Source organism: Monodelphis domestica, chromosome 8 (genome assembly GCF_027887165.1).
Source record: "Monodelphis domestica isolate mMonDom1 chromosome 8, mMonDom1.pri, whole genome shotgun sequence".
Taxonomy (NCBI): Eukaryota; Metazoa; Chordata; class Mammalia; order Didelphimorphia; family Didelphidae; genus Monodelphis; species Monodelphis domestica.
In genome coordinates, this window is record NC_077234.1 from 190,930,092 (window position 1) to 191,002,180 (window position 72,089).

General features: G+C 35.3%; 2 pseudogenes; both read left to right on the forward strand.

The window, feature by feature from the left end:
- The first annotated feature begins 20,028 nt into the window (after nt 1–20,028).
- LOC100019450 (RNA-binding protein Raly-like) lies at nt 20,029–20,816 on the forward strand (annotated as a pseudogene).
- A 62-nt stretch (nt 20,817–20,878) lies between these two features.
- On the forward strand, nt 20,879–52,217 carry LOC100019414 (microfibrillar-associated protein 1-like; annotated as a pseudogene).
- The last annotated feature ends 19,872 nt before the right edge of the window (nt 52,218–72,089 follow it).

Sequence of the window (72,089 nt, forward strand, 5' to 3'; positions counted from 1 at the left end):
CTTAATTAATTAGTGAGCCTATTTAAAAAAGCATTTATTAAGAAATTACTACGATGTGTCTGTCACTGCCCTAAGGGGTAGAGGATGAAAGAAAAAAAAATAAAAAAGAGTCCCTAAAAAAATGAAATATATATAGTCCTGGAAAGCATTTTTCTAATAGTTCAAAAAAGAAGTAATTAATTAAAAAATACAATAACAAAGTGACATGAAAATATTCCCATTAAGACTTTATGAGATATACTCTCACAGGTTTACACATACTGGAATAGAGGATATTCATGCAAAAAACATGTCACCAAGGAAAAAAGAGGGAGTACACACTGTGGAAAATGAAAGAACATATGTAGCAGTTATATGATTTAGTTACATGTTTATAACATGTGTATATGCATCTGAGACACATAGATGATAGAAGCAATGAAATAGAATAAGTAAACTGAAGGTTGGACTAGGCAGCTTTGGAGGATCCTTCTAGCTTTAGATTCTATGAATTAAACATCCTATACTCTGTCCACTCTGCCATGACACCTTTTGTGTACCTGATACATGCTCCCTACTGTTTCCTCTGTGGGTGGCCTCAGTTCATCTGAACTCAAAATAATACCAGTAAGAGATCCATAGATTGTTACTTCAACCTAATTGCCTTCTTTCCATAAATTGAGCATGCCAGATGCTTGATGCCCTGTTTTCACTGTCCAACTGTTGCTGTGACCTACCAGAACACAGATGAAGAAACTGGTGATAAATTATACTAGAGAAAAGAAGACTTAGGGATCTCTAACTTTGGAGAGTTATTGTAAAGCTCTTGACATTTCTGAAGGATTGTCATGGAATAGGGATTAGGCTTGTTTTACTTATCCTACTTGCCTCGAAGACAAAACTGAGAAGGGGATGGGTAGAAATTGAAAAGAAGGATGTTTGAGTTTGATAGAACAAAACAATTTTTTTAGCAATTAGGGAAATTTAAAATTAGAATGGGAGCAGGAAACCCTGGTGGTATAACGGAAATCTTGGAGCAGAGGCTCATCAATTATGTTATTAAGGGAATTCTTGCTTAGTTACATGTTGAATTATATAACTTTTGAGGTCCCTTCCAAAACTAACTGTCTATCATTCTATGACATAAAACTGGTAGAAGAGATGAATCAATTAAATCTTCAAGGAAAAGGCGGTATATGAGCTGACTCTTGTTGGGGAAGGTAAGCATTCTTGACAGAGAGAATGACAAGCAATGGCTAAGAAAAAAGCTTGTTTGGAGTAGAGTGAATAACCCCAAATGGTTGTAGCACATACTTATTCATTCTGCTCCGAATAAGCTTTTTTTCTTAGGAGACTACTGTGGAATAAAGATGAGGGAGGGAGGTTGGAGAAATCACCTTGATTAGTGAGGAAAATAAAAGAATTTGTATTTTATTTCTGTGAGGAAGGAATATATTAGATGGGAAGGCACTGTAAAACTTATGGTTTAAAATATGAATTTAATAACTAAAAAGGATGGATTGAATGGTAGGTTACAAACAAGACCAGTTAGGACACTACTGCAGTAAGGCCAAATGAAAAGCAATGGGGATTAGACTAAGATAATGACAGTAGAAATGGAAGGAAATGCAAAAATTATCACAAAGGAAGAAGTAAGATGATTTTGGTCATTCATCAGATGCAGTAGAAGAGGAAGGAGAAAGAATCAAAGATGAATTCAATGTTTTGAGTCTAGGTGTTTAGAAAAGCAATGAGAACATTAGTAGAAGGAAGATAGTTTTGAGAGACATTTTATACATTCAATTTAGTAAACATTTATGAAGTATGTATTATGTGGGAGTCATTGTGGTAAGCTATAATGATACAAAAAGAGGCATAAGATAGTCCCTTCCCTCAGGGAGTTTACAATTTACCATTAGCCAGTAGAGTTGATATCATATAGTTGTATCCTCTTAAGAAGTTATGTGATATTCTGGCTAGTGCTGGGCTTGTAGGTTCAAATCCCACTTCAGTTCCAAACTAGATGTGTGATTCTGAGTAAAACATTTAGTATTTCTGACTCTCAGTTTCCTCATCTGTAAAATAAACTAGTTGTCCTCTAAATGTTGTGATGACAGGATGTCCTTAAATGTTTATTTCTGTTGCATTAATATGAGCATGGCTACTGTTAAAGCAACATAATACTAAGCTCCAGAACCAACTGAACGTGAGTACAAAGTAATTGTGCTGCTTTTTGAAGGGAAAAAATAACACTTAATCACAACCTATATGATTTCTGGAGAACATTAATCAGTCATATATGGAACATGATTATAGAAAGAATTAGATGTCAAAATAATGTCTAGAGATTTAGATATCTTTCTTATGGGATTAAAAAAAAGCCTATAGCTTCACATCTTCACTAGCTTTATATATAAAAAGAAGGAAATGGTAACAGCATTTTTGAATTCCTGTTTTTGGTGAGTCAATTATAGGCAGAATAGACAGGAAGTATAGGATCATAGATTCAGAACTGAAAGCAACCATACACAGTCATGAAGCACTAACCCCTTTCATTTTACAAATGAGGAAAATGATACCCAAAGAAGTTAAATGATTTACTCAGAATCACACAACTGGTATCTGAGGAAAAATTGCAATTCAGATATTCTTAAATCCAAGTACAGAGTCTATGCATTATAGCATGCTGCTTCTCAATAGGCAAATGGCATATTGAAAAGCAATTTCAAACCATATAACTCCACTGGACTTCTAAAGAGTGGCATGGCTAAATAAGCAATACTGCAAGAAGTAGAAAGGAGCTATTTTGACTACAGACTAAGGGAAGGAAGAACACAAGTAGGAGGCAGGATCACAAATAGCTCATTTTATGAATTTTATTGATTGTAGTTTCCAGAAAAGAGAAATTTTTCATTGATAATGTAGGAAATTAACAATAGTAATGATAACACTAATAATAGTGTTAAAAACATTTGTATGTGCTTTAAAATTTGCAAATATCTATGCTCATATTTAATCCTTCCAATTTTGTGAAAAAGTACTATTATCATCTCCATTTTGCAAATGAGGAAACTGAGGTTAGAAAGTATCTGAAACAAGACTTGAACCGAAGACTTTCTGGTTGGTCACTTAGGATTCTGTCCATTATACTATAGTGCCTTGCTACTATACACAATATCCAATGATGATTTCATAGAGTTGGTGATGAAGTATACTGTGTAATGGATGCAATTGGAATTAGGATAATTTAATAAGACTAAGATGGGAGTACCCTTTTGAAAACAGGTACTGGATTAGAGCTAGAGAATAAGACATAAAGTTTTTAAACAGGGTCATGTTTTTGGTTTTTTTCTACTTATTTCTTATAAAAATGGTTCAATTTTGGGATGGGGAAGTTGACAGAAAGTATTTTTTTAAAGAAAAGATCATCAAGCATTTAGAAGGAAAATATATTTTCATTTATGTTATTCACATACAAATCAATCAATAATAAACATTTATTATGAGTCTACTATGTGATAGGCACTGTGGTAATAGCTGTGAATATAAAAAGAGACAAAAGATAGTATTTGATCCCAAATAGCTTAAAAATCTAAAAGAGGAAATAACATGAAAACAAGTACATACAAAGTAAGCTATACATAAGATAATAGGAAATAATTAACTGAGAGAAAAAGAAGTCATTAGAATTAAGAGCAATAAGAGAAGGCTTCCTGTAGAAGGTGGAATTTTAATAAGTCCAGTAGTCAGAGTGGAAGAGGGAGAGTTTTCTAGGCATGGGAAACAGTCTAAGAAAATGTCCAGAGATGAGTGATTGAGTGTTTTGTTCCTGGAAGGCCCCAAAAGCCTGTGTTACTGAATCACAGAGTACATATCAGAAAGTAAGGCTTAAGAATAGCAAAAAGGTTAGGTTATAAAGGTCTTTGAATATCAAACTGAACATTTTTGTATTTGATCCTCGAGGCAAGGGGAAATCATTGAAGTTCATTGAGAAGGGAGGTGGCATGATCATATCTGCAGTTTCATTGGGTCTGAAATGAGAATAGATTAGAGGAGGGAGCAACTTGAGGCTGCTAGACACACCAGCTGACTATTACAATAATCCACGGTGATGAGGGACTGCACTATAGTAGTAGTAGCAACAGAGGCAAGAAAGGGAAGTATTCCAGAGACACTGCAAAGGTAAAACCAATAGATCTTGCCAACAGATTGGATATGGATGGTAGGAGTTAATGAGGCATCCAAGATGACTCTTAGGTTGTGAAACTAAGGAACTGGGAGGGTTGTGTTACCCCCTACAGTAATCAGGAATGTAGGAAGGGAAGAGGGTTTATACAGAAAGACAATGAGCTTTGTTTTGGACATATTGAATTCATGATGCCTAGTAGACATCCAGTTCAAGATGTCTGAAAGGCAGTCAGAGATGTGAGATCAGAGGTTGGGACACGATATGTATGTAGACTTGAGAATCATTGGCATAGAGATGACAATTAAATCTAGGATAGCTGATGAGATCAAGTAGTATAGATATAATTTATATAATTTGCAATTCAAATGGTTAGTAACATGACTTCAACAAATGAAGGAACATCTGTTACAGTTGTGATTTCATTTACTGACTGACTAGTCTGCCTATTTTTGATCTGGCCAGGACACAGAGAAATATTTTCATCACGAGCCTAGACAGGATAGATCATGGTTGGCCACAGCTCCTCTGGCAGGAGTACAAACTAATTAAATTGTCATATTTTTCAATAGCTTTACCAAAGTACTTTTTATGCTTTCTGTTGCATATCATCCTATATTCTTAAATGTTTTCCCATTTTCATGTCAATGTGATTATATATTAACAATGATTTTAAAGCAGACTTTTAATTATTTTAATTCTAGTTGCTTTCATTATTCAAGAGACCCAGAAGTAATTTGCAACTATTACTACTGTTGATACAAATTCTGATCAATAACTCTTTGTTGTGTGAATAAATATATGAATGAGCAATTATCATTTTCAAAGGTATATAAAGGTCACTTGGAGTCTTTTCATACTGGAAAAACAACCATGTGTATTTTGAGTATTCCAGAACTTTCTATAGCATCAACTGGAAAATCTTCCAGGGAGACACTCTTGACTTTTATTTTTTTTTTAATTTTAAACATTATTTTATTTGGTCATTTCCAAACATTATTCACTGGAAACAAAGATCATTTTCTTTTCCTCCCCGCCCCCCCCCCCTCCCACCACCTTTTCCTCTCCCATAGCCGACGCATGATTCCACTGGTACACTCTTGACTTTTTAAAAGACTGATGAGAGAAAAGGTGGAGACATTAATTCCCACAAATATGGGGATATTTTCTATCCTTCCTTCATTCATCCGTTCCTTTGTTACCTTCCCCATCTGCTGATTTTAGCATCTATCTCCAAGGTTTACTTGATTTGAATCTTGTTGGGACTCTCTAAGAACTAGTAGTTACATCGAGGTTTTATGTCTCCCCACATGAACTGTAAAAAGACATCTTCATGAAAAGTGGGCTAACTTGTATCAAGTGGATTTTCCTCATTTTCCAATTCATTTCCCCTTGCAGCCATATAACAGCTGAACAGAATATCAATGTTGCCTAAAGGAAATAAAACATGAGGAGCTTTAGTTAGATTTGGATTCTTTTCTTTTTTCTTTCTTTCTTTCTTTTCTTTTTTCTTCCTCCTTCCTTCCTTCCTTCCTTCCTTCCTTCCTTCCTTCCTTCCTTCCTTCCTTCCCTTCCTTCCTTCCTTTCTTCCTTCCTTCCTTCCTTCCTTCCTTCTCTTCTTTCTTCTTTCTTTCTTTCTTCCTTTTCTTTCTTTCTTTCTTTCTTTCTTTCTTTCTTTCTTTCTTTCTTTCTTTCTTTCTTTCTTTCTTTCTTTCTTTCTTTCTTTCTTTCTTTCTTTCTTTCTTTCTTCTTTCTTTCTTTCTTTCTTTCTTTCTTTCTTTCTTTCTTCTTTCTTTCTTTCTTTCTTTCTTTCTTTCTTCTTTTCTTCTTCTTTTTTTTTTTTTTACCATACCTGCAACAGTAATCAAACCGACCTTTATTAAACCAGCTGGCTGAATAGGATATATGGGACAAAGAGTCAGCTATCCAATTAGAATTCACTTATATTTTTAATGGCCTAAATCCCTATCACTGAAGTTAAACTTTATAATTAGCTAGTGAACTGGGAAGTCCCAAGGAAGCCAAGCCAGATGATTTTAGGCAAATGCATATGAGTTTACCTGAATTACTTATGTCAATAATTTAGATGGAATAATTGTTCAGTCTTCTTCCCATTTGTTGTAGAGACATGTCTTAATGTGAAGCAAATGGAGTTTGGATCTCTTTCCTCCTGTTGCATCACTGACAAAGGTTTCCTAATGTATTCATCAGAGAAAACCATGTCAAAGTACTACTGGTGGTTAATAAATCAAGAAAGTGAATTATCTTCCACTGGTATTCCACTGGCTCCATGTGAATTAAAGATCATAGTTACATTTGATAGTCTTTATAGTAGTTACTAAATTTTCAGTGTCATCACCAAACCCAACTTGTATAGGATACAAAATGTCATTGCTATTTTTCACATAGAATTTAGAGTGCCCCTCACTCTCTCTCTCTCTTTCTCTCTCTCTTACACACACACACACACACACACACAAACACATAAACACACATTATCTTTCCTGTATTTCTCCCAACCATTTTGTCAGGTATCTCTTTTTCAGGTAATCAAAGACTCCATCATTCACCTGATCAAGGTACACTCTCCTGACATCCACCCTTTTCAGCTTCTGATTACATTCTTTTTCCCCATTAGAATGTAAGCTCCTTGAGGGCAAAAACTCCCCCTCCCCTTTTTGCTTGTATTTGATCTGGTAAATAGTAAGTGCTTAAAAAATGCTTATCTACTTGATGGCAACATAAACTGACTTTCACTAACCCATGACTCTCTATCCTGTGTGACTTATGCCCATGTAATCTTGGATAATTTCCTGAAGTATGATGTCTAGGCTTTTTTTGTTTGTTTGTTTGGTTGGTTGGTTTTTTGGTCATGACTTTCAGGGAGTGTGATAATTTTTAAATTGTCTCGCCTGGATCTATTTTCCAGGTCAATTGTTTTCTCAATGAGGTATCTTGTTTTATCTTCAATTTTTTCATTCTTTTGATTTTGTTTTATTATGTCTTTGGATCTCATTAAGTCATTAGCTTCTAATTGCCCAATTCTGATTTTAAAGACTGATTTTTTCCCATGACCTTTTGATTCTCCTTTTCCTGTCTTATTTAAATTTCAAATTCATTTTGAGCCATAGCCTATATCTAATTCCCTTGTGTGTTTAAGGCTTTGTGTGATGTTCCCTGGATGTCCTCCTCCTCCCTTGGTTCTGTTCTTGGGACCTTACTCCTTACCCCTATAGAATCTTTCAATTGTAGCTTTCTTTTTTCTCTTGTTTACTCATTTTATATACTTTTTAAAATCTATTTTTCCTGCCCTATGGACTATAAAATTTCCCTTCTATTGATTTACTGAACCAGAATATTTGAGCTATTATGCCTGAGGCTAAATCTCTTTTCTCAATCTTCTTCTGGTATATGTGAATTTCAAAACTACTCAACCCTGTTCAAACCATTCTTTAGAGGATTGGATTTGGCTATTTCCTGATCAATAACAATAGAGATACTTGGAATGACAGAATCAGGTCTTGGAAACTACAATCTCCACCCTACTCTGGGTAACAGGATTTAGGAAGGGCTGCAGCAAAGCTCAAGATTTAATTATTTGAGAATATGACCTTCAACAGACATGTGCAAGGGGGACAGACCTCTGGGCAGTCCTGGGTGAAGCTAGAGCCACCATTGGCACAGGTGAGACACAGGAAGTGAGGTAGAGAATAGCTGAGGAGTTCTGGGGACTTCCTGTGTGAAGGAGAGGAGGTGGTTGGAGCCTGGTGCTTTGGAGTGGAGGTGCTCAGACTGTTTCTCCATTTTGGTCATGTGGGTGATAGGGACTGATCTCTTTCTTTGCCTTGGCTATCCAAGGCCTTGGGCCTTTGGCCCAGCCTAAGCAGAGTGGGTATTTAAGCCCTATTCCCTTCTCTCCCCTCTCTCTCTCTCTCTCTCTCTCTCTCTCTCTCTCTCTCTCTCTCTCTCTCTCTCTCTCTCATACCTTTCTTCCTCCTGTTAGTAATTAAAAACTCCATAAAAGGTTGACTGCCGACTTGATTTTTCATTTAGGAAATACATAGCTGAATTCCTTGGTGACCTTAAATGAATATATATCAGTCTTTTAATGTGATTTCCATCTCACATATACTAGATTCATTGGGTTGAGCTAACCTGCTGAGCTAGCCTGTCCTGGGCAAAACTATTCACTTTAGCCAGCAGGCAAAGGGTGTCTAGCCAATTGCCCCCCACCAATTCCTCCCTATCAGCCATTGTCAGAGCCCTGGATCCCATGTGGTAATTCAGAGGTTTTTCCTTTGCGGCTTCAGTCTCTGCCTGGGACTCACGTAGACAGTTCTGCATTTTCATAGGTCTCAGCATTATGGGTAGGGGAGGGAATTTAGCCAGTCAATCTCTCCCTTATTTAGTGAAAACAGACTCTATGTGCCTACCTTTCAAGTTGTTTTCAGTAGGAGAGTCCTGTGACTTCTTATAGGGTTTGGATTTCTGTTTTCTTTGAAGTATGATATAAATGTTAGTTTGGAAGGATTATTGGAGAGGTTTAGGATTTTGTTGTTACTAAGTTACCATCTTGGTTCCACCCCACCATGAACTCTAACAAATCTTTTATAAGTAGGTCTATCCAGAATGATAGGGTCTTTCATCTAGGTCTCTTAACTGGTAAAAGAATACAGGATATATGACACCCTTCGTACTGTCACTGTTAGAAACTGCTTGTTACTAACCTCATTTCATTACTGATGATATTATCTCCCTAAGAAGCCAAACTGTAGAGTCATGAATAAATAAACCCCCTCTGGGTTTTCTTCTGAAGATTTGAGTTCCTAGAGACACAGTCTCTAAATTACGTAGCATAGTGCCAGAAACATTGTTAGCACTTAAATGTTTACTGACTGACTGTCAGTTTGACAGAGTAGATATAGATGGTCAGAGAATCAGAGATGCGGCGTCAAGTTTCGTTCATTGACAAATACTGGCTTTATGATACTGGTTAAATCAATAACTTATCACTGCCCCATGCTAGTCTGCAAAGGAAGAGGAATTTGATCATAGGGAATTCCTTATACCAGGGAAACTAAGATCCTGTCAAAGCCAAACAAAAGCAAGAGAAACAAACAAAAAGATTAGTTGTCTCTAGTTCTCATCTTTATAAACCTTGCTACGTATCAAGAAGTTAGTCTTCTCTTTTTCTATTTCCTAGAGACATATGTTCCTTTTGACTGCTGAGAAATGAGACTGGATTTCCACCTTTGCCCATCAGGAAGCCCAAATAGGCTTCACCCAACTGCTCTTGATGTCTGTCTGCAATGTGCAACCACTGCATGTTACTTTATTTTACTGATGATTTCATCCTGTGCCTTTTCCTAGAATATTTATTCATAAACAAAATTTTCCTTCCCCATCACAAGATGTCTATAGCAGTTGCCCTAGTCTGTCAGCATAACATGCACAGACTCTTATATTATAACATGTTAAGAAATGTAATTCCAGTTGTGTGCTATCCAAGGAGTCTCTTAGCTAAAAGCTGCTTCTCTGAAGTCCTTTATGCTTGGGACATTTGAAGGGAGAACATAAAGCCAGGACTACACGAAATTCCTAAAATCATTCAATTTGTTTAATAACCTTACTGATATCTAACTTGAAAGCAGACAAAGACTTCCCTCACTAAATTAAATATGTACATTATTTATACTCCTGGGCATTTCTAAAGCCTGTCTCTTCAAGCCTTAAAGTCACCAGATTGTTTCAATTGCTTTGAAGTCAAGAAACAAAGACTGTACAGTATACATTACAAGCCCTGGAAGATTTCCCTGGTACAAGTGCTGTTAGCTTTACTCAATATAGCATTCATTAATACACACATGTCATCTGCAGTTTGTCTACTAGGCTTGGCATTCTGCCCTTTCCCCGTTACCTTGGACGCATGTCACCTTTAATTACTGACTTAGTTTTTCAAACATTCTGAGGTCCAAATCACTGTTGATAGCTCTATCCAAAGAACTTTCAATAAAAGGAAGGGATGGGTGGGGGAGCAGTTGCTGTGTATTACATACACATCCACTGTATAGGACTCTCTGGAGAATATATCTGCCACTGGTCAAAGGCTCTGTCTGTAGGAGAGGGAAGGAGGAATAATAAATCTACAGCATCCTTCTCCTTCCAATCAAGCACCTCTTAGAAAGGCATTTGAGAAGTTTTCTTTTTATCATTTTAAATAAGATTCCATTAATCATTGAGGTGTTTTGTTCATTCATATCCAAAAAAGGCACAGAAAGTAATGTGTCCTGGAAAATGTCAGGATGTTAGTGAAAAGCTGAAAAAAATAAAGTAAAACATACTGAAGAGAAATGAGATCAACAGGCAAAGTGTGGACTTGAGATCCTTAGGGATTCTAACTAAGAGCTATATATTTGGGCATGCTTTTGCGTATGTATATATGTGTGTTGACACCTACTACATGCTAGGTCCTATGAAAATAAAGATTAAAAAGACAAACAAACAAGCAAACAACACACACACACACACACACACACACATACACACACACACACACAGGAAAACCTTAGCTCCGAGGAGCTTATATTCAGCAAATGTGATTATATTTTTTGTACAGACTATATGTTGGTACAACTGTAGTTATAGAGGAAAAAGTAGAGGACCAGGATTCTGGGACTAGAATTCTGTTCTTACCAAGATCACTATGGCAAACTACTTCAGTTCAATATAATTGGCACTTATGAAAAGCCTACTATGTGTTGCTTAATGTTCTAGCTGCTGAAAATAGGAAGAGAAAATGAAACATCCCTTGTTCTTGAGGAACTGATATTCTGCTGGGACAAGGGGAGAGGGATGCAAATAAATAAGTAGTTTCAAAATAGATACAAAGTAATTTGGGAGGTTGAATAAATAGAAGTTGGTGGAATTAGGAAAGACACTCAAGTAGCATATAGCATCTAAGTGGATAGTTTAATCTGAAATGTGTACAGTGATCCCTCACCTATCACAGGAGTTAAGTTCCAGAGACCCCTTTGATAGGTGAAAATCTGTGAAGTAGCGGCATTATATTTATTTTTAAATAAAATTTAAGGCTTTATAATCCCTTCCCACTCCTATAAACCTTTTCCACACTTTTATTAACCTACACTCAGTGAATCAATCAGCGCCCAGGATACAGAACACAGTGCTGTGGCTGGTCACCTTTCATTCCATCAGCCAATAGTATGCCCCAATAAGTCTAATTCCTTGATACAGAATTAGATCTACTCTTTATAAAAACCCAAGATATAGTGAAGCCCTGATTAGTGAACCATGATATAGCAAGGGATGACTGTAATTCCAAGAAGTGGATGTAAGAAAGAGAGAATTCCAAGCAGGAGAGAGTCTGCAAAACTCAGGGGCAAGTGATAGCATATTGTATGCTGGGAAAGACAATTAATGGGGTAGAAGGGAGCAAAAGAGAAGCCTAAGTGGTGGATTAAGCACTTCATGAATATCATATTTGATCTTTACAACAATCTTGTGAGATAAGTGCTGTTATTATCCCTATTTTATAATTGAGAAAACTGAGGCAGATTGAGGTAAATGGCTTGCCCAGTGTTCAGAGACTAGTAAATGTCTGTGACCAGATTTGAACTCTGAATATTTTGCCTAGAATGAAGGTTGCACAATTATCAATTTCCTTATCTACAAAATAAAGAATTAGCTTAGATGTTCTCTAAAAATACTATGATGACTAAAATGATATACTAATCCTTAGGAGAAACAGACATTTCATCTTTTTAGTTGAATATAATGAATGAGTTATAATTTTAATAAGGAGGCAATGATTAAAAAAATTCAGCTTCATTCAGGGAACTAGACTAGGTAAGGGAAGATGGGGGGGATAGAGAAGGATTTAAACATATGAGAGAGTGTTAATGTATATATAATATAGTGTAAGAGAAGGTTTGACATGTTGGAAAGAAATGAAAAAGGAGAGAGCTGAAGAATTCTAGAGCAGAGGGGGATGGGCAGAAAAAGGAACTCAACTTGGAGAGGGAGGAGGGCTGAGCTGATCTAGCTACAGTTGGCAAACTGTCTTCTGTCTAGCACCATAGACTGGATAGTAGCTCCAGCTGGCTCGTTGATCCAGTGATCTTCTCTCTGTGATTCCTGACCGAGATCCCACCAGAAGACAAGCTAATTGGACAGGACTTTGGAAAATAATCTGTCCAGTAAAGAAGATTTTCCATCTACCTGCTTTGAATCTCAACTTGGGACACTTATTGTGTAGCCAAGAATCAGACTCCTTGTTATTCTGATCCCAAGGGGTCAGGTGAACCAAACCTGATTTACCTTGACTTTGGGGGAAGGATATTATCTAGTTCTAGGTACCCTTTCTCCCTCCTTCCTTCCTGCTCACTAAGTCATTATCCTCCATCTGCCCTGTACGCTTTTCTGTTCCTCTTCAATACATTTTAGTTAAGAAGGACTAAAGAACGGACTCACCTATTACTGGAGGGAAACTTGAGAATGAGAATGAGAAGAAGAGAATTTACTACCATAAATTTCTTCAATAGGATCCTTCATAGAACCTAGCAGTCAAAGCTGAAGGCAGCCTTGGGGGTGGGGGGTGGGAGAGACCATTCCCTTTATCACCCTTTTCACAAGTCTTCCTCATTTGTACCCTTTAAAACAATAGGTAGAGAAAGAGAGAATAAATCAAAGAAGTTTTGCTTTTTAGTTATTTCACTATAGGTAAATTATTTCATGTGTTTAGATCAGAGTTTTCTCATTTGTGAAATAAGGAAGCTGGACAACTAATCTTCAAAATCCTTTCTAGCTCTAAATTAAGTGAGTTCCATGACTCCAATACATGTTGTCTATGGTAATCATAATTTTGATATTTTGAATAATAAGATGAATGAGAGTGTAAGAAAATTCTTATCTCTGTAGGGCTAGATAAGAAACTCAAGGAGGATATACTTCAAGAGATTTGAGATACTGGGAGACTTTAGTATAAGGTGTATTTTGTCAAAATATTTTCTCATCTATTGATATAATTATATAATTTATATTGCTTTTGTTAATGAGGTGGTCAATAATGCTTAAATTCTTGGTAAAAAATTCACATGGTTATACTGTAGGATCTTTGTGGTATACTGATACAATTTTTTGTTAGTATTTTGTTTAAATTTTTTTTAGCAATATCTGTAAGGGAAATTAACCTATAGTTTTCTTTTCCTATTTTTGCTGTCCATGGATTGGGGAAAATATATTTGTGTCATACAAACTACATTTGGGTCAAACAGAACTTCCTGTTACAAATTTTTTTGGTTGAACTTTTTATATAGTTTTCAAATAGTTACTAAATAATATTGGGACTAATTCTCACTGAAATGTTTGGTAGAATTCAGTTGTAAGTCCATCTGGTCTTGGCTATTATTTTTCTTGAGGAGCTCATTCAGGCTTGTTAATTTTTTTTTCTAAGACAAGATTATTTAAGTATTCTATTTCCTCTTCTGTTAATCTGGGACATTTATATATATTTTAAGAGATTCATCATTTCACTTAGATTGTCATTTTTACTGGTATAAAAGAAAATTTATTAAAATTGGGCAAAATAACTCCTAATAATTGCTTTAATTTCATACTCATTAGTGGATTTTTTATTTTCAATACTGGTAATTTGATTTTCTTCTTTTTTAGAATCATATTAAAAATGGTTTACCTATTTTTGATGAAATCAGATCCTAGCCTTTAATTTTTTTCAATTTTGTAAAACTTTGTATTTTACTAATCTCTGATATGATTTACAGAAGTCCCTTTTTGATATTTAAATGGAAATTTTTAATTTGCTCTCTTAGTAGTTGTTTTTTTAGTTGCATGCCCAATTCATTGAGCTCCTCTTTCTCCTTATTATTAGTGTTGAAATATAGAAATTTTCCCCTAAGTACTGCTTTGGATACATCTCACAAATTCTAAAACACTGTCTCATTGTTTTTATTTTCTTTAATGAAATGATTATTTATATGATTTGTTCATTGACCTATTTATTATTTAGGATATTTAGTATCTAATTATTTTTTAATCCATTGCCCATTATTGAATATAAGTTTTATTGTATTGTTTCCAAAGAGTGCATTTAATATTTCTGCTTTGCTGCATTTGTTTATAAAGTTGTTATATAGCGAATTTTTGTGAATGTGCCATTTGTAGTTGAGAAAAAGGAATATTCCTTTCCATTCCTATTCACTTTTCTCCAGATATATCTCATGCCTAAATCTTCTAAAATTTTATTAATGTTTAAATTTATCTAACCCTGAAAGATGTAAGATAAAGCCCCCCACCAATATGTTTACTCTTTTCTACTTTTTCCTTGAAGAACTTGAACGCTATACCATTTGGTACACATATGTTTAGTATTGATATTATCACATTGGTTATGATGTCTTTCACCAAGATTCTCTCTTTTACCTGCTTATCTCTTTTAATTAGGTCTGTTTTTGCTTGTGTTTTGTTTCACATCATAATAGATAATAGAAGATTTGGTTTAGTTATTTCCTAATTTTAACAATGGAGATACTTAGTCTAACAAAATTGGGGGGATTGTGAATGTTAAATTACTCCACCCTAATTAGACCATACTTTAGAGGAAGATAAAGTTGTAATCTCCTGATTGAACCATGAAGGTACTTAATTCTTACCTTATAGTGAAGCTACAACTTTAAGTTAAGTCTATTTTAAGATCTTAATACAAAAAGGTGTTAAGTAAATAGAAAGGTTAAGTAATCACAAAAAGGTTTAGTAACTCACAAAAGGTGAACTTAACAAAGAAGTGTTAAGTAACTCTAAAGATATAATCTAGAGAAAGAAGATGAGAACTCTAAATGTTATGGGTACTTAGAGGAGGAGATACAAGAGTGAAAGGTCTCTATATTTGGCTCACTTCCTCTCTCAGGCACCTTTCTGGTGGCAGAGAGTTGGCTGGTGGCAGCATGCTGGGCCTTTAGGCATCTTAGCATGGCTACAAGTTATTGTCTGGTTAGGTGGTGAGTTTCTGGCTGAGTTTTCCTCCTTTACTTTCCAACTTTATCCTCTTAGAAGCCTCTAATCTTCTTCAGAGACCTAGAAGTGGGGGATTTTAAACTCCCTCTGGCACAGGCAGGAGAAATACTATATCCTCTTCCTTCTTTCTCCTTAAATTCTTTCCCTCTATATTAATTAAATTGCCATAAATTTCCAGACTGATTTGGTCATTTTATTTGAGATTTCCCTTGGCAACCAATTAAATCTAGATATTAAGTCCCAACCCTAAACTTATCTTAATAATACACCTGCCTTTTTTTTTTTACCTCAGCTAAACCATAATAGATTCTGCTCTAGCCCCTTATTTTAACTTTTAGTATTTCTTTGTTTCTTGTAAATAATATATTGATGGATTATGGATTCTAATTCATTTTGCTATTTGCTTTTATTTTATGAGTGAATTCATCTCATTCACATTCCTAAGTATGTATTTCCCTCCATCCTTTTTTCTTCTATTTATCCTTCTATCTCTCATTTTACCTGTTCCTCCATAAAATTCTGCTCTTCCCATTATCTCTTTGCCCCTTTGCCCTCTTACTTCTCTGTTGGGCAAGATAGATTTCTATGCCCATTTAACTCTCTCTCTCTCTCTCTCTCTCTCTCTCTCTCTCTCTCTCTCTCTATCTTTCTCTCTCTCTCTCTCTCTCTCTCTCTCTCTCTCTCTCTCTCTCTCTCTCTCTCTCTTCAGATAAGATTGAAGTTCAAGTATTGCTTGACCCACCCACTTTCTGCTCCACAGCAAGAATCTTCCTCGCATACCTTTTTTACATTAGACAATTTTCCCCACTCTTCCTCTTTCTTTCCCCTTCTCCTATGGCAGTGATGGCAAACCTTTTAGAGATGGAATTCTGGGCCCTGCCACCCCACTTCCCCAGACCCAGTGCCATGCCTCCAATGCTGAAGGCCATACCCCTCCCCACCACTGAGTACCAGATACCCTCCCTTTACCCCACACAGGACAGGGAGGAAGCACTCCCATTGGGTTGCTGGATGGGTGAAGTAAGGAATATCCTCAGTGAGTGGAGAGAGGGGTAGGGGAGTGGCCCAAGCACTCTGCTCCCCTATAACTCTGCCACCTGTGGGCCACCCATTTTACCCCCCTTTGCTCCCATTGGGCTGCTGGGAAGAGGGGTGGATGATGGAGAAGTGTCAACAGATTCAATGAAGAGTGGGGAGGGAGCTGCTCTGCTGGAGTCCCTCTGACTTTCTAGTAATGAACTCTGGTGGGGGTAGTGTTGGGGGGAGAGCTGTGTTGCCAAAGAGAACACTCTGCATGCTATCTTTGGCACCCATGCCATAGATTTGACATTACTGTCCTAGGGCATTCATCTTTCTCACCTATCCATTTTATTTCTGACACCATCCCAAAATGATTAACTAATTCTCATGTCCTCTGTTTATGTAATCCTTCTTATGGACATAATGATAAAATTCTCAATAGTTACACATATTATCTTCTCATATAGTAATGTAAAAAAGTTTAACCTTACTTGGATCCTTATGAATTTTCTTTATGTTTAATGCTTCCCTTTTTTCATTAACAATTAGTATTTCATTTTCCTAATTATATGTAATAACAATCTTTAACATACTTTTTCTTAAATTATAATATCAAAATTGTCTTCCTCCACCCCTTTTATCACCTCATCCTGGCCATGTTGTGAGAGAATACTCATATAAAACCAAAATCTAAAAATAAAAACAATACACAAACAAAATGAAAAATATGTTTTAATCAGGATTCAGACTCAATTCTTTCTCTGTAGTGAATAGCATTCTTTGTCATAAGTCCTTCAGAATTGTCTTAGATGATTAAATTGTTCAAAATAAGTCTTTCATACTGTTCTATTTGTTGTTGATTGTTATTATAAACTTCCCATATAGCAATGTAAAGAGTTTGGCCACATTGAATCTCTTAAGTTTTCTTTTTCCTAAAATTTACCTTTTTTTATGCTTCTCCTCAGTCCTGTATTTGACATCAGATTTTCTGTCCGGATGCTTGGAAATACTCAATTTCATTAAATGACCACTTTTCCCCTTTATAAGTAATACTCAGTTTTGCTAGGTAGGTGATTCTTGGTTGTAAACTTAACTCCTTTGCCTTCTGGAATATATTATATTCTAAGTCTTCTGATCTTTTATTGTAGAAGCTGTTAAATCCTGTGTAATACTGACAGTGGTTCTATGATATCTGAATTGTTTCCTTCTTGGTATTTGTAGCTTTTTGTCATTAGGCTGGGAGCCTGGAACTTGGCTATAATATTCCTTTGAGGATCTTCATTCAGGAAGTGATTGGTGGATTATTTCTATTTTTATTTAACCTTCTGGTTCATGAATATCCAAGCAGTTTTCTTTAATAATTTCTTCAAATAGGATGTCTAAACTTTTGTTTTTTTTGATCATGACTTTCAGGTAGTCTAAAAATTCTTAAATGACCTCTTCTACATTTATTTTCAAGTTCAGTTGCTTTTCCAATGAGATATTTTGTGTTGTCTTCCATTTTTTTCCTTCTTTTTGTATTTTTTATTGCATTTTGATGTCTCAAGAAGTCATTAGCTTTCAATTGCCCAATTCTAATTTTTAAGAAATTTTTTCTTCAATGATTTTTGAATCTCATAGGACTTTAGTAATTTCTACTCAATACCAGATCTTACTGTCTTTGGCTTGAGCGTTCCCAACAGTGTTGCTGTTGCTGTTGTCATCTACAAGGCCTACACAGCTCATGTTGCCATCATAAATACAATTGGGTCAGCCCCTACCTGGGTGTCATAAACCTCTATTTCCAACCGCCTAAGTTGTTTTGGACTAGAGAAATTTCTCATCCTAATCATTGGTTGACTCTGTCACTCAATAACTGAATTTGATGCATTATTTTTAATTTTTGGAGGGAAATTCTAGGAAAGATTGGCTACTTCCTCTAATCTGCCATATTGTCTTTGCCCTCGAACCTCCCCTTTCTTCCAAAAAGGCACATGTGTGTGTTTTGTGGAGCAGTGAAGGGAAAAGAAAACTTGACAATGAGATCAAGAGCAGTTGGGATTTATACAACATTTCCTGGGGAAAGAGTGCTGAACATGGAGTCAGGAAGATTTGGGTTCACATCCCACTTCAAATATTCCCTTGATATGTGACTTTGGGTTAACTTTTTGATTGCCAGGCCTCAAATCATCAGTTAATTGAGAATAATAGCACCCACCTCAAGGTTAGTATGAGTATAAAAGAGAAAAATGTGTAGAAACTGTTTTCCAAAACGATGGCACACTATGTTATTTCTTTAGAAAGCTGTCTTTTGAGGTCAGCACCAAGATGGCAGAGAACATACATAGTGGGACTCACCTGACCTCTACCAAATTACTCTCCAAATAATAATGATATAATGACTCAAAACCAATTCTGGAGTAGCACAACCACCCCAAAAAGATGGGGTCAAATAAGTGTTCAGACCAAAACAACTTAGAAGGAAAGTCCATAAGAGTTATTGCACTAGCATGGAAATAGAACACAAAACAGCATGCCAAAGCAAGCTCTACAACATCAATAGTAATGGGCATGGCTGAATCAGTAGCAAAGGCTTTCAGAGTTCTCAGTCAATGATAAGGGGCGTCATTTACAACTGCTTATAAGGAGATTACAAGAGTTCCTTTACTGCAGGTGGTCCCCCAACTTTTTACACAAGGGGCTAGTTCACTGTCTCTCAGACCATTGGAGGGTAGGACTATAAAAACCTAACCCTAACCCTAACCAGGCAGCAGTATACACAGTACGGAATCCCCTACCCCAGATCACTGCTCAACATACTGACGTCTTCCATTGTGCAGCCACATAATCCTTTCCCCAGCACCTCTTTCTAAGATGCCACACAAAGGATTATGTCACCGGAAGTAGTACTGTACCTGAGCAATGCTCTGCTTTGCAGCACTGCCACATACAGAGCTCCTCTCACTGACCATCAGTGAAAGAGGTGCCCCTTCCAGAAGTGTGGTGGGGGCCGCACGTGGCCCGCGGGCCATAGTTTGGGGACCCCTGCATTACTGGCTCTAGGTGCAAGACTCTTATCACGTTGCCTATACTTGGATACCGGTGATAGTCCTGAGTTGTGGTGTCAGGGCAAAAATGAGCAGAAGTACAGATGAGTTCTTGAGGTCATAGGAGACCCTGGCCACAGTTCGAGTATAGAAAAGATGGTTTGCTGTGAGTTTGTGGTTGCTCACAAACCAGCATATTGAACATACCTTTCCTTAGATCCTACCATCTAAGAAGAACTGAAAACGTATAGATTCCCAGAGTTATGAAAGCACCTGCATAAAGAACCTGAAGTTGTAATAGTCCTCCATTCACCACAGGAGCAGAGCCTAATTTTAACAGTTTTTTTAAGTTAAAAAAAAAAAGATGAAAAATGAGCAAACAACAAAAAACCTAGAAAGTTATTTTGGTGACAGGGAAAACAAAATACAAACTCTAAGAAAACAACAACATACTACTGCTGCATACAAAGCCTCCACGAAACATTATAATTGGTATCAAACACAAAAAGAACGAATAGAGGAGATCAAAAAAGATTTTAAAAATCAAATAAGAGAGATAGAAGAAAGATGAAGAAAAGAAATGAGAGAGATACAGGAAAATCATGAGAAGAGTCAGCAGCTCAATAAAGGGGGCACAAAAATATTGAAGAAAATATCTTCAAAAACAAAATTGGGGTCAGTGTGTGTCCCGGCTCTCCCCAGCGGTGCGGGGGGGGGGGGGGGGGCGGGAAGGGAGATCTGCTAGAAGCTGCAGCAGCGATGACGACGATGACGACAACGACGAAGGGGCTGACCACCTCTTCTCTGGCCCCCACCCTTGCATTTTTTCCCTCTGCTGCCCCTGCCCCTGCCCCTTTGCCCTTTCTGCAGCTGGTGCGAGACTTGGGGTGGCTCCTGCCTCTCGTTCCCCTCCTCCCACTGTCCCTAGCTCCTCCCCACCTCCGCCTCCCGATGTTTCTCGGAACCTTTTTTGCTCCTGACCTTTCCTTGTCTCTGAAAGTGCACACAAGCAACATCACCAACAAGAATGACCCCAAGTCCCTCAACTCTCGAGTCTTCATTGGGAACTCAAACACAGCCATGGTGAAGAAGGCAGATGTAGAGACCATCTTCCCCAAGTATGGCCGGGTAGCTGGCTGGGAGCCATGCTCCTGAAGCTGTGCTGGGCGAGAAGGGGCGGGTGCTGGCAGGGCTGACCCTGGACATCCACATGGCTGGAGAACCTAAACCTAAGACCAATAGGACTCAAGAGAGCAGCTTCTGCCTCCTACGGGCTTTTTGAGCCCCGGGGCCGGCTCTCTCCAGTCCCCAGAGTGGTTCCTGTGAAGCGGCCGCGGGTCACCATTCCTCTTGTAAGGCGAATCAAAGCAACTCTACCCGTCAGACTCTTTGCCCGCTCCATCACCTCCAACAGTTCGACTAAGTTAAAGTTGAAATGTACCGAACTGCAGACCATCAAAACAGAACTGACCCAAATCAAGTACTACATCGAGGCCTTGTTGATGCGGCTGGACCAGATCTCAGAGGCAGAAGAAGAAGGGTGGCAAGAAAAGTGAGGCCACTCAGGAGGACACAGCTTCTGAGGCAGAGACACCCTTGGAAGAATTGTTGCCTGGGGATGAAGGTGCTGGCTTGGGATGACTTCGAAAACTTGGACAACAGCCTATACACAGGGCTGGATGAACTGACTCTACAGTAAATGACAACCCACAATTCTTTTCCCAAGGATGAAATGTCCTCAGCATCTTGCATCCAACTAAAGAAGCATTAAATTGCATCAGGAGAAGCCCGTAAGTCTCATCTTAAAGCTGATGGAGAGTTGTTGTTTCCCACCCCCTTCCCCCCATCTCTGGCCTACTGGAAAGGAAGGGGATCCTAGATCCAGAGTATTTTACATATGAGGAATCTCAAGCCCAAAGGGGCTGAGTCACACAGCCAATGTGTTGAGCAAGATTTGACCCCAGCCCTTCCCCGTGTCCAAGTTCATCTCTGTCCACTGCCTCATGCCTTATTGTCAATGCTCCCTCCCCAGTGCTCTGCTGTGCCATTAGGTCACCATTATTAATAAATAATTGCTAACATTAAAAAAAATACAAACACCAGAATTGGCCAAATGGGAAAAAAGATATTTTAAAAAATACACTAAAGAGAAGAACTTCTTAAAAGGCTCAATTGGCCAAATGGAAAAAAAGGTCCAAAATTAATTGCTGAAAAGAATTATTTAAAAAGTAGAATTGGTCAAATGGAAAAAGAGGCACAAAAGCTCACTCAAGAAAATAATTCCTTGGAAAATTATATTTGAGCAAATGGAAGCTAATGACTCCATGAAACCTCAAGAAACAGTCAAACAAAATCAAAGGAATGAAAAAAGAAAGGAAGAAAGTGTGAAATATCTCATTGGAAAAACCATTTGGAAAATAAATATAGGAGAGATAATCTAAGAATTATTGGACTAACAAAATGCCTTGATCAAAAAAGAGCTTAGACACCATTTTCCAAAAAAAATTATCAAGGAAAATTGCTCTGATATTCTAAGAACCAGAAGACAAAATAGACATTGAAAGAATATACTGATCACCTCCTGAAAGAGATCTCAAAAGGATAACACTGAGCAATATTATAGTCAAATTCCAGAGCTGCCAGATCAAATAAAAAGTATTATAAATAGCTAAAAATAAACAACTCAAATAGTATGCTATCAGAGTCAGAATAACACAATATTTAGCAGCTTCTATGTTAAGGGATCACAGGTCCTGGAATACCAGGACCCAAAGGAACTAGGACTTCAATCAAGAATCATTTTCACAGCAAAACTGAGCATAACCCTTCAGGGGGAATGATGGGTATTTCATGAAACAGATGACTTTCAGACATTCCTCAGGAAAAGCTGAATGGAAAAATATGACTCTCAAATACAAGACTCAAGAGAAGTATAAAAATGAAAATGGGAAAGATAAATAAAAAGGCATTCAATAAGGTTAAACTGTTTATTGACCTACATGGGAAAAAGATTCTTATAAACTTCTAAGAACTTTATAATTATTAAGGCTGTTAAATGTAGTATACCTGGACAGAGAATAAGGATGAGAGTTGAATATAAGGTAATGATTACCTAAAAATAAATTAATTAAGAGATGAGAAAGAGGAATACCTTGGGAGAATGGGGAAGGGAGAAATAGAATGGGGTTAATTATCTCACATAATTTTCATGAAAGAGATTTTACAATGTACAGAAAGATGGGAGAAGTGAGGAGGGGACCACTTAAACCTTACTTTTATTAGAATTGGCTCAAAAATAGAAAAAAAAAACCCCAACATACACAATCCACAATAACAATCTATTTTACCCTATAAGAAAGTAGGAGAGGAAAGGGATAAGAGAAGGGGGAAGCTAATAGAAAAAAATGACAAATTGGGGTATGTAGTAATCAGAAGCTAAACACTTTTTTGGATGGGCAGAATGAAAGAAGAAAGTAAAGGATGAACTATAAGAGAATAAAGAAATCTCTGAGCCATAATTCTGAGCTAAAAACTGACTTTATTCATGAGGAAACAGTCAGTGGCCTTATCACCTCAGTCTGTGACAAAAGACCTCTTGTGGATGTTCACAGTTTTTGTTTTTATTGATTTATTTTATTTATTTAGTTGATACAAGACCCACAAATTCAAAGTATGTTAAAATAGTTGATAAATTCTAGTACAAGTTCTAAGCAATTCATTGATTTTATAACTAATATCCTCAGACTACAACTGTAAAGGAAAGACATAAAAGTAAACAGAGACCTCTGAGTCATAAAATCTGAGGACACTATTATTGACATAAATTCTTAGAAAAAAATTTTTCGTACTTTTACAACTGACTCTATAATTGCTTCTGTTATCTTTATTCTGAATCAGGAAATAGTAAAGATGAATATTTAACATAAGAAGACATAACAGGAGCTCTTAAGCCAACTCTCTCCTTATATATTACAGTTAATTAACAACTGGGACTACACTTTCTTTCTTTTTGGTTACATATACTAAAAGGATTATATAAGATGAATTAGTTTTATACTAAATGACATAAAAAGAAATTAGATTTAATAAATGCAAGTTAAATTCTTCAAAACAGAACAGGGAAATAGGATAGAGAGTAATTCACAGTAATCATAATGCTGTAAAATATTTTTATAAGGCACTCTATTGAAGGCCATATTTCTAAAATACCTAAGGGAATTAACCAGATTTATAAGAATATAAGCCATTTCCCAGTTGATAATTGATCAAAGGATATAAGCAGGCATAGTCGTATGTTAAAAAAAAATTCTCCAAGTCATTATTAATTAGAGGAATGCAAATTAAAACAACTCTCAGATAATATCCCACACCAATCGGATTAGCTATTATGACAGAAAAAGGAAATGATAAAATTTGGAATGGATGTTGGAAAATTGAGATCGTAATGCATTATTGCATAGCCTTTTAGTAAGCGATGCCATTATTAGATGTGTTCCAAAGATATAAAAAACAAAAAGGGGAAGGATCTACATATACAAAAAAAAAGTAGTGCTTTTTGTGGGATCAAAGAAGAGAAAAGTGAGGGGATACTCATTAATGGAGGAATAGTTGAATAAGTTACAGTGTATGTTGTCATAGAATACTATTATGCTGTAAGAAATAAAAGAAAAAATGACAGGAGGAGCTCAGAAATACCTGGAAAGACTTACATAAACTAACTGAAGCAGAGTGAATAAACAGAACAAGAATATTGCATACAGTGCTAGCAATAATGTATTATGAAAAACTGAATAAATTAGCTATTCAGAAAAACTGAATAAATTAGCTATTCTCAATAATACAATGATCGAAAAGAGTCCCAAAGGATTCATGATAAGACATGCCACCTGCTTCCAGAGAAAGAACTAATGGGGTATGAATCCAGATGAAAGCCAATTTTTTTTTACTTTTTTTCTTATTTTTTGTTCTAGTTTCCTTCAACAAAAGGAGTAATATGGGAAAATGTTTTACATGATAGTATATGTAAAACCTATATTAGATTGCTTACTATTTCAGAAGAGTGAGGTAATAAAGGGAAAAAAGAATTCAAAACTTAAAAATTCTTTTTAAAATGTTGGAAATTGTTTTTACATATACTTGGGGAAAAATGAAAAAAAATTAATAAAAACAAGAAAGCTATCTTTCAGCAACGTTTGGCAGGGGTGGGGTGGGGACAAAGAACATGATTTTGTCTTTGTTTTAAAATTAGAATAAAACTAGTTCTCAGCGATCATTTGCTTTACTCACCAACACCCATAACCACAATATTATCTTTGTATAGATGTCGAATGGGAAGTGGGTGAACCACAAAGACACATGTTTAGATCAGAAGTAATACTGTCCGGGGACTATTTCATCAGTATTCACTTTAATTCTCTTGGGATACTTATGGTGCAGTTATGGGAAAGAATAATGCCTCTATCAAAGGACCTTGTTTCAAATCCATTTTCTGTGTGATACATTAGCTGAATGACTAGGAACATTTTACTAAACTTCTGAATTTTTTTTCTCTGATGGTGGTGGGGGACTATAAACTCAATAATCTTCCTCACAAAATGGTTGTGAACAAAGAATTATATAATCAGTTGTATTTTTCAGTTATTTCCTGCAAATAACTCTATGAGATAAAATTTAGTTATTACTATTCCCCCATTTTATAGATGGGGAAACTTAGATGCAAAGATAGTAGTTTTCCTAGAGTAACACAATTAGCAATTATAGGATCATTGATCTAGATGGGACATGAGAATCAACAGAATCCACCCTCTTCCCTTCCACTTTCATCATTTTACAGATGAGGGAACCCAGTATTAAGGATCAATAACTTTCCCCAAGTCCCACAGGTAACAAATTTCAGAGGGAAGATTTAAACTAGGTCCTCTGACTCTATAGCTGGAATTTTTTCAAGTGTATATAAGTATTCTGACTCTAAGACCACTGCTTTTCACTATGGCTGCCTCTCTCTCTAGATGTCAGAGACTGTCATTTGCTTGTCTATGTGTATGCATTTATAATAATGACCCATTTCACCATTACACTAAATCAGAGGAACTGATTTCCACAAAGGTTCTTTCCTAAAGTTTGAATAACTACTTGACTATTTGGGAGGAAGGTAAGTCTGTGTTTTCAAGTTAGTTTGCTCTATTCATACAAATGAAAAATAAAGCCCCCAAAGGTGTAAGTTTCTGTACCTTTTTCTGGGAGATATATCTTATCAGTGAGTTTAAAAAGCACTAACCCAAATTTTTGGAGACTTTCTATGACTCCCATGGATTAGCAGGTCATGATAATGGATTTTCCTCTATTATCTCCTATTAATCATGTGTGATAAATAGGCCAACTGACTGGAAGGAATGTGTACAGATTCTGACCATTAGGTTCATTATTCATTTTCAAAGAAATATGATTTTAAATGAATTCATAAAGTCAAAACATAAAGAAAGTAGGCATTAATGATTACCAGTAGAAATCATAAGGCACATTGAAAATGTAAAATGTTACTGAAATGTTTAATATGATGATCTGCTTTTACTTTTGGGTCTGAGAAATCATTAATTATATTCCCTGGGGACACAGAAGAAGAGGAAGAATATCTCTTCCCACCTCCCTCCTCAGCTTCCTCCCATGGTATCATTTAGTGCTGGGTTTAAACCAGATAGAAACAAAGAATGGGCTCCCAGTTGCCAGTTTAATGCAGTTATTATTACAATGTTTTGGTTAGTCCTTTTCTAAGTAATTGTGACAAAACTCCTGGCAAGCAGTGACATGGCAACTTGTGTGTGTGTGTGTGTGTGTGTGTGTGTGTGTGTGTGTGTGTGTGTGTATCTGGCAGAAGGCATCTCTGAAATGGAGTCCACCATGATGGATTGGGAATTGGACTTGAAGTGTGGAAGACCTGATTTGATTTCTACCATAATTACTAGAATGGGTCCATGAGAAAGTCATACAATAACAAATTTAGATCTGGGAGAAATGTATTTGAGGCAAATTAATTTGACCCTCTTTTTTATAGAAGAGGGAATTGAGCACAATAGATGTCAAGTGCCTTGCCCAAAGCACTAAACAATGTATCATATAGATGGAAGAGACAAAATTTGAAATAAAAACCTCTGACTCCAAATTCAAAACTCTTCATTATCCTCTGCTGATTTTCAAGTTTTTTAACCTCTTTGAGACTTTATTTAGTATACTACGAAATGGGCATCTATCTCACATGGTCATTGTAAAGATGCAATGGCATAACATGGTGCTTTGTAAACCAGAAAGTTCAATTAAAAAATGTCTAACAACATCATTATCATCATGATGAAAATTTTTAACCAAATCTACTCCAAACATGTACTAATCATGCCCTTTTTCAAAATTGGAATTTAATAGAGTTGTTCTGATTTTATTACCCTAGTACTATCCTAGCTCTCTATAAAGGAGAAAATATTTTCCTGATATGTAAACCTTCAGAGATTGCTGCTCTGAGAATGGTGAATTTTTTTGGATTTGGTGTCATGAACGTTTGAGTTCGATCCCTACCTCAGATACTTATTATCTATATTACTTTGGGCAACTCATTTAGCTTTTTCTAGTCTCATTTTTCTCTTCTGTAAAATGGGGATAATAATAACACATATCACAGCATCACTATAAAGATCAAAAGAGATAACATATGTAAAGACCTCAGCAGGCCACTATATAAATACTAGTTATTTTAATTATTTTTGTTGACATCTCCATTCTTAAAAAGAGAGTGATGCCTATCCTTAATAAAAAGCACATTTTTAGATCAAAAGATTGAGAAATATAGACTCTAATCCAACAGCAAGCTTAGCCATTTAAAATTTAATCCTTAAATTGCATAAATCTGTGTCTACTAAAGAAAAGTATATATTCAAATTGAAGAGTGTATACTGGTGATCCACGATTAAGCAATGGGTGCCAAATATCATCACAAACATATAACAAAAGAAAATTTATTTGATGATAGGTATAGCTTGTGTATAGTAAGTGAATGTGACAATGGAGACAAATTGGCAGATATATGTCAGCCAATACAGTAAAATTACTTGGTGGAAATGTAAGAGGGCAGCATGGTGGAATGGAAAAGTATTAAGTTTGGAGGCAGAGCCCTAGACACAAAAACTCAACCCAGTTTATATCTTGTCTACAGCAGCACATAAGAACAGGAAGTGAGTGGGGTGATAGGAATTGAAGTTTTTCTGGGGATTGGAATTTTTAGGGTAACAGATTCAAATTACACAGAAATAGGCTTCAATCTCTGTTTTCTTTATTCAAGTAATATTAATAAACTCTATGGAAATTAAGGACGAGAGAGTATTAATTTAATTTAGTTTTTACAAAGTATATATCAATATTAGGATTTAAGTTTAAAACTCCCTGCCTCAACCACCAGTTGGCTATCTACTCCTTCATGCTATCTGCTTTTTAACTTTAAAAGGTCATCTAAATGTTTTATTTTGTCTAGAACTGAGATTTCATCAGAGTGGAGAATTATTCAAATGCAGAGTTTGTTCATTGATATAGATTGCCAACTCACTTGCAATTTCCAGTTTTAGATTGTTGCATGGGGCACTGAAAGATTGTGACTTGCCAAGGGTCAGATAGCTAATATGTATCAGAAACAGGACCTGAACTCAAGTCATCCCAGTTCTTTTTATCCATGAAGTATCTGGCTAAGTAAACATGAAATATCTATGCTTTCTAGTACTTGCATAAGAGGTATTTAATAAACAAAGAGATTAACACTATATCCTAAGTATGAATCTAGGAACATATTGGAAACCAGTCCCAGAAGATATATAGGAACAAATCAGTGATAACAAATCAATACTTTCTGGTCAACAGACCAAATAATCTGCTACTTCTTTCAACTCAATAAAAGAGTAGAGTGTAATGATAACACTTCCATTTGGAAGAACTATTCTAATAATTTATGTTCAAAAGAGAAATAAATATATAAGCATAATGGAGTTTAAACAAATGTAGAGACTGAGGAATGTCTCTATAGAAGGAGGCCATTATGTATGTGGAATACTGCATATAATGTTGAACTTTGTTGGGTTATAATGATGGGTTTTATTTTTCTCTCTTTAAAAACTTTTTAATAAAGAAATTCTTTGAGGGCAAGGAAAGATATCAGAAGTTCCCTAATTAATGGACATTCCCCCAGTTTCTAATTTTTTGCCACCAGAGAAAGAGCTGCTATAAATGTTTTTACCCAAATAGATCCTTTTCCCTTTTTTGATCTCTGTATTTTTTTGAAAATTTTATTTAGTCAATTTAGAACACTATTCCTTGGTTTAAAAAATCATATTTTTCCCTCTCTGTCCTTTCCCTAAACCTTCCCGTAACTGACGCGCCATTCCACTGAGTTTTATATGTGTCCTTGAACAGAACCTATTTCCATGTTGTTGATGTTTGCACTAGGATGAACATTTAGAGTCTACATTCCCAATCATATCCCCTGGACCCATGTAATCAAGCAGTTGGTTTTCTTCGGTGTTTATACTCCCACACTTTTTCCTCTGAATATGGAGTGTGTTCTTATAGATTCCCTCCTGGTTAATCAGGATCACTGCATTGCAACTAATGGAGAAGTACATTACATTCGATTGTACCACAGTGTGTGAGTCTCTGTTTACAATGTTCTCCTGGTTCTGCTCCTTTCACTCTGTATCAATCCCTGGAGGTTGTTCCAGTTCCCATGGAATTACTCCAGTTTATTATTCCTTTGAGCACAATAGTATTCCATCACCAACAGATACCACAATTTGTCCAGCCATTCCCCAATTGAAGGACATCCCCTCATTTTCCAATTTTTTGCCACCACAAAGAGCGCAGCTATGAATATTCTTGTACAAGTCTTTTTCCTTATTATCTCTTTGGGGTACAAACCCAGCAGTGCTAAGGCTGGATCAAAGGGCAGACAGTCTTTTAACTCCCTTTGAGCATAGCTCCAAATTGCCCTCCGGAATGGTCAGATCAATTCACAACTCTACCAGCAATGAATTAATGTCCCAACTTTGCCACATCCCTTCCAGCATTCATTATTTTATGTTGCTGTCTTGTTAGCCAATCTTCTAGGTGTGAGGTGATACCTCAGAGTTGTTTTGATTTTCATCTCTCTGATTATAAGATTTAGAACACTTTTTCATGTGCTTATTAATAGTTTTGATTTCTGTAACTGAAAATTGCCTATTCATGTCCCTTGCCCATTTATCAATTGGAGAATGGCTTGATGTTTTGTACAATTGGTTTAGATCTTCATAAATTTGACTAATTAGACATTTGTCAGAGGTTTTTATTATGAAGATTGCTTCCCAATTGGTTGTTTTCCCTTCTAATTTTGGTTGCATTGGTTCTGTTTGCACAAAAACTTTTTAATTTAATTTAATAAAAAATATTGATTTTACATTTTGTGATTTTTTTCTAGCTCTTGCTTGGTTTTAAAGTCTTTCCTTTCCCGAATATCTGACATGTATACTATTCTGTGTTCACTTAATTTGCTTATAGTTTCCTTCTTTATATTCAAGTCATTCATCCATTTTGAGTTTATCTTGGTGTAGGGTGTGAGATGTTGATCCAAACCTAATCTCTCCCATACTGTCTTATAATTTTCCCAGCAGTTTTTATCAAATACTGGGTTTTGGTCCCAAAAGCTAGGATCTTTGGACTTGTCATAGACTGTCTTACTGAGGTCACTTACCCCAAGTCTATTCCACTGACCCTCCTTTCTGTCTCTTAGCCAGTACCAAATTGTTTTGATGACCACTGATTTATAGTATACTTTGAGATCTGGGACTGCAAGGCCTCCTTCCTTCTCATTTTTTCATGATTTCCCTGGATATCCTTGATCTTTTTTTCTTCCAAATGAACTTTGTTATGGTATTTTCTAATTCAGTAAAAAAGTTTTTTGGTAGTTCAATGGGTATGGCACTAAATAAGTAAATTAATTTGTTTAGGATGGTCATTTTTATTATGTTAGCTCATCCTACCCATGAGCAGTTAATGTTTTCCCAATTTTTATATCTAGTTTTAATTGTGTGGAGAGTGTTTTGTAGTTGTGTTCATATAGTTCCTTTGTTTGTCTCAGCAGATTGATTCCTAAGTATTTTATATTGTCTAGGGTGATTTTACATGTAATTTCTCTTTCTAATTCTTGCTGCTGAGAAGTGTTGGAGATATATAGAAATATTGATGACTTATGTGGGTTTATTTTGTATCCTGCAACTTTGCTAAAGCTGTTGATTGTTTCAATTAGCTTTTTGGTTGAATCTCTAGGATTCTTTAAGTAGACCATCATGTCATCCACAAAGAGCAATAATTTGGTCTCCTCCTTGCCTATTTTGATGCCTTCAATTTCCTTTTCTTCTCTAATTACTACTGCTAGTGTTTCTAGTACAATGTCAAATAGTAGAGGTGATAATGGGCATCCTTGTTTGACTCCTGATCTTACTAGGAATGCATCTAGTTTATCCCCATTGCAGATGATGTTTGCTGATGGTTTTAGATATATACTATTTGTTATTATTAGGAATGGCCCTTCTATTCCTATGCTTTCTAATGTTTGTATAATATTGGGATTAGTTGTTCTTTGAATGTTTGATAGAATTCATTTGTGAATCCATCTAGACCTGGGGATTTTTTCTTAGGGAGTTCTTTGATGGCTTGTTCAATTTATATTTCTGATATGGGGTTGTTTAGGTAGTCTATTTCTTCCTCTGTTAGTCTAGGGAATTTGAATGACTTCTTCTTAGCATCTTATAATATTTTTTCCTAGGTTTGGTAGTTTTTGAATTTGGCTATAACATTCCTGGTTGTTGTCAGTTTGGGATTAATTAGAGGAGGTGATCTGTGAATTCTTTCAATCTCCACTTTTCTCTCTTGTTCTAGAATGTATGGGCATCTTTCTTGAATAATTTCATGTAGGATGATGCCCAGACTTTTTCTTTTGTCATGGTCTTCAGGTAGGGTAATGATTCTTAGGTTGTCTCTCCTAGACATGTTTTCTAAATCTTCTATTTTGTGGATGAGGTGTTTCATATTTTTCTCAATTTTTTTTCATTCTTTTGATTTTGTTTTACAGTTTTCTGCTTCCTTCTGAATTTGCTTGCTCCTAATTATTTTATTCTAGTTTTTAAAGACTGAATTTCATCCCTGGCTTTTTGGTCATTCTTTTCCTTCTGTTCTGATTTTCTTTAAAGGTCATATTTCATGTTCTTTGTCTCATCTTTAATTTTTTGTCCCATCTTTCATCTTCTTTGTCCCATCTTTCATCTCCTTTGCCTCATTTTCAAGCTGAATAATTTTAGCTTTCAAGACACTATTTTCTCTTTTTAGTTCACGTGCCTCTCTTTCCAGATGACTTATCTTGCTTTTTAAGTTCTTTTCCCAGTTGTCTTCAGCCTCTCTTAATTGTGTCTTGAATTGTGTTTTGAGTTCTTCCAAAGCCTGTGTCCAATTTGCTTGAGTTAGTGTGCTTTTTGCTTGGTGTTCCTTCATCCTCCTCTGTTATATTTGCTCTTTGTTGACTGCCTGGATAGAAGCTATCGAATGTAATTTCTTTTTTCTTTTTCTGTTGTTTGTTCATGTCTGTCCCTTCTTTTCCCCCTGTAGTTGCTTGTAGTCTTGCTCCTCTCATTATGTGCTGGGTCTGTGGGTTTGGGATTTTCTGTCAGCCTTCACCTTTGGAGCTTAGTCAGCAAGACTCTCACAATAGTCTGTGGGGGAGAGGTGTTGGACTTCAGCTTTCCTGCCCTATGAAGACTTGATAAGATTAAATGAGGAAGAGTTGATCTTGCAGAGCTGGATGTGCCCTGAGGCCAAAACCTTGGGAAGGGGGGGCAATATGGAGTGTCTCAACTGTCATCATGCTGCCTTCTCTGAGGTTCTCCTCCAGCTGCCTCCCTACCTCTTGTGTTCAAATCCCTGAGCCTGGCATGGCGTTTCCAACAAGATATTGCCTCTAGACTAGTCCCCTTGCCTGCCCAGAGATTCCAGACACTGCTGGAGGCTCAGTAGGGTAGGTGGGAGAGGGTTCCTGAACTTTCTTTTTTCCTTCCCCTTAAACCTGAGTGTTCTTAAATTCAGGCTTTTGGGGGACATGCCTTTTAAGTTGAGCCCAGCAGGAGGGTTCCTTAGGTCTGTCCTGTTGTTAGATTTGGTTTTCAGTCCCTAGGAGCATTTTGTTTTTAATTGGTGAGGAAGGGTTTTTAGAGGTCTGGACTTTCACTGACTCTATGCTGTCATCTTGACTCTGTGTCCTTAAAACACATTTAAAAAATAAAATGTTCAAAGAAATGATGAATAAACTGCCTACAGGGAAGGAAGGATGATTAATAATAAATAATTCAAGATGAGGTAAGCAAAGCCTAGAAACGGTTTACTCAACCAAAACATAAATAGAAATGGAAATAAGAATCACAACAAATTTAAAGTAAATGTTGAAAAATTACAAAGGATAAGAATAATTCCAAGGAAGACTTAGGAGAATACCTCACCACCCCACTATTTTGAAGAGCTTGGAGTTTCTCATCTATGGTATATTGAACAGATTTTCATATTTTAGTGATGTTTTGATCAACTGTTCTGATTTTTTTCCTCTTTCTTTTTCTTCACAATTATATTTTATTGTATGTAGTGGCTCCCTAAGGAGGCAATGGAGAGTGATAGAGAGGAAAATTTGATGGTATTAAAAACAACAAAAGACATGAATAAATTTTTTTGAAAATACAAATTTCAAAAGTATGTAAGAATCTCAGAATTGTAAGGGAATTCAGAAAGTATATAGAATAAGTTCAACTCAAACAATAATCCCTTCTACAAATACCCAACAAGCCAATAACCAGACTTTGCTGTGATTCAATTCATAAAACATTTATTAACTGCCTACTATATGCAAAGAACTGTGGCTAGTCAAAAATAAAAAAAAAATCTCAAAAAACTGGTAACATGCTCTCCATTGACATCACTTCAAGGGCAATCTTATAGTCTCATAATCCACAGATTTTAATGTCTTTTAGGGTGTTAATAGGTACTAGTCAAATGCTGAATTGTTACAGCATATAAATATTAGCTTCTCAGTTTGGGATACTCAATTCAACATTTAAAACCCTTTATAACCTAATATCTTCCCATTCTTCCAACCCTGAACATAATTTGCATAGTTATCTATCCATTGACACGGATTTCCTTAATATCAATTAAATAAGACATTCTATTTATCAAATGTGAGCATTTGATACTCTATACCTGGAGTTTTCTCACTCCTCATCTTCATTTCCTCCTTTCTTTGGATTCCTTCCAGTGTCAACTAAAATCCCAACTTCTACGAAAATTCTCCTCAGACTTCTTTAATGCCACTGCCTTCCTTATGTTGATGGACTCTAATTAATCTTTAAGTATCCATTATTTTTATTTAGTGACATAAATTGCCTCCTACATTACTCTGTGAGTTATTTGAAGACTGAAACTATCTTTCATTTCTCACCCTCAGCTCCTAGAACAATGCTTGGTACATAATACCAAGGTGTAGGTACTTAATAGTATAGTGTGGTATTGTATAGTACCAATAGTATAGCATAATACTAAGTAGTAGTAACAAAGGCTGGTTAACTTGATTTTCCTTGACTTTGACTTGTGAGGAATCCCCAGCCCAGGAAATTCCTTAGTCTTCCAGACTGAAACCCATATGTGACTTGATAGACAACTCCTAGGGAGCTGCTTCAGACTCATACAAGTTAAGGGTCTTGCTTGGTGTCACACAATTAGCATGTGTCAAAAGTGGATAAGAATTACCAGTTCTCCTGGCTCCAAGCCCAGCTCTCATTTCTCTATGGCATCTGCCTATTTCATACTAAAACCAGTTTAATTTGAAATATCAAAACAACATCACACTAAAAATTAAAATGTGCCCAATTTGACTCTGACTAATCCTAGCATATGAGATATATTCATTTCCATCAGTCATATTAAAGTGGTGCTAAGGAATTCAGACTGAAACTATTTTATGTCTAGATTTAGTTATTTATGATAACTGATCTGCTTGAGAAGTCTGAAACAGCTCATACGTTGTTTCCTATACATAAGCTGTGTCCCCTCATCACTCTCTGTGTCCATCTCCTCAAATTTTTAGTTTTCTTAGAGGAGAGAAAAATTCTTCAGTAGAAAATGATTTCCTAGGTCATTAAAGAAACAAGAGGAAAGGCCAGTATTAAACAAAAGAAAGTCCTTTAGATAATTCAACTAGGGACTTGAAATCTATTTGGAAAGAATGGCAATTCCCATATTTTCCCTTCCTATCCAGTCAGGTCATCACCATAGCAACCACAAAAATGATCAGGCACACAAGCTCTTCAGACCAGGACACCTCAATTTGAGGGACCCCCCCCTTAACAGGTTTTGGCCATCTCTGACATGCTCTGACTTGCTCTTTTCAGGCAGTTGATTCTACCTCCATTGGTAGATGAAATATCTCTGAAAACTGGGTACATTTTGTTGAATCAAAGTCCCATTAATTTATATTCAATCCCAGAAGGCAAATGGTTGCATAGAATAAATTAGAAGTATGAATAGCTAAATACAAATATGAATTTTAAAAAGAAATGAAATGTATATTTCAATATGTAGTCTAGTATAACGAAAAGAGAACTCAATTTGGAGACATTGGACTTCTATTAAAATCTTAGTCATAATTTTCTTTTCAACTCTGAGCAAGTCCAGGCCAGTTAAAGTTGGAGAATTGACTGATCTTGTGGTACAATGAAAAGAACATTAGTTTTGGCATCAGAGAACACGGGTTCAAATGCCACCTCTTATGCTCACTACCTTACATAAGTAATTTTTCCTCCCTGGGGTGGGGGTCTGATTCAGCATATTTAAAATGAAGTGACTGGAGTAGGTTGTATCTCAAGTACCTTTCAACTCTTGACCCATGATCTATTCTAGTTCTGAATATTACGATCAAATTGCAATACTTTCTAAATGGCATCTTTATAAATCACAACTCTTTGAAGCAATTCATGAAATCCATTAACCTTCTCTCTCTCTACAACCTTGGTAACTGAAAGCTTAATGAATTTCCATGCAAAAGATCTGTTTTCAGACTGAACACTAGATCTAGACCACTCCAGGTTACATAAACCTATTTGCATTTATATTTTTAAGAAAAAAATGCAATCAAAATTTTAATAAAAATGGAAACACATTAAAGGTTAATTAGAAATTAAATAACAATCTTAAAATTTGAAATGAGTGTTTCAAAGAACAAATAATAAATAATTTTATTAAAGAGAATGATGAAAAAAATACCAAAAATTATGGAATACAACAAAATAATCAATGAAAAATGTATATCCTTTAATGCTTACATAAATAAAATAGAGAAAGAACAGATCAATGAGCTCAATATATGCAATAAATATTATAAAATAAACAAATTAAAAATACCCAATTAAACAAGTTGGAAATCCTGAAAATTAAAGATGTGATTAATAAAACTGAATGTAAGAAAACTATTGAGTTAATTAAAAAAAAACTAAGAGCTGGTTTTATAAAAAATGGTAAAATAAACTTTTAAAAATTATTTCAAAGTGAGAAAGAAAATCGAACTACTAATATCAAAAATGAAAAAGGGTGAATATAATTTGCATATATAAAGATATCTCCCTACCAATCCTAACCACAAGGGGGAAGGGATTAAGTTCACAGCTAAAATTTTGTTTGATCTCTTCACAGAAAATAAGCATTCTTCCAGATAAAAACCCAATATGTACAAAAATGCTAAAAGGGAAAAAAAATCAGTAAATGAATAAACTATTAAATAAAATCGGAATATGAAAAATGCAAACTTGAAGAAGTAAAGGAAAGTTTAGGAGAATGATATGGCTAAATAAGAAGAATATGAGAAATTTCATGTGCCTTTTTATTTTGGCAGGAAGTCCCCAGGCTTCAGAGCAGGTGATAGGAACATAAGGTGATGAGGAACAAGTAAATGGATGGGAATAAGAACTTGATTGGGTTCTTTAGGTATTCTTTAAGAATGAGTTAGTCTTCACAATGAGCTCTCAATCTTGAAGCTCTGCCAGAAACAAGAAGCATGTGAGCCTCACAACTCTAGTTCCAAACTTTGGGGAGTTGGCATTGCTTGCCTTACTGTGCTCCTCTCTGTGTTTTAAAAATTCATTAAAAATACTTGCACAATTCTACCCTTATTTTATGTCCTATAAACACAATAGGTATATGGATTTTAAATATAGATTTATTAGAGTATGTGTTTATTAAGCATGTAGTGTGCATATGTACATTAAAATATATGTATATATTATCATCATTAATTTTTTGCTAATTTAATAAATCTAATGCATGTCTCATCTCTTAAAAGGAGCGAGAGAGAGAGAGAGAGAGACTTCTTGAGACTTTCAATGCTGTCATTAGTAGTTAGAAAACTGAGATTTTATTTGGTTGAAACTAAATCAGAATGTAGTTTTAATGGTGCTCTCCTTTTAGAATAATTATGGTGATTTAGAGCCTAAAATGAGGGATTGCCAGTTAAAAATTTTGACAGTGGATTAACTAAAAATCATGGACCTTATGAGGTCCTTGAAATAAATGGGTCTTGTAAAGAATAATGCTAATTAATTGAAATTATTACTTAGTCTTGAAAATAGATTCAGGTATAATTGAATTTATTCTTGTTTCATTTTAAGTGATAATTATAATCAGGCAGACTTTATTTCACAGTTTGACATTAAGATAAACTATTGGGAAAAATGTATGGATAAGAATATTAATTGTCTGATCTTAAGCTGTTAACTCAGTTCACCTATTTGTTATGTGTATAAAGTAGTGCCTAACATATATTTGTTAATGCATTGTATTAGAAATATAGTTAGAAAAATGCACTTTTTTCATTCTCTTGGAATCTATAGACTTATTTTTAAAAGATTGATGGAAATAAGTTTGAAAACGAGTTTAGAAATATAGGATATGATGCTAATGCTTTTTCTGTGAAGCTCGTAGAGCAAAGACCCTTTAAAATGTTCCCATCTTCAAAAAGCAGAATCTTGAGATCTCACTAGCCCTGCTAATATGTTTGAAATAATTCAATCTAAATACTGTTGAAATCTGGGACTCTGGTATGTAAAGATTAAAATTTAGGAAGCTGAGGCAGGTAGAAATCAGTTTCTCTCTGCAAGGAGTATTATATTTTTAGAGGTTTATTGAAGGTTAAGGATTAAAGAAAAGACAGGATAAGAAACACGTGCCTAGGCCAGAGTGGCCTAGACAAGGTAATCTCACATCATGGAAGAGACGCCTCTGCTCCAAAAATGAAGTCCAAAAAGAGAGAGAGAGAGAGCTCAAAAGCCTTTGCAATCAGCCTAAGTACCTGCTCGATTTAGCCCACCTCAGAATTCCGAGAGATTACAAAGCATTTTGGGGAAGTGGAGCAAGGACTTGTGGGGATTGAAGTCCAGAGTTCAAATCTCAATTTTACATTTCTCTGTTTGATCCTCTGGGAAGAAGTCCTTCCCCAAAGGATCATAAAAACATAATCAATTTAAAGATTACAATAATTTGAGGATAAGCAAAAACAAAACAAAAACCAATAATTGAGATAACTACCCTTTGACAAGTGGAACTGTTTTATTCTGCTTTTGACACATTGAATTCCTAAATTTAATTTTTTTCTTTTTTCCTTTTTTTCTCTTTTCCTTATTTATTATTATTCTTTTTTTTACAATATTTTATTTTTCCCCTTTTTCTCATTTTTATGTACTTAAGGTACATACAATCAATATTAATTTTTATTCTACAATAATATTCGTTTAAATATATATACTTGCTATTATTATTAATACACACCCAAACAGCTTTAGACGATGGGAACCTGCCATTTATTTATAATTGTTGTGGGACTATGATTAATGTTTGTGTCTGATTCTAGGAACGGGATCATAAAGGAGCACAGAAATGACCTGGATAATGCCAAAAGAGCTCACAGGTCTAAAAATCTAAGACCAATCCAGGTAGGATTAATGCATTTCTAAGCCAATACTAAGGACTTGAACCTAGTGTGAGAATCGGGATTGCGACACTTGACAGATGTTAAGATGTAGGCCTTCCTTGTATCCATACTCTTCGTGAAAATACCTACAGACAAGTACCAAAGGTTGGTTACCATCCTGGCTCCCTCCATCCCTGAGAACGAAGGTAAAATCAGACGAGGGAATGACACTTCCCTACATAAATAAAAAAAATCTGGTCCTTTTTTTTTTCTCTCCTATAGTATGGCAACTTCCTGTAGCCTTGGCTGCAAATGGGTAAGTAAAATTTGCTGCATTCTGTCCTACAGACTTGTGGGATTAGAAATTACTTAACTGGACCCTAATACAGGGGCCTGTGGAAAAAAAATTTTATTCTTGCTTTTTAAAAAAAATTTGTATACATAGATTTTTTGATATTTTGATACTAATTTTGAATTCTTCTTTAATATAAATATATGTATATATAAAGGGTCTATATTTTTCCCTTGATTTTTTCCCTTTTTCTTCTTTTGTTTTTTGTTTTTTATTTTATTTTAATTTTGTTTTGTTTTCCTTTTGGATTAACTCACACCCCCCCACAACTAAAACTTGCATCCTCAGCTAGACTCAGTGTTTTTTCAACACTTTCTTCAGGGGGGATTGTATTTCATAAAATCCAAGATTTAAATTTTGTTCAAGATAGATCTTCAGAGAAGAAGCTTGCTAACTAACTGAATCCAGAGAATGAACTGTTTGCAGAAAGATATCTTAACCTTTTCACTACAGGAAGATCCAGAATGAACCTTGGGGTGTGGTTGATTGAACATTTTTTTGAAGGTACACTCTTATGCCAAAGGGGACTTCCCCCTAATTGGCTTTTGTCAGTGCACCCAGCAAAACATTGGTTTGCTGTCTTTCTCTCTCCACTATTTCCCCATATCTACAACTATTATAGTTTTCCTCTTAGTGGGTAAAAATTTTGTATACACTTACAGTTAGAAATTTTTGGGGTGCAGTACGCTTATGTTTAGTGATCAATTGGGGAGACTAGTCCCCCAATCATCATCAGGGGGGATTGTGAATTTTAAAATCTCCATCTTGGTCTAGCACCAAAAATTGTGCACACCCACACTACACGGGCATGTGCTAGTCAATGACAAATCAGAAATAACTAACTGCTCACCTGGGACGTCCTAAGCCAAGCTTGAGCCACCATTGGCACGTGTGAGGCACAGGAAGTGACGGAGAGAGCAGCCTCGGAAATTCACTCACTTCCTGTGGACAGGGCTAGAAGCCAGTTCGTGTGAGGAGCTTGGACAGGGAGGAGGCCTGCAGACAGCTTCCCTTCAGATCGGTCACGTGAGTCAAGGACTGATTCCTTCCACCTTGGCCCTTTGGGCCTAAACTCCCTCTGCCTTGGTCAGAGGTTGAGTAACCCCTTTCCCTTTTCTCCTCTCTCCTTCTCTCCCTCTCCTTTTCCCTACTCCCAGTGTGATTAAACCTCCATAAACTCCATTCTGACTTGAGTGTTTCATTTTAGGAATTTCATAAGTAAATTCCTTGGCAGCCATTGTTCAATATTATAACAATCTTAAAAGGTGAAATTTTCACTACAACAGGTAGCAAACTGGCATCTAAGCAAAGTGTCAAAATTTTAAGATGCCAAGTTCTAACCTCATGCTCAGATTTAAGTATAACGAGAAGACGATATTACAAGGAGAAAAGATTCAATTTGTGTCCCTATTTATTGTACCGAGCGTGCATAACTTCTTAGTCTGCTACAAATGAAGTTATATGAGCATCTGGTAGTCAAACTCAACTTTCTGGATTGTTTATTGGAAAACTTATTTTTGGAGTGCTTAGGCATATCCATACTCTACATCAAAGAATATTCACATTTTGGCTATTTTGATTTTCAGTGCTCCATTATGTTTTAGTTCTACCTCATACTATGATATCTCAAGTGTTTTATTATATTACATGAATTGAAAACCTTATATTACTTGTTTTTGTGTTCTACAAAAACTCTCAAAGATGTCAACAGCTCATATCCTGCCAGCCTCAGACCAAACTCCTTGGAGTTTTTGCCAAGGCCAAAAATCAGTCCTTCTCCCAAAATATTACAGGGAGAAAATTTAAAAGCCTCAACTTTACTACTTAGCCTAACACACTTTGAGCTAACCTAATAACAGTTACAAATTTAATCTGACAAACTTTATATTTATTTTTTAGAATAGTTCATGTAAAATTAAATACATGCCTGTATTATGAAACTTGGTCACAATGTGGTTAGAAAAATGACATCAGCTGTAATTTTGATACTGCTTAATTATAAAGTCAGATGAAAGGGAACTTTTTAAAAGCTGTTCTTTTATTTAAATTATTTTAATTCATTAGGGTTATCATAAAGATTTTAAAATTCTTCATTGTTAATCTGATAAGATGTTTTAGATTCACTATTTGTGCATGGTTGTCATTTTGTTTTAACTTAGCTGATGATACGGTATAAATTCCACAGTGCTTAAACTTAAGAGATGGGAAATTCAGAGGATAAAGTGATAGCTTCAGATAGATCTATACTGGAAAAGTTTATTAATCAATTCACATTATAAATGAGCTTATGTTAAGGAAGAAAGTCCCACAAAATTTGTTCAACTGTGTTATAGTCATGTGTGGTAGGATGAATGATTTTCTATATAGAGTAATTTGAAAATACATCTGACTAAACAATATTATCTGAGTAGTATTGAATTTGTTTTATGCACTTAAATTCATAATATTATAAATATCATAGTATTTTTAATTTTTGTTTTATTGTGAAATTTGGCAAACTATTGTATCAAATATGACTTCAGTAAAGCAATTTCCCTATAATCTGGATTCTGTTATATTATGGACTAACTGGTTTAAAAAACAGTAAAATGTTTGAACTATTATTTTATTTTATCAGTCCTGATAATTATGTATTGTAATATTCTGAAGTACTATAATTTAAGGAACTGGAAACATTCTAGGTTTACTTATAGTACAAAAGGAAGTTTCATCTAAAATAATTTGGGTACATTTGTGAAACAATTGTGAAGTGATTGTTAAGTTATGAAGTGCCGCTATAAAAAAGTTAAAAACTATGGAGCACTTAATTAGGTATATTTTAAAAGGCAAGAATAATATTTGCTTACTTTATGGAAGAAAGCATGTGAGAGGAGGAAAACTTTGTATAAATCTCCTTATTTGTAAACCTTCCAGGTTGTCTGCTCACTTTACTTTATATCATTTCATATGTATCTTTCCAAGTTTTTTCTGTGATCATTTTGTTTGTTTTTTCTTAAGGCACAAAAGAATTTCCACATGTAACAGTTAAAATTTAGGGGAGACTGGGGAGACTGAGGCAGGTAGAAATTAGTTTCTCTCTGCAAGGAGTATTATATTTTTTTAGAGGTTTATTGAAGATTAAGAAAATACAGGATAAGAGACACGTGTCCAGGCCATAGAGTGGCCTAGATACAACCTCACCTACATTATGAAAAAAAGCCACATCTGCCCCAAATGGAAGTCCAAGTCCCAAGAGAGCCTCCAAAGCCTTTGAATCAGCTTAAATACCTTCTAAATCTCGGCCCAGGTGAGGTTACAAGGCATTCTGGGGAAATGGAGCAAAGGCTCATGGGGATTGTAGTCCTGTATTCAAGTCTATTTTTTATATACAACAATCTTATTTCACAACTTGTTCAGCTATTCTCCAATTGATGGCTATCCTGTCACTTTCTGGCTCTTTGTCACCACAAAATGAGCTGTTATAAATATTTTGGTACAAGTAGGACCTATCTTTGATCTCTTATGGATATTGCTGGGCCAAAGAGAATATGTAATTTGATGGCCCTTTGGGCATAGTACCAAACTTCTCTCCAAAATGGTTATATCAATTCACAGTATCACTTCACAGAGTCCCAATTTTTCCACATTCCCTCCAGCATTTATCATGTTCTTTTTTTGTCATAGAAATCAGCTCCATTAGGTATGAACTGGTACCTCTAAGTCATTTTAATTTGCATTTCTTTAACTAATAGTGATTTAAACCAATTTTTGATATGACTAAAGATAGTTTTAATTTCTTCATCTGATAATTGCCTTTTCATATCTTTTGATCATTTAAGGTAAAAAAAATAAAGGTATCAATGTCTTGTTTTAGGCTTCAATTTACTTTAATTCTCCTAAAAAAGGCCATTCTTAATTCAGGAAATATTTCAACCAAATCAGATATGGTTTTTGTAACTACTAATAATCCCATTTAAATTTCAAAGCATCTGAGACTCATCTATTATTGATATTTCAGAAAAAAGAAGCCAATTATTATCAATGAAACTTATTTTTAAATTTTCTATAACCTACACACACACACACACACACATACACATATTGCAATCCACTAAAAAAATGTGACCATATTTTCCAGACCTTTTTATTTGCCTTACGTGTGAGAGATATTGTGGAGGACTTCAAATTCCCTCCCCTCTGCTTCCTTTCATCTATTTTAATGAAATATTAAACTTTTGTTTTTAAAAAATTAACTTCCTTTTGCTTGCCCAATTAATACTTAATAACTGTTAAATCACACATTTTCCAAAACTAAATCTTAATCATTCTCTCGTTTGCTTACTCTTCACTTTTAGAATCTAAAGGGAACTATACTTTCCTATTTTAATTTAAGAAAGCTATATTTCTAATAGTAACATATTTTCAACATTGATTTTTAGATTGCATTTTAGACCATTAAAGTAAAAACCTTGATTAAAATATTCCTTAAAGAATAAAACTAACTTTTGCAGTTAATATATGGGTCTGATATTAATTGTAAAGAAAAGCATGCTATTAGAGAGCAAAGAATGATATTTGAAAAAAAAAAAACTCAAACTTCAGTTAATTTACTTAGTTGAATTTACAAGCTTTTAGTTTTTAAGATCATTTTCCAATTAAAGTTTTAGTTTTAAAAGCAGGAAGGAAACTTCCTCTCTAGTTCCTGTTTCCTGAATTAAAACAAAAGTTCTTTCCACATACAGCTAAAATTCATGGAAAAGAGAGGGAGAGAGGAACTTGGGGAAAAATTGAGAAAAAGAAAATCTGCCTTTGAAATCCACACTTTCCTTCTCCCCACACTGAAAGGACCATGAAATCTATTTTGGGTGGGACATTATTAATAAATTCTGAGACTGGGTGATATACTTTTCAAGAATTAAAATGACAGGACACATAAACCCTGATGGGGGAGGAGGGATAGATTCTATTTTCAGTTCAGGGGGTCACAGCTAATAGATTAATGGGGGGCAGTACTAAGTCTGATACATATCTCTCCTCTTAAAGGGACATTGTCACATTAGAGTCACTGATGGAGCTGTTGGAGATTATAACTTCCCTTAGTAGAAAATGAACTTTTCTTTTTTTTTTAAATACAAATTTAGAAAAGGAAAAGAAAGAAAAATATTCTCTTTACTTGCCCTCCAAAAGGAAAAAAAAAGTTTGATTTTAAACATACATGTCAGAAGCACTCCTTGACAAAAATCTTTCTCTTGGAGAGGGCAACTGAAATCTCACAGAAACACATTCTACAGATAGACCTCATCTTGAAATATTATGCTATAGAGACAGAGATAAAGAGAGCAGAAGACAGACAAGAACTACTTATGGAATTCCAAAGTCTTCTTGGCTAGAAATAAAGATTCTTTTTTTATGATTGCCTCTTCTACTCAAAGAAATCTTTAGCTTGTTAACTCCCATTTCCTGGTGAAATTTAAAGGAATCTCTCCCTCAAAACATTAACTTTTTGACAAAATGACAAGTATTGGAGGAGATATGAAAAATGAGGTCATTAATACACTGTTGGTAGAATTGTGAAATGGTCTGACCATTTTAGAGAGCTATATGAAATGATGCCGAAAGAGTTATGAAATATTGTAAACCCTTTGATCCAGTAATACCATTATTAGGTTTGTTTCCTAAGGTGATCAGAGAAAAAGGAAAAGAATTTATATCTTCTAAAATATTTATAGCAGCTATCTTTGTGGTAACAAAGAACTGGAAACTGAGAGTACGCCCATCAGTTGGAGGATGGCTAAAAAAGTTGTGACATATAATTGTGATGGAATACTACTGTAAGAAATGACAGTCAGCTTAATTTTTAAAATACGGAAAGATGTACATGAAATTATGAAGAGTGAAACAAGAGGAATCATATGCAGAAACAGAAATGTTATTTAAAGAATAACTTGTGTATGCCCACTTCCAGAAAAAGAATTGATCAATAGAATTAAACAAGAAAAAGGTTTTATATTTATATTTTTTGGGGGTCAAATGATTCCTTCTCTAGTGTAGAGAGAGGAAGGAAGGAGATACCTGGTAATCTTAATGAAACAAATTAATTAGCTAATGCTGACTTTTAATTTGGCCACTAGATATACCACAAAGAGTTCTGCTATCCCATTCACGCATTACAAAAAAAAAAGTAATTTTAAAGTTTTTATTCTCTTACAGATTCATAACCCAAACCTCCTCTTCTAGAAAGCTGTTGAGTTGAAAATTTTCTCCCTTCTGACTCTCCCTTTCTCCCTTTTCTCACTTCCTGAGATGGTAAGTAACCTGGTATTGATTTTATACGTGCAAAGATATGAAACACTTTTTTCCTTATTAGTCATTTTGTGGAAGAGATCTCAATTAAAAAACAAATAAAATGAAATACATTATATTTTAGTCTGCATTCAGATTCCATCAGTCTTTTCTCAGAGGGCAGGTGGCATTTTTCATGAGTCTCTGGGACAATCTTGGACCACTGTGTTGCTAAAAATAACTAGGTCATTCACAGCTATTCATCAAAAATATTGATGTCTTTGTGTACAGTGTTCTGGTTCTGCTCTTTTCACTTTGCATCTGTTCTCTATAGCCTACTGTAAGTGATCCATTTTAATAGAACCTATTATTAGGTCTATTCTATTAAAGGTCCTCAATGTAAGATCAACCAAAAAAATTTAAGCTGTAAGCTATTAACACATTAAAAAAAACATTAAAAACACACTTGGCACATATATTTTCTTACTCAGAGAAAAAACTTTCAGGAACAGAGAAGGAACAAAATCACAATCACAGATTAGCTCTATAGAGAGCTCTCCCCTTATGGATGAATTCTCCATTTGGGTCAAAAAAATTGAGGGGAAATCTTTGAAAAGGGTCTGAAAGTGTTGATAAAGATTTGGAGGTACAGATGCTTTCACGATTTCCAGAACTGGCAAATAAAATGCCAATAGACAGAATTTTGAGTGTGAAAAAAATCAATTCATTAACTAGGCTAGCAATAACCAATGAAAGGATCTTCAGCACTCTCAGTGATCAAAGACCAAACCTGCTAGGTCCTGGATCATATTAATACTGGTACTATCCCTGCATCAGCTCATTTATTCAGCCCTCTCCTGAATACCAAAAGTTGGCATCAATTGGTGGACACTTAATGAAGAGGAAAGTCAATATTTTCTGGTTTCTTCCAAATCACACCACAAAGACAAGGGTGGCAGATATTATGAGGAGCAAGAACTAGCTCAAAATGTCCTAGTAGCCCTTGGTGAGTTAAATGGGAAGATTAAGTTAGATCTGGTTAAGTGTTTACTTCATCAGATGAAATACCTCTTATTTCAGTGGAGGTGGCCAAGGACACAAGACTACCACCCTTGGGACTATCTAGCTCAAGTCAGCTCTGTTTACAGAGATAGCATAACTCAAATTCTTTATGTGAGGAGGGCACATCGTTGAAGATGCTCCAGTGCAAGGAATGCAAGGATGTTTTTAGGGCTATACAAAAATTATTTTTAACTTAGTAAGAAAAATTAATGTTACAGGTTAATAGTAAAAATGAAATGATAAATTATTAAATTTTTTTCTCATGCATGAAGTCTATAATATCATACTTGTATAAGTTGGATTTTTTTTTTTTGCTAAATATTAAATAGTATTCAGCCTCATTGTCTAGGCTGAATTCCATTAAGATACTGTTTTTAAAAGGCTTAATATTATTTTAAAAATATAATTACTGGTCTTCAGGATTTTTTAAAAGAACAAAACTATTGTAAATGTTAACATAGTTGTCTTACTTCTAAGTGTTGCTCCTTACATCCCAGAGATGCTAGAAAGTGAGTTATTATTAAATGTTTAGCATCAGGCAATATCAGAAATATCTACTCACACTTGCCTTTTCCCTCTTCCTACTCATTTCTTTCTAAATTTGTCCATTTTAAGTCAAACATTAGGTTAGTGCAAAACATAAACTGTTTCTTTAGCTTGGCAGTGCCTTTTCTTGCCCACACAAACCTCTCCTGATTCTCTTTGAGGCATCTTTTTAATAGAGTTTAAGTTTCATGAAATGGCTAAACAAAATTGCACTTGGGTATAAGAAAAAACATTTAATTTTGTTTCTTGCCAATCAGCTCTCCTCCCAGAAGCAAAACAGTTTCTTCTCTACATTTTAGAATCACCTGAAGCAAACTTCTCTTGCCTTTTATTTCTTTTAACAACTATTTCTCAAGATGTGCTCAATCTCATTACAATACCTGATCCAATATTCTCAGTCCTGCTATTTTCATCTAGTCAAGGCTCAGAGGTGTTAGGTAGTATTTTCCCCAAATGGAGAAGCATATTTGTAGTCAATGCAACCTTCCCCAACCTTCCTTTCTGGATAGCATTCCAGAATATAAATCTGCCCTATAAACTCGGCCACAAAAGATCTACACTTGAGTGTTTGCCATTTCTTGCCAGAGAAAGAGATTTCTGTAATAGGAGAAATCCTTCAGACAATTTAGGAAAAAAACTTAAATAATCCATAAACTGCAGACATTTTTATCTGATGACTCTAATAAGGTAGATGTAGTTATAACTAATTTCCATGCCAGAGCAGGAAACATGACTGGATATTCTATAGCCTCTTCTCAGTTGCTTAGTCTGAGCTCATGTGCACATAAAACAGAATAGAAAATGAAGGCTATTATCTGTTGATTGTCAGATGGTACAGCACACAGAAGTGGCGTCTATAGCTACTACATAGCCCGTGATAGAGGGATGAAGAGAATACTAAAGATCTATGGATCCTCTTCTAGTCTGTGTCCCTCTAACCCCTCAGTTTATCCCCAGCTCCTGAGTCAGAACTCTTTTCTTCCCTACAGTTTTTCTTCATTTGAACTAGAATACCCTGATTCATCTTGTTTTAAGAGTTACAGAGTTGGGAGGTACCTCAGAGGTCATCTAGTTTAATCCACCCTTCCAAACAATTCTCTATGACATTCATGAAAACTAATCATCCAGTCTCCACTTGGAACCTCCAATCAATCAATCAATCAATAATAAAGTACTTACTAAATGTTATATATATCTATCCATATTTTCCTTATTTCTACAACTAAAAGTAAGTTCTATGAGAGTAAGTTCTCTATTGTTCTTAATTTTATTTATGTCCCTAGTGCTTAGCACTAAACCAATATTAAATACCTAATAAATATTTGTTGATTGAATAATTATCAAGAAAATTGGTAATGATACATCAAAAGGGCCCTTAAGGAGCTAGCATTCTATGAGAGGAGAATAATGCAAGTATATGATCTCCTCCATTATGTATTCAGTGTTTTCCAAAATTCTCAATGTAGTTTTATGTGTTGATAGCTAAAAGTTGCACTAAGATTTTACTGATTTTTGAAATACCACATTTATTCATTTATCATTTATCTGTCTGCCCATTTATCCATCTCTCCATCTCTCATTTAGCTATCTACCTATCATCTATCTAGCTTGCGATATTTACTGCATGACCTCCTGAAATAGCCTATTCACTTTTGAAAAACAAAAGTCATTAAAATCCTACATGGCACCTCTGGAGCCAGAGTTCAGTCATTCATAATTGTATAGGGAAAAATATCCATGGTTTATCATTTTATCCTATTCAAATCCAGGTGAGTTTTGTTTTTCAAAAAAAAAAAAAATAAACCAATATGTAATCAGTGTCAAATACTCAATAAATATTTAGAGCTACTAAAAATCAACCACATCAACCTGATGGAAATGTCAAATAATCACTCTTCATTAATAATATGAATTTGGCTTTGCTTGAGTCAGATTAACTACTAAAATCTAAGTAAGTGAGCTGGAAGAGAAAGCAAGAGTAGTAATGTAGACCTTACCCAAAGTGACAGCACCACCCAGGCATAATCAACTTAGCCAGAGCGAGCTGGTGTTTACAGCAGAGATGGTCATACTCACCACTTATTTTCTCCTCTCTCCTTCTAAATGATGTAGGAAGGTTTGGGTTAGTATATTTTATGTGGCTACCAGCTGAATGTCTAGTTGTAACACTGACTGGGTTATCTACAAACCCCAGGATTTGGTGGTGGTGGTAAATTTTTAGTGACCTTGTATTATTTCATGTGGATCAGAGCTGGGGTCTAACAAGGTTTTTTTTTTTTTTTTCCCCATAGACCTGGTAGCATCCTTTGCAGTGGTCCTGTTGATATGGTCCTGTTCTTTTACCTTCAAGCCTTCTGAATCAGGATCGTGGACAGTGGGAAGAAACCCATAAATTCGCTGGAAGGCATGAAATATCATGGTTGGTTCTTTTCTTTTTCTATTTTCTTTTTGTTTAATCACAAACTTAACAACCACTTAATAAAATGAATGTTTCCACATGCATGTGGGCCAGAAGTGTGTAGTTACATGAAACAATATCTCTTATGTAGTTTTTTCTTTAAAATATAATAAATTCTCCATGTAACTTTTCAAAATTATCTTGTGTATCTATATTCTTTTGGACCTTTGTTTTGTTCTGTTCTCATTTTTTCTCTGGGCTACCTGGTAAGTAATTGTAAGGAAGTTCACTTTTCCAAGAGATACAAGGTTCCTTCTCTGTGACACAAAGCTTGGCCTCCATGACACAATAAATAGGGAAAGGGACTAGTGATTTCATTGATAGATGAATTTTCCTGATTGATAAAACTCTGTTTCTCAAAACAGATCAGGACTTCTTCTATAAATTGGAGTTTTCCACAATTGTCCAGGTACTTACAGGTTGAGTGATTTGCCTAGAATCAACATAGTTCATATCAGAGATGGGACTTATTAGACCCAGGTCTACTTTGTTCCCAGGCCATCTCTCTATCCACTAAAGCATACTTCCAAACAAAATAATTATGTTGGTAAAATTAAAAATTGAAAAACAAGAACAATAAAAAACGCAAACACTGGAAAAGGACTTGATTTGGAACTTTGGGTTCAAATTAGGATTCTGTTCCTCTGGAAGTTCAGGTTGCTTGGCCTCTCTTGACCTCCCTTTCATCATCTGAAGAATGTCTTTTCTGCCTCTGAGAATTATGCTCTCATATAAAGTAATTTAGAAACCTCTATAGTAATATGTGTCACATGTAGAAAGTACTTTGCCATTCATAAAATGCCTTAGACACATTCGTTCATTTAAAATAGTTTTCTGTAATAGATAGGAAACTTAGACCCAAGGTGGTAAAGTCATTTGCCAAAATCCATATAGGTCAAAAGTAGCAGAGTTTAAAATTCAAAATCGAGGTAGTGAGGTGTAGTAGTAAGACTGCAGAGTTTGGAGTCAGGTGACCCAAATTCAAATCCCTCCTCTTCCATTTACTACATATGTGACCTTGGGTCAGTCACTTTAAACTTTCTGAGCCAATTTCCTAACCTTTAAATTGAAGAAGTTGCAGTAAATAGGACCTAACATCTCTTGGAATTCTCTATCAATTATTTCAAGATCCTTTCCCCTGTATCATGTGTGATTTGCCAAAGACCATACTCCATGCTCCCATTATCAATTGTCATTAGGCATCCAGATAGGAGCAAAAATATTCTTTATTCTGTAGAAAATATCACAATTCTCTGCATAGTAAAGGGTCCCAGAGACATTTCATCTAGCCTCCTACCTCCACATAAGACTATGATCAAATTCTCCCAGAAGGATAATCATTTGATTTTAAAAAAATCTTCAGAGAAAGATGATATTTAATATCAAACAAATAATTCATAGATCGAAGGAAACCGCTTTTTTGTTTTTGTTTTTGTTTTACATGGGGGAAATATTCTATCCTTCCAAGGGTTTTTAAATGTAAGAAAAACACAGAGAACAAATCTTGCCTACTGTGAAACCCTGTAAACCAGCAGGGTAAAGTGATTCCAGTGATTCCACAAAATGTGATATATTCCTTCTCTCCCCATACGACCCCAGGAGGGAATAATTACCATATTTGTTTGATTGTTTGTTTTACTTTGGAGATTAAGAGCTTAAATAAAAATTCAAATCTCCAGTGGAAGTTTATACATTATCTATAAAAAATCATTTTCCTATGTTGTTTATTCAGAAAGAAAAGGATGACATTTTAATGTAGGATAAAAACACTGTTGTGGCGAGTCACATGATATGAAACCTGCGCACTAAGAACCCCATGTGACTGCCTCCTTGAGCCATCAGTGTAAATCAATCACAGCTCTACAGTCCACCAATCAGGTGTTCTATCACGTATCTCCAGTTCCGCCCTTCTCTGACTTGTTACTAAATCCTGCAAAGAGAGAGAGAGGAGGTTCTTTTCACTCTCTGTGTTTACACGTCTATGTGCCTCTGGCACCCCGGCTTTACTTTTGCCCTCATGTAGGTCACCAGTGCCCTCGTGAAACAATCCTCCTGGTCATTCCTCTGCAGCGGAGGTCTTGGTTCGCAGTGAGAAGAGAGATTTCAGTGGAGAAAGTGAAGGCGAAATGTTATGTGTCAGAGAAGAGAACAGACCAGCTTGTAGAGTCCTTAGATGAGGAATTTCAGTTCCTTAAGAAATCCAAGGAAGATGAAGCAGAGCCTGAGAAGCAGAACAGCTTTCATGTAGTGATTCCCAGCTTCCATGTTTGCAGAATGGGATCAATGAAGATATTAAAGAAAGGTTGGCTCAGCATCAGATAAAAGTAGAGCCTTAAGTGGTGGGAGAAAATGATTCCAAGGGTGAGGGAAAGGACAATCTTGAAGAAAAAGAGGAAGAAATTGATGAGGAGATGGAGTGGAGGACTTTTATGATGCACCAGCAAACACAGGAGAGGAAAAATGAGGAGCTGGAGACCATGAAATTGGAGGATGAAGAGCATTCTGGTGAAGACTCAGAATAAAAGTCTGAATATGAAGGATATAGATAGTGAGGGTGAAATGGAACCTTACCTCAAGCCAGTCTTCATTCAAAAGAAGGCCGGTGTAATAGATTACACCAAGCACTATACCAGAAAGAAGTGAAACAGGAAGCAAAACAAATATCTGAAGAGAGATTCAAGTATAGCCTCAAGATTGTGGAATAAGAGCCAAAGAAGGAACTGGAGAAAAATCAACATTCCTTTGCTGCCCTTGGTGTACCCACTATAGATGATGAGTGCTGGTGAGGAGAAGTATGAGACATGGAAAAATGCAGGAACAAAAAGAATCAGATAAAACAGAAAAGATGTAGGAGAGTTGCAAAGGCAGAGGAAGAAAGAGGAAATTAACTCCCAGAAAATGGCAGTTGTCAGGAGCAATTACAAGTTCTTGCAGTACTTCCACTGGGAGTTTTCTTCAGGAATGCAGGTGAAGTATACAAGAGAGATTTCAGTGCTCTCACCTTGGAGGATCATTTCAACAAGACTACTCTTCCCAAAGTTATGAGGATTAGATAGAACCAAATACACCCACTTTGTGGATAAAGACATTACTTCCTTTGATTCAGCTTGGAGTCAAAAGAATGTCCCAAATACCAAGGTATGCAAGTCAAAAAGGAGCAAAAGTACATGTATTTGAGAGACCATGAGTAAGAATAGGAAAACCACCTAGGATTCAACTATCTTCTTCCTTGACTATGGACACGGGGAAGTCTGTTCTTGCTTTATTTTTTTTTTCAAGGTTACTTATGCAGTGATTGCATGTGTAAAATCTATATTAGATTGCTTTTGCTTACTGTACCAAATTGGGGGAAAGGAGAGGGAGGGGGAGAGAGCATCAGGCTAGTAGACAGTGGAAGGGAGAGAATTTGGAATTCAATTTTTTTTTAATGAATGTTAATTGTTTTTGTGTGTTATTGGGCAAAAAAATACATTTTTATCAAAAAAAAAAAGATTGCTCCTGTAGAACCTCCATGTTCTCTCCCTCCCACCTACACCTCCTCATTTCCCAAGATGGCAGATAGCATGATATAGGTTGTATATGTGTTATTCTATAATGCATATTTGCATGTTCATATTGCAAAAGATACATATCACTTAGACTAGAAAAAATTTAATGGAGGAATGCTTCAATCTGACTTTATGTTTTGTCAGTTCCTTCCTTAGCAGCGGATAACCCTTTCCATTAAGAGTCTTTGGAATTGGCCTTGATCTTTATATTGCTGATAATAGTTAAATCATTCATAGTTAATCATTATACTTTATGCAACATTTTCCTAGTTTTGCTCATTTTACTTTGAATCACTTCATATAGGTCTTTTTGTGATAATCTTGTTTGTCATTTTTTATGACTTTTTAATGTATTTCAATGCAATCATAAGCCACAACTTCTTCAGCCATTCTCCAATTCATGGACATCTATAGATATTTTTGTACAAGTAGGTTTTTGCCCCCTCTATTCTTTTTTTTTTTTTTTAATACAGACCTTGCCTCTCCATGTGAGATAATTTATCTTCAGTTTTCTCTCCTTTTCTCTCTCTTTTTTTATCCCTTGATATTGTTTTCCTTTTTATTTCTTTTTTTGGATATCATTCTATCATATTAACTTATTCCCTACTCTCTATGTATGTTGCTGTTTACTGCCCTAATAGTGAAAAATTTCATAAGCATCTCTTATTTCTTAAGTATCCTAAGTAATTTAAGTGCCTTAGTTATTTCAAGTGTCATAGATATCTTTTTTTTTTTAAACCCTTACCTTTTGTCTTGCAGTCAATACTGTGTATTAGGTTGTCTTAGATATCTTAAGTATCTTAGTTATCACCTTTTGTAGTAATTCAACCAGTTTAACCCCATTGTTTCCCTTTATTACCTTAAGTATCTTAAGTGCTTTAAGTATTTCTTTTATTATGTATATCTTAACTATCCTAGTTGGGTTAGCCCCATTGAATTCCTTGAGATTTTTTTTTCTTTTCCTTTTACCATTTATGCTTCTCTTAAGGATTGAATTTCATCATGGATTCTTCTTTTCACCTATGGTCCCATCATCAGCAAAGACTAGAATTCATCTCTTTCATTAATTGTGCCTTTCTCCCCCAGGAATATTATGTTTAGGTTTATTTAGTAGGTGATTGCCTTGTGGAATATCAGTTCCTTTCTTTTCAGTCTTTTGATGTAGAAGCTGCTGGGTCCTATGTAATCCTGACTCTGGCCCCAGAATATTTGAATTGTTTTGTTTTCTTTCTCTTCTCAATATTTTCTCCTTGGCCTAGTAGTTCTGGAATTTGGCTATAATGTTCCTGGGTTTGTTAAATATGACAGTTTTAGGTGGTGGTGGTAGATTCTTTCAATTTTAATTCTTCCTTCTTATTCAAAAAACATTAGGGAAGTTCTCCATGATAATTTTTTACAATATTGTGTTCTGGATTTTTTTCTAATCACTATTTCCAGGAAGTCCAAAAGTCCAGGATTCTTAGTTTATCTTTTTCCAATCAGATACTTCAGGTTTTTTTCCTATTGTTTTCATTTTTTCCTGCTATCTTAGGGTGTCATTGGCTTTCATTTGTCCAATTCTAATTTTTAGGGAGTAATTTTTTTTTTCTTTGAGAATTGGAACTTCCTTTTTCATAGAGCTATTCTCTTGCTCATAGTTTTGTATTTCCTTGTCTTTAGGAATCGATTTTCATCACTAAGTTTTTACTCTAAGCTACTTACTTTTTCCATTATTTCCTTTGTAATTTTTCTTCTTGAAGCTTTTCAAGTTTATTTTAGATTTGATATCCTTTCATATTTGCCTTTGAGTTTTCCACATTTCTGTTTTTGCATTGCTGCCCTCTTCTGAGGTTGCATTTTCATCTTCCCTTCTGCTGAAATAGCTTTTGAGGGTCAGGATTTTAATTTGGGGAGACTTTCTTCATGATCTTAATTATATATTGAGGCTCAGCTCTACCTCTGGATTGGAGGGAGTACCATCACTGGGTTTACCTGGGTGTCATATATAGTGTATTTAGCATAGGAGCATAGCACCAGCACCACATGTAGCACACTCATGGAAGGCACATTACGAAAAGAAATGGTTGACCAGTTTGATCAGGATGCTTCTGATATGTTAGACCTAATAATATCTTTTGATGATATAATTACATTGCTCCTTCTTTCACTTCTTAGACTTTTTAAAATTACTTCTTTGCTTCCCTGTGACATTAAAGTTCTCAGGCATCTGTCTCTGTCTCTGTCTCTGTCTCTGTCACTGTCTCTGTCTCTCTCTCTGTCTCTCTCTGTCTCTCTCTGTCTCTCTCTCTCTGTCTCTTTCCTCTTCTCTCCTCTCCTCCCTGCACTAGAGAAGGCATCACTTTGGCAAATACACACACAAACACACATAAAAGAATATCAAGGATATTTTAATTTATCAGTTTTTTCCTGGAGGTGGTTATTCACAGTTATTTTTCATACAAAATTTCTGTTACTATGTATGATATTTTTTCTCTTGGTTCTGCTATTTTTATTCTTCATTTCATGTCAATCTTTCCATGTTTTTTTTAATTAAACATGACCATCATTTCTGATTGTTCAAGAATGGTCCATCACAATGATATGTCATGGCATGTCTAGTCATTTTCTAGTTTCAATGGTCATCTCCTCAATTTTCACCTCTTTTCCACCACAAAGAGTGCTGTTATAAATATTTTAGAAAATTCAAGTTCTTTTCCTTTTACCCTGATCACTTTTGGAAACAAATTTAAAAATGGCATTACTGAGTCAAAGGATATACAAGTATATAACACTTTGGGCATAAGTCCAGGTTGCTCTCCAAAATGGCTGCATCATTTTGCAATTCTAACAAGATTATCTCCACTTTTCCATATCCCCTCCAACATTTGTCATTTTGCCATTTTATCCATTACCCCATCTGATAGGTTTGAGATGATATTTCAGCATTGTTTTGATCTGCATTTCTCTAATCAATAATGATGATTTTGAGTATTTTATTTCCTTTGGAAGATTTTGGAGCATTTTCTTGTATATCTTCTTCTATCTGCTCTGTATTTTGTATTTTGGCTCCATAGAATGTGTCCAAAGTCGCCCCTTTCTTCTTATTTTTCTTGGTATTTTGGGGCTTCTGTGCTTCTGTGGAGTTTGCCATCTCTGAATGTGGAGGATTAGCTTTTCTTATCTCTGTCTGGTGTTCAGAGGCTTTAGTCCTGGGCAGATGGTTCTATGAGCTTTCCCTGGGTTAAACTGAATATGCCTCACTGGAACTGGAATGGAAGGGTCGGACCAGGAGGCCACACTCTCCCCCCGGCTCACTTTCCGGAAGTTGCCTTCAGAATCGCTGGCCGTGAGGCTGTTTCATCGGCCTGCGGGGGGATGGGCTGCAGCTTCCCCAAGCTCCGAGGGCAAGGACTTTCACTGAGACTTGGATAGCAGGATCCAGCCCGTGAGGCTGTCTTGCCCGCCCTGAGGGTTGCTGTTGTTTCGACCCTGCTCTCTGCCGGGGGAGCAATGACTTTCACTGGGACTCGGATAGAAGGCCCTGAGGGTTGCTGTTGTTTCGACCAGCTCTCTGCAGCGGGAGCCCCAGGCAGTAACTTTCACTGGGACTCGGGTAGAAGGCCCTGAGGGTTGTTGTTCCGAGGACCCCGCTCTCTGAGCGGGGCTGGGCTGCGGCTTCCCGGAGCCTTGGACTCTGCACTCCTACCCCTGAGGTCCGAGTGATCTCGGGTTCTGGCTTTTGAGGGGAGCCGTACCTTTTGAACCGGGTCCAGGTCCAGGAGGAGGGTTCCCAGGGTCTGTGCTGTTGATCGTTTTGAATTTCAGCGCCTTAGGAGCTTATAGTTTGAGATCGGTCGGGAAGGGTTTTCCGGAGATCTGAACTTTAGCTTTCTCTAAGCCGCCATCTTAACCGGAAGTCGATTTTGAGTATTTTAAAAATATAGCTAGATACAGTTTTTATCCTTTTGTCAAAAACTATTCATATCTTAGACCTTTTATCAACTGGGGAATAGCTTATATTCTTATAAATTTTGGTTTAGGATATGAATTTATTCATTGGCCAAATAGCTATTTTTGTCAGCTGCATTTGATTACAAAGTAACAAAAATTTTAAGGTGCTTTTTTATGAGGCTTCATTTTACGTAATATATTCCAACTAACATACTAAATAACATGCTTATGAATTAACACTTTCTTATTATAATCCATTTTTTCTCTAAGGGTTTATTTCTTCTTTTCCTTATAGGGATTTTAGGAAGACATAGAACCATGGTAGACAACCTATGGCACGCTTAGAAGGAGCACTCAGAGCCCTCTCTTTGGGCATGCACACCATTGCCCCAGCACAGAGTTCCCTAGAATTAGTTAGTAGAAAGCCGGAGGAATGCAGCGCTGGGCTGCTTCTCTCCCTACTGTGTACCTGAGGACATTTCTATCACCACTCAACCCTCTAAAAGTTTTGCCATCACTGGCATAGAATATATTTCATCTACAGTAGTTTAAGGAATATATAATTGACTCACTTTTGCTGCTTATTTCTACAATAAAGTATTATTTCTATACTCTGTTTCTGCTTTATTTTTCTTCATTTCTACCTATTTGGCCCCATTCTAATTCCTTCTGTATTTTGTGGATCTCTAATGTTACTTGTCTCCTTTCTTTCTTTTGTATCACTTCATTTTTTACTTGATAATTCTGTTTTCAGTGATCATGTTGCTTAACCTGATGCATATCTCTGTCAGACCTCTTAAACTTTTGGTTCAGAACATTAAAGAGTATGCAGAACTATTCACATCAAAAGATCTCAATTATTATGAGAGTGCTTAGAATATAATCATGAAGGAATTTAATTCAGCAAGAGATATATTAAATTTACTGTAAATTCCTACTAGTATATGTATTTGATTCTGCAGAAAAATAAATTAGTTGGTGTGAGATATAATTTTCCATAGAGTAGATTCATAGTTCATTTGATGTTACTTCTGAGTTAACTGAAAATCCAAATGAAAAATTGGAATCAATTGAGATTTAGAAATACAAATGATAATAAACATAAATATTCAAGCGTTAATCAGTTTCTCTGTTATTCTTATCCTAAACTATATGTAAATATATGTATATTATATACATATATTCATATCTTTCTATGTTCTCACACAATTTTTATTTGTAACTCAGAAACAAATGACTTAATCTATGATTGAAATATGTTTTGAAATTCAAAGAAATTTAATTTACTTTTTTTAGTGGTAAAGAATTTTTTTTCTCAGTAATATAATCTCTTTATTACCAATTAAATTCAAACTCATAAATGGAGTGAGGTAACAGTGGAGACGTTGTTTCTTTTCTAAATGCTTCTGTTTTATTCATAGAATATATTGCTGCTTTCATGTAAAGGGTTTGTGCCCTTATCTAAGTAGGTACATAAAATTGTAGATAGCCTGATTCCAGTGTTTATATATATATATATATATATATATATATATATATATATATATATATATATATATGTATATATATATATATATATATATATATCTCAATAGCAGATATTAACAACTCCCAACATGATGTCAGGAATTAATTGGGATTCTGACCCATGCTTTAGGAAAACATTCCTAGAAGTTTGTGCAGGATTTATTTTTATTCCATCATTTGTAATTATAGCACTTGTTGCTATAGGAACTTTACATTCTTCTGTAGCAAACTTCAATACTGCCATGAAATGAGTGTTTTCAGGATCATAGTACTTTGTAGGGTAGCTGCAGATCCAAGCTTGGTATGATCTTAAAAGAAACTTTGGACCCAGTGAAACTGCTGGTCCCGAAAGAGCCTCATGGTAATGCCCACATGCCTCCTTTTGCTCAACTCTTACGAGTAGCCAAAGCCAAAGCCTGGACCTTTCTTTCCTTAATCTGAGGGTCTAAGTCTCCCTATTTTTTTTTTCATGATTGCTCTTGTGGAATCTTTGCTGAGAGTCTTTTGAGCCTTGCACTCTTTTCATGATATCTAAGGGACCCTGAAACAAGGGACTGAGAGACAACTTCTTAACAGTAAAAAGCAAAATCTAGGTATGAGCCTAAGACCTGACTTGAGGACTGGATCCTAGACTTGGTTTCATCATTTCTCAGACTGTGGGTTCTAAGTCTTAAGCTGGGATCCTGGGTTGCAAAAAAAGTGATAAAATATGTCCTTTGGGTTAGGAGAAATGCCAAATGGTATTTAAGCTTATTTAAAATGTGTTCATAATAGCAAAATTAAAAAAAAAATAAAACTATAAATGTAGAGATGGAACTTCTTGACTTGAAATCTGGTAGGCATTTGGGAAGATTTAGGACCCTCAAACCTTAGATATATGATATCAATCTGTAAAACCTAATAAATTTCATTCATTTATAGGATTAATATAGATTTTCCCAAGGTAACCATGTTGATCCATATCAGATATCTTAAATGAATGAGAATAATTTGCTGAAAAGGAATGCATTGCATATAATTTTCCTTTCTTTAAAATAATGCTTATAGATTATTATACCCATTTTACAAATAAGGAAACTATGGGTAAACAAAGTTATTCCGTCTGAGTCCCAAATGTAGTAACAAGATTCAAACTCAGGTCTTTTTTACTTTAATATTGCAAGTACTATATCCATTATTGCCAGCATGCCTAGTTCAAACTCTAATTTTACTGTTAAGGAAACTGGTCTAGAGATATTAAATGACTTGCCAAAGGTCACACATTTAATAAGTTCTCAAAGATTTAATTTGAGCACAATTCTTCCTTCAAGACTAGAACATAATTCACTGCACCATCTGTCTGTAGAAGCTGTGGAGTTTATAAAAGTAGCTTTCAGTGGAAAGATTTGTTTTAGGTATGTTGATTTGAGGTAATAGAAGACACTGAGGTGGAAATTTATAATAGCTCACACTTGTATATCATGTCCCAAAAGGTTTGTTGGATTTTTTGCCTTAATAATTTATATTAATAAATTGTCAAAACATATGAACAGACAGTTTTTGGATAAAGAAATCAAAGTTATATATAACCACAAAAATACTTTAAATCATTATTGATTGGAGAAATGCAGATCAAAACAACTCAGATATCCTTTCATATCTATCAGATTGATTAAATTGATAAATGACACAAAAATGAAAAATGACATATTGGAGGCATTGTGGAAAAATAGTGGCACACACACTGTTGATGGAACTGTGAACTAATCCAGCAATTTTGGAGAGTAATTGGACTTATGTTCAAAGTGTTATATAGTATACATGCCCTTTCATCCAGAAATGCCATTCTTTTGTCTGTTTCCCAAAGTGATCAAGGAGAAAGGAAAACAATCTACATGTTCTAAAATATTCAGAACAGCTCTTTTTGTAGTGGTAAAGAACCTGAAACTGAAGGGATGTTCAACAATTGGGAAATGGCTGGACAAGATTTTATATATGATTGTCATGGAAATTCCATTGTGCCATGAGAAAATAAAAAGATGATCACCAAAAAACCTGGAAACACTTAAATGAAGTGATACAAAGTGAAGTCAGTAGAATCAGGAGAATATTTTATATAGTAAAAGCAAGAAGGTATGATGATCAAATTTGAATGACTTAATTATATCCAAGGGACCCATGATGAAAAAGGTTATCCTCCAAAGAAGAAAATGATAGAGTCCAAATGCAGATTGAAATATGTCATTCTTCACATTGTTTCCTCTGTGACTTTTTCTCTAGTGTAAAAAATAAGCATCTTATTTCATCACATGAATGTATTGTATGATAGTATATGAACAAACCTATGTAATTTCACCTCCCTTACTAGGGAAGGAGGAGAATTGGGAGGGATAGGAAAGAAAAGAATGAGATATAAATTTTTGGACCTAGCTAATGTGAGAATTTCTTCCTCTTGAATAAACATATTATAATTTATTAATATTCATAATACATCATGTATTATATTATTATTATTTATGTATATAATATTTATATATTTTATATTTATTGCTTCATATATATATGAATATATATATATATATGAATATATATATATATATATATATAAAGATATGTTGTAACAAAAAATCCTAAACTAAGACTTTTGGAAAACCCTGTATTTTGCTTTATAATTGACAACACTGGAGACAAAGTATATGATATATGCTAAGGAATGGCTAAACAGATTGTGGTACAAAAATTTAATGGATTATTATTGTGTTATAAGAAAAGCTATGTATAGATGAATACAGAGAATCCTAGAATGCTACATGGACTGATGCAGAGTGAAGTAAGTAGAGCAAAGAAAACAATATTCACAAGAACTATAATTATGTAATCTGATAGAACCATGCTAAAAAAAAAGTGAATGTAATAAATTTAAAAAGATCAAGCATGACTGAAATGAAGAGCTATGAAAGACACTTATATCCCATCCCTTCATGGAGGTGAGAGGTCCACAAGTGTTTGACAATGCAATTGCTTTCAGACTTTTAAAATAAATTGATGTTTTGTTAATTTTTCCACATTCTTTACTTACTTTCTTTTTTTAAATCCCATTTGTTATATGGGATACCTCTCTTGGGGGGAGAAAGAAGATGAGATCCTAGGGAAAACTATGGAGATGTAAAGAAAAGAGTATACCAATAAAAACATTAAAAATTTACAAAACACCTTCCTTCTATGTATTATCTCCATTTTACAAATACAAAACTTGAGTCTTGGAAAACCCAAAGAATCTTGGCTCTAGAATTAAAAAGGACAATTGAAGTCACTTAATCTAATTCCCTCATTTTACTGATGAAAAGTAGACATCAAGATAGGTTAATGACTAACCCAAGGTCCTAGAGGCAATAATGTGCAGATCTTGATTCAAACTCAGGTCTTGTGATTCTCAATTCATCATGTCAGCACAATGGCATATGTGGATCTGGAGGATAGAAGAGAGGTATGGGAAGAAATATAGATGTTGGAGTCATCTATATGATGTAAAGTTGAAACTGTGTAAGTGACTGACATTATGAAAGAAGTCAAAGGGCAGAAAGAAGAGAAAAGGGACAAATATTGAACCTTGGTAAATACTGACATTAAGATACTTAGGAAGGTAGATTATTGGTCAAGGGGAACCTTTTAGAGTTTAGTAGTCATATAAGGTCAAAAGCAAAGAATTGAGATTCTGTTTAAGGGGGAAAAGGGGTTAATTTTTAAAGGATTGGAATTGATTATTTAAGAGTTTGGTCGCCAGGGATTTAATTACTAAATCCCAAATGAATTACTAAAGTCAGAATGGATCTTATAGTAGTTTATTTTACAATGAAGAGGGAAGATATTAAGGAAGAGAGAAAGGGAGAGATCATCTTGAGCCAGGCAAGAGTTCAGAGGTCCCTGCCAAGGGAAAGGAGTCTCAAGATAGTGGGCCTGCCTCCAGGAAGGCCAAGGGAAAGGGAGTCAGCTTTTTCACTCACCATGTGTCATCCCAGTCAGCAGATCCTTCTGCCCCTCCTCACCAGCCTCAACTGAAAACATGAAAATTGTACTGTTTCCACTTCCAAAAAATGAAGAACTCCCTCTCCTAGGAGGTCCCACTCCAAGGGTCTCCAAGTTGACCTCCCAGAAGAACTGAGTTCAGGCCCTTGTCTCTTTCTTTTAAAGAGCTTTTTTCTTGTGTAACTTTCCCTAATTCCACATCTACCAATCACAGCTGATGCTCTGCTCTAAGACTGCCTGGAAAGCAGTTAGTTGATTCTGATTCGTCACCCACTATGGCACACGTTGGTCACAGACCTCCCACTTCATGATCAAGTGGGATATTTACACCTATGGTGATTACATCCAACATGGGCAGATCCACCTTAAGTATCCTGTTTGCATTTTTTGTGATTGAATCTAAAAATAGGCAGGTCTCCATACTTAACTTTAAGTAGAGTGTTTACACTTATGGGGATTAAAATCTAAAAATAGACAAGAGTTATAATTTAAATCTTTACAACCAGGGAAGAGCTAAGTACCTTCATTGTTATAATCAGGGAAGAGCCAGATCCAACCTTCCCATTCTGGTTGGGAAAAATATCAAAGTTCAATCTCTTGGAAGATTAATGTGTGACCATGGTAGTGCATAGCTGCACACAATTAGGCAGTGAAGGGAGTGTTGAATGTCAGGAAACGAGTTTGCTACCACATAAATAGATACAATGAAAATTTTATATTTATGGATTCTTCTATTTCTTAGATCTCTTTGGAGTATAAGTCTTTTTTTTAACCCTTACCTTCCATCTTGGAAGGTACACAATACTGTATATTGGCTCCAAGGCAGAAGAGTGGTAAGGGTTAGGCAATGGGGGTCAAGTGACTTGCCCAGGGTCACATAGCTAGGAAGTGTCTGAGGCCAGATTTGAACCTAGGACCTCCCTGGGGTATAAGCCTTGAAATGATATCTCTGGACCAAAAAGTATGCAAAGTTTAGTAACTTTGGGGGCATTGTTCCAAATTGCATTCCAGAGTGCTTTTTCATACCAATTCATACTTCCAACAAAAATACAGTTTTCTTTTATTCCATGAAATATTTTGTCCTTGTCCTTTATGCTTAACCTTTCCAATCTGAGGAGTGTGAGAAGGAATGTTAAAATTGCTTTAATTTGCATTTCTCTGATAATTAGTAATTTGTAGTATTTTTTCATATGACTATAGAACATTTAGTTTCCTTTGAGAATTGCCTGTACATATATTTTGACTTGAAAAGAGTCTTCTAACCCCTCCCCCACCCCAAAGAAATTAATATGTAGAAAATTTTGTGGGAAAATGAACCAAAGGTTCAGAGGGACACATTGAAATAGACCTAGAAAAGAAAGAGATTGGCATTGGCCTAGGAAAGAGTAGAGCTAATCTGAATCAGCCTGAATATTTAACAGAAGGTAGTATGGATTAGGATGTGACTAGATAGCTCAGTTGATAGAGTGCTGGGTCTAGAATCAAGAAGGCATGAGTTCAAATCTTCTCTTAGACTAACTGTCTGTTTGCCTTAATCCACTGGAGAAGGAAATGGCAAATCCCATCATATCATCCTACCTCCCAGAGGATCTGGGATGGTCCTGCTCTTCATCGACAATGTGACTTTGGGCATGGCTTTGTCTTCTGATAATCATTTTCTTTCTTTTTAAAAAAAAAGAGAATGTTAGCCTAAATGATTTATATAACATCTTCTTTTCTATATTCTATGATTTTAGGATAGCTCTTTTCCCGACTTCCCCTTTCTATTCCTGCCCATCCAGAGAGACTGTGCTATAATCTACTGTGTTAATACCTAGATATTTCCTGTAAACTGAAATTGTCTTAAACATAAATAGGTGAAGGGTTAACTAGGTTTTAAGAGGGAGCAGCTAGATGGCACAATGGATAGAGTTTGGGACTGAGTTAGGAAGATTCATCTTCCTAAGTTCAAATCTGGTTTAAGCTACTTCCAAGTCGTATGATCCTGAGCAAGTCACTTAATTATGTTGGCCTCAGTTTCCCCATCTGAAAATGAACTGGAGAAGGAAATGGCAAACCACCCTGATTCCTCTGCCAAGAAAATTCCAAATAGAGTCACAGAGTCAGACATGACCAAGTAAACAGATATAAATAACTAGAAACAGATATAAATATAAAGTTAGAGACCCTGAACTCTGCCTAAATGTTAGGAATTTTCCTACATGGGACCTCTGACTGATTATAACTGAAATGATAACTTTTCATCTAAACTAAACTCTCTCAACTGAAGAGAAAGTAACCATATGACTCTTAGGTGCATTATCCTACTCCCTAGCATTTAAACAAGTTTTTTAATACATCCACTTGCATGTGATCACTATAGACCCCAACTGCATAACATTGCTGGGGTAGAAGCAACATCTAACCTTCATCCAATGTGAGCTAAGTTGATTTTTAAAAATTTTTAACCATTCCTTGAGATTTGGTTTGATCAGGATTCTAAAGGGCTCGTGAGTTTCCTCATTTGCTGAGTACAAAACAGCCATGCCTTTCCATGCTCTCCAGAGAGATCTCATCTGCTCGGGTGGTGGAATGTAATAGAAGCTTTGCCCAGTTAAATGAATTTGAGGTGTCCTCAATGCCCATCCTCTGTTCTGACTCAGTAAATCTTCATTTAACACTTGGATGATCTACAAGTATCGCATCAGACCTAGAGAACCAGGACATTGACCTAAATCAGGTTCCACCCAGAATACCTCTTAATTTAAATGCTGGTCTTGACTTTAGCCTCTGGGTTGGACACATCGGGGATCCACTGTTAGTCATGATTTTGCCCTGTCAGTGAAAATCCTCTTTGACCTGACCTCCTTGACAGAACGTTTTATTATTAATTATTATTTATTAACGTATTATTATTTTATTATTATCATTATTTCTAGGGCTCGATGCTAACAATAGAAGGTAAGAATAGACTTTAAAAACACACAAAAATCAAGAACAACTATACTGTATATATCTCATGTTGCAGGCAAATCACAACTAAGGTATGACACTGTATGAGGATGTCCCATGTCATTGAGTTATATTTGAGTGTTCTGTGAGAGCCAGGTGCACATGTGAATTCTGACTCCATAGAAAATACAAATTTCCTTGTAGTAAATGTAAACAGCAAAAGAAGCTCTAACTATCCCATGGGGAAATGTGCCTGTGATCCTGGGCCTTCCCTGGCACTATGCCTTCTCTGTTCAGTTCCTATAGGTTGTACATGTATTACTTATACAATACATATTTCCATGTTCATGTTGTAAAAAATTACATCCATCACTTGTACTAGAGAAAAATTCATGGAGGAAATAAAAGTGAAGAATGTCATGCTTCAATCTGCATTCAGAGTCTGCCAATTCCTTCTATTTCATGAGTCCCTTGGAGTTGTCCTGGATCCTTATATTGCTCATAATACTTAAGTCATTCACAGTTGATTATCCTACTTTATTGTTGTTACTAAGCACAATATTTTCCTGTTTCTTCTCACTTTATTCTTCATCACTTTGTATGTCTTTCCAGGTATTTTTTTAATTTATTTACCTATTTCTATATTATTCATTTTTGTAACAGAGTAATCTTCTAAAACCCAAACCCCAAATCATATACCTATACAAACAAGTGATAAATCATATGTTTTTCTTTTACATTTCTACTCCCACAATTCTTTCTCCAGATGTGGGTAGCGTTCTCTTTTATTGTCCTGGACCATCACATCACTACTAGAAGCAATTCTGATTACATTTAACTATTCCACAATGTTTTAGTTTCTGTGTATAAGGTCCTCCTAATTCTGCTCATTTCACTCCACATCAGTTTATGGAGTTCTTTCCATTTCATATAGAAATCAAGCAGTTCATCACTCCTTTTAGCACACCATCATATACTACAATTTGTTCAATCATTCCCCAATTGAGAGATACCCCCTCATTTTCTAATTTTTTGAAATCACAGAGAGAGTGGCTAGAAATATTTTTACATCCAGGTTTTTTTATGATTATAATTTTTGTCATCTCTTATGGCACAATAGTATGTATTCCATTATAGTCCATCTGAGATCATAATCACTGATTTTTTAACTTTGACTAAAGCAGGGTAGATTCTGTTCCGGCCCTTTACCTTTAATCTGTGTGTCAAATGTATTTATTATAGAGAGCATATTGTGGGATTCTGGCTTTTAATCCACTCTGCTCCTTTTCCATTTCATGAGTGAATTCATCCCATTCACATTCACAATTATGATTACTGTTTATCTTTCCCTTCCTCCCCTTTCAGACTTTCCTTGTTCATAAGTCTTTTTGTTTCTAATTATGCCTCCTCAAGTTTACCCTCCCTTTTGTTGTTGCCACAAATCTTCTTATTCTCCCTCCCTTTCTTACTTCCTTATAGAGTGAGATGGGTTTCTATAGTTGTGTGTGGATGTTTTTTCCTGCTTTATGTCAATTCTGGTGAGAGTAAGGTTCAAGCATTGCCTACCCAACATCTTCCCTTTGACTGTACTAATTCTTACCTCCTCATGTGAGATAATTTATTCCCACTTATCTCGTTTTTTCTCTTTTTTTAGTGTTTTCTTTTTAGCCCATGGATTTTGTTTTGTTTTTGTTTTCTTTTTTTTTAATATCATCCCATCTTATTCAACTTGCTCCCTGCTCTATGGTTATATATGCTCCTATTCACTTCCCTAAGTTCTTAAATATATTTCATACCTTAAGTTTCCTAAGTGATTGAGGTATCTTGGTACTTCAAATATGATAAATATTTTAAGTACCTTAGTTATCACCTCATGTAGTAATTCAGTCAGTTTAATCCCATTGTTTCTCTTGATTACCTTAAGTATTTTAATATATCTTATATAACATCTAAAGTATGCTAGTTAATACTTTCCCAAGTAGGAATGTGATCAGTTCAAACGCACTGTGTTTTATGAGATTTTTCTTTCTTTTTACATTTTTTTATTTTTGCTTCTCTTCAGTGTCAAATTTGATCATCAAATTTCATTCTCTCTCTTTAATATCTGACCTATTATAGGAATTTGTGCAGGGGTCCACCACTATTTAGACCTGTTGACACCATGAATGATTTATCTCATGAGGAAACTCCCTTAAATAACTCAATTAACCTAACAAAGTCTAATAAATTGACATATTCTCTCCCAGAACTCTTCTTTCTTCATTTTCTCATTATTTCCTTGAATATTCTGATACCAGATAATTGACATAATCAAAGTGAAACAGATTTTGCTTCCTTATAATTATTCTAATCATCAATAACTGTATGCTTATATTGAAGATTCTGACTTAGAGAAACTTACAATGAAGTTTCAAAGTACTCAAATCTAATTGTCTAATGCTAAACTCAATGTTGGTTATACTAGGCAGCTTCCCCTCATAAGAAATACTTTCTGGTACAAAACACACATCCAAAGGACACTGTTTTCCATTTATTGCTTTTAGTGTCACTACTAATTTTACCTTTTTTCTCCATCCAGAACCCTAATGTGATTTAATATGGAATGCCATTCTCTACTAATGCCTGTAGGTAAAATAATTTTTCCTCTGTATATTTTTTTTGACACAGGTGGGAAGGTGCTAGAAAGTCATTTCATCTTGTTGTTGCTAGCTTCCTTTTCACCCTCATTTTTATCACCTTATCACTTCCACACAATCACACATCTCTGTGTATTTCCTGATACAATTTTATGTGAATACTGTAGACCCAAAAAAGAGTTACCTAGCCAATCTTAATGTTGATTTTAATTTTAGTCTCGATCAACACATAAAGACTCTCCTGAAAGTCGTGATTTTACCCTTGTGATGTCAATAAATTTCCTTCTTGCCCTATTAACTATTGATATATTGAATTTTCTGGCAAGCAGTTTTAGTAACTTATACCAATCCAATATTATTTCAAAAGCGCTTGACTGTTGGCAAAGAGAATAGTCATGAACATAAAAATGACAACAAAAAACATGGACAGTGCAAACAATCCTATTCCTTATGATGAATTCCATCTAATTGTGACCAAGATTTCTAGTTTTTCCAGGTAGCTGATGAACCCCAGTAATGATGGTAAACACTATCTAAACCCATTGCTATATTGGTAAATGTTTAACAACAGGCTACAGTTGGGGGTGGGGCTATGTAGGACTCACTACTAAGTGTTATTGACATTTGCTGAAATCTAGATAATCATAAGAGGACAACTCAAACCCTGATTTGTATCACTGGCTAAGTCCCAAGTTGTAAATGTTCACACTGGATAGCCTACTATTTCCAAACATGTCATAGTTGTCTGATTTCTATTTCCCCCTATCTGAAACAAATTTGACCCAGGCTAATTATTGTAATGAAGAGATAATTGAAATGGGAGATGAGACTATTGTTTATAGAGAATAGGCAGGGCAGAAGCCAACTTGCTATGTACTATCAAAAGTACCTTTTCCTTCTTCAGGCCCCTATTTGTAAATGGGTGCACCCTCATGTTTTACATGTGTCCTAGTGTGTCTTTCTTTTCTTTGGAGGACACTCCACCACAGAATATCTTTAAATTGGATTGGCCTAGCGCCATGTTTTCAGAAAGAGAGCATGTTTTCCCTCTAGGCCACTGGAGGGCTTTCAAGGTTGCATAAGCAAGTGTGGAGCACAAGGGGAATAGATCGCCCTCAAAGACTTCTATAAAAGAAGCAGGGGATACTCTTCAAGAACACTGTTGGAAAAGGGGTGTTTGGAAATACGAGGGAGGTAAAAATCCCCACTCTGAATACCCTCATCTACTACTCCAGTGGCACAGGAAGCACTGAGAATGGCCTTCATTTTTTCATCTGCCAACTAGGACCTTTGGAAATTGCACTAAGGGATTTCTTTCTGCTTTTTAATAAGAATGAGCTTTCCCAAAGCAGGAGGAGAGTGAGATAAATGTAGGAGCTGAATGCCAAATGCAAATGCTGAGTTCGTTTCTTCCATAATTTTTCAGAATAAATATCCACCCTATCAAAGGAGAGAAACAGAGACAGACAGAAAAAGAGACAGATTGAAACAGAGAGAAAAATACAGATAGAGTACACTTAACCAATCAAAGATAATCTAATTAAATAACTTAGGTCATTAGTGCTAGGTATTGGGGATGAGGAAAGAAAGAAGAGAAAGGAAGAAAGAAAAGAAAGATGAAGGGAAGACAGAAAAGGAGAAAGAAGGGAAAGGAGGCATAGAAAAAAAGAGAAAACAGGAGAATGATGAGAGAGGAAAAAAGAAAAAGGAAAGAAAAAAGAAGGTAAGATAGAAAGAAAAAGTGAAAGGAAGCAAGAAATATTTTCTCAATGAGTTTACATTCAACCACAGGACGCAATGACAACAGCAGCAACAACAAAATAAATAATAATACTAGTATAATTACTGAAAATATTTAATAATAAAATTACTATTATTGTGCTTTGAGGTCTAGCCCTGTGAGGCAGGGTGAAACTGAGACCAAAAGTGTTTATGAGATTTACCTAAGGTATAGATTAAATTTCCGAAATATGATTTAAATTCAGGTCTTACTGACTCCAAGTCCAGTGTTCTTTCTACTACTGACACATATGTAAGTAAATAATGTACAAAAAGAACAAAAGGAAAACTTTTACAGGGGAAGTCATTAGCAAAAGGGAGGAGATGGGAAGAGCAATAAATGCTTCCATGTAGAAAGTGGTGCTTCAACAGAATCTTGAAGGAATTCTAAGAGGCAGGGATCTTGTCAAAAATCTCTCCCCATTCTAGATCATCCTAGTTTAAACTGTTAAATTTATCTTCCTAAAAAGAAGGTCTAACTGTCATCCAATGAAGTAAACTCCTACGTATCCCTCTTGTCTTCAGGGTCAGATATAAAGTTCTATTTGGCTTTTTGTTTTTACTATATATTTTTTTCAATTACATGTAAATATTTTAACAATATTTTCAATTTCAAATTCTCTTACCCATTCACTAATGAGAACACAAGCTATTGATATAGGTTGTACATGTGTAGTCATGCAAAACATATTTCCATACTAGACATGTAAAAAGTGGACAAAAATCCCCAAGAAAAATTAGAAAAATTAAAAAAAAAAGAAAGCTTAAATCTTTATTCATTCATCAGTTTTTTTCTTTGGAGGTAGATAATATTTTTCATCATGAATCCTTCAGAACTTTCTTAGATCACTTTATTGATGAAAATCGCTGCCATTTACAGTTATTCAATGTGCAATGTTGATATTAAATGTATAGAATATTCTCCTTGTTTTGCTCACTTTACTTTTCAAAAGTTCAGGGAAGGTTTTCCAGGTTTTCCTGAAAGCATCCTGCTCATTATTTCTTGCAAGAACAGATTATTCCATTGTAATCATATATCACAACTTGGTCAGCAAATCCACAATTAATGGACATTCCCTCAATTGCCAATTCTTTGCCACCACAAAAGAGCTGGTTAGTATAAATATTTTATGCATTTCATTCCTTTTTCTTTTTATGTTGCTTCAAGTAAACCATCATATCATCTGCAAAAAGTGATAGTTTTGTTTATTCATTGATTATTCTAATTTCTTTTATTTCTTTTTCTTCTCTAGCTATAGATAGCATTTCCAGTACCATGTTGAATGGCAGTACTGATAATAGATACTCTTGCCTTCCTCCTACCCTTTTAGATCTTTGTGGGAAGACTTCTAGGGGGGCAGCTGGGTGGCTCAGTGGATTGAGAGCCAGGCCCAGAGACAGGGAGTCTTTGGTTCAAATCTGGCCTCAGACACTTCCTAGCTATGTGGCCCTGGGCAAGTCACTTAACTTCCATTGCCTAGCCCTTCTGCTTTGGAACCAATACAGAGTATTGGTTTAAAAAAGGGGGGGGGCAGCTGGGTAGCTCAGTGGATTGAGATCCAGGCCCAGAGATGGGAGGTTGTAGGTTCAAATCTGGCCTTGGACAAGTCCCAGCTGTGTGACCCTGGGCAAGTCACTTGATCCCCATTACCTAGCCCTTACAACCCTTCTGCCTTGGAGCCAATACACAGTATTGACTCCAAGATGGAAGGTAAGGGTTTAAAAAAAATAAATTAAAAAAAAAAGACTTCTAACTTATCTCCATCATAGATAATGCTTAAAGATGATTTTAGACAACTACTAGTTGTCATTTTAAGGAAGGCTCCATTTATTCCTTTGTTATCTAGTATCTTTAATAGGAATAAGTATCATATTTTGGTAAAATATTTTTCTGCACCTACTGAGAAAATCTTTTGATTTCTTTTTGTTTTGTTGTTGCTTTGTTGAATCATGCTGATAATTTCCCTAATATTGGCTCAGCCTTAAATTCTTGGCATAAATCTCAAATGATAATAATGGATAATCTTTCTTATATTTTTCTATAATCTCCTTAATAGTATTTTATTAACATTTTTGCATCCATATTTATTAGAGTAATTGGTTTATAGTTTTCTTTAATTGTTTTTGCTTTCCCTGAGTAGGTATCAGCACTATATTTGTGTCATATAATTTTTATATATCTTTTTTTTTCATTTGACCAAATATGACTTTTAAAAGTTCTTTTCTTTAGTGGATTTTTATGTCTCTTTTGCCATTTGGACTGTCTTCCAGTATTTTTTGGGCTTCCTTTACCAAATTGTTGAATTTTTAAAGTGATTTTTCTTGTAAAACTTTCATTTATTTTCCCAATTTTCCTCTACTTTTCTTATTTGATTTTAAAAATCCATTTTGATTTCTTTTAGGGATTGAAACAAATTTCTATTTTTTCTTTGAGGATTTTCATGTAGCTGTTTTGATTCATTTTCTTCTGAGTTTTTGTTTGATTTTTGAAAAAAAACTTCAAACAAATTAAAACTTCCTTAAGCATAACTCAAATGAAAACATCTTGCTCAATTGTTATTGTTGTTGTTTCTCTAGATCCCTATTAAAAGTAGCATAGTGAAAAGATTTCTGGGCCATGAATAAAAAGACTTGAATTCAAATTCTCTTCAGACATTTACTAACTGTGAGTCCCTGGACAAATCTTTTAACCTCTGCTTCAGTTTCCTTAATTGTAAAATAGAGATAGTACCTACTTTTC